Source organism: Jaculus jaculus, chromosome 12, assembly GCF_020740685.1.
Source record: "Jaculus jaculus isolate mJacJac1 chromosome 12, mJacJac1.mat.Y.cur, whole genome shotgun sequence".
NCBI classification, from domain to species: domain Eukaryota; kingdom Metazoa; phylum Chordata; class Mammalia; order Rodentia; family Dipodidae; genus Jaculus; species Jaculus jaculus.
In genome coordinates, this window is record NC_059113.1 from 21,102,014 (window position 1) to 21,173,028 (window position 71,015).

The 71,015-nt window shown below is 50.0% G+C and overlaps 1 protein-coding gene across 2 annotated transcripts; it reads right to left on the minus strand.

Moving 5' to 3' along the window:
- Positions 1 to 9,367: 9,367 nt before the first annotated feature.
- Positions 9,368 to 47,342, minus strand: Fam167a (family with sequence similarity 167 member A). Of its 2 annotated transcripts, none has more exons than XM_045131269.1 (4): positions 47,232 to 47,342; positions 41,503 to 41,603; positions 29,271 to 30,074; positions 9,368 to 12,626 (listed from the first exon to the last, which is right to left on the minus strand). In XM_045131269.1, exons 3-4 carry the CDS (start codon positions 29,652 to 29,654, stop codon positions 12,363 to 12,365), a joined length of 648 nt encoding a protein of 215 aa, XP_044987204.1. In that variant the 5' UTR covers positions 29,655 to 30,074; positions 41,503 to 41,603; positions 47,232 to 47,342; the 3' UTR covers positions 9,368 to 12,362. The 2 variants fall into 2 exon arrangements, with proteins under 2 accessions (XP_044987204.1, XP_044987205.1); XM_045131270.1 differs by lacking the exon at positions 47,232 to 47,342 and adding an exon at positions 45,358 to 45,653.
- Between the last annotated feature and the right edge of the window lie 23,673 nt (positions 47,343 to 71,015).

The window sequence follows — 71,015 nt, forward strand, 5'->3', positions numbered from 1 at the left end:
TATTTATTTATTTGACAGAGAAAGAGAGGGAATGGGAACGCCAGGGCCTCCAGCCACTGCAAACGAACTCCAGATGCGTGCGCTCCCTTGTGCATCTGGCTGATGTGGATCCTGGGGAATCGAACCTGGGTCCTTTGGCTTTGCAGGCAAATGCCTCAACCACTAAGCCATCCCTCCAGCCCCTTTTAAAACTCTTTTTAGAAGTTGGGGAGATAGCTGAGTTGGTAAAGTGTTAGCAGTGTCAGATTGCTGCAGAGAGGCAGCCATACGACAGCCGCCCAAAGGTGGGCACCTTCCTGTAGCGGGTGCCCAGGGGGCACACTCTGGCATGCTACTCCTTCCCAGCCACCTCCTGCATATTGATGGCCTTGTTGATGCCTATAGTCATCTTGTGCACATCCATGACCTTCAAATGTTGGCGATCCCCCGTGCCCCTAGATGCCGCTTGTAGCTATGGCACCACTGGGGTCATGCTGCTGTGGGCGAGGGCAGCCAGCACAGCCAGGCCGGGGGTGTGGTGCCATTTTCTTTTCTTCAGAAGGGGTGGGTTTCAGAGAAGAGATCAATCATGAGTTGCAGCTTAGATAGAATGAATAAAGCCAAGTGCTTTCAACTCTGGTTATTAAAAAAAAAAGTATTAGTAGTGATAGAGTGATGGCTCAGTGGTTAAAAGTACTTGCTTGCAAAGCCTAACAGCCTGGGTTGTATTATTCCCCAATACCCATATAAAGCCAGAGACACAAAATTGCACATGTGTCTGGCATCTCCTTTGCAGTTTCAAGAGACCCTGGCATGTCCGTTCCTTTCTCCTCTCGTTCTCTGTCTTCTTGCAAATAAACAAAAATATTGTGGTTTTCTTTTCAAAAAGTGCTTGTACATTTTGAATTATGACCAAATACTTCGATCAAATATTTTTATTTATTTTATTTATTTCTTTTTCATTTTTTTTGTTTTTTGAGGTAGGGTCTCACTCTAGCCCAGGCTAACCTGAAATTCACTATGTAGTCTGGGTGACCTTGAACTCACAGCGATCCTCCTACCTCTGCCTCCCAAGTGCTGGGATTAAAGGCGTGCGCCACCACGCCTGGCTCAATCAGAGATTTTTGTATTTGTGCAGTAGATAGCAGCATTCAAATGTTTGATATTCCAGCAAATGTGACAAGAGGTGGTAATTGCCAAGAAAACAAGCAAATATTACTGACTTGCAAAACTGGCAAAATGCACATATAAATAGATTTCTTGTTTCTCCAGCAGGGGTCACCTTCGTATTTCCTTGCTGCCACGGGACCAAGAGACGCTATTTAAAAACCAGTTGTTCACAGGAGGAAGAACATCCCAGATTCATTGTCTCATACCTCCTCTACTGTGCTTTGGGCAAGGAGCATGTGGAGGAGGGAGGCTCGAGGGAAGAGCTATGTTGAGAAGCCAGGAAATGATGGTCCATGCCCAGCGCCACACGGGCTGATGGCATATGCGGAGTATGCTATCAGCTTTCCAGCCGGCCTCTGTGTAACTGGAAAAATCATGTCTTTTGACACTTTAGAGCCCTTTGGTGTTGACAGCATACACAGCTCTAAGGAATATGTCCTATCTAACCATTTGGGGGCAGCATAAGGCCATGTATTTTACATGACAGAACTCCGAGCTCAGTTCATGCAGCAATCCAGTCTTTCTCGCTTGCTTGTTCACAGACACTCGCTCATCCAGGGGTTGCTCCTACTCAATCTGTTTTGCCCCTTGAAGTGGAGGGTGCCATACCCTCTATGGCCCAGGCCAGCAGCATCACAGTTCCTGGGGTCTGCCTCCATCTCTCTGGGGTCATGTGATGCAAGACATCTGGGTTTTAGCAGCTAGGGATGCTCTACCGACCTTAGCTCTGAACAGGAGCTGAGGACCACAGCCTGTGCACCTCTCCCAGCATCTAGCCGGGCCTGGGTCTTTGCTAGCAGGCTTGTCAGCCTTCTACAGTCTTTCCATGACTTGCCTGTTGTTGCAGTCCGGTTCGCATTGCTGGTAGAAATCACTCAACTAAGAGCAGCTTCTGGGGAAAAGAGGTTTATTTTGGCTTACAGGCTCTAGGGGAAGCTCCACGATGGCGGAGGAAAATGATGGCATGAGCGGAGGGTGGTCATCACCCCCTGGCCCAAATAAGGTGGATAATAGCAACAGGAGAGTGTGCCAAACACTGGCATGGGGAAACTGGCTATGCGACCCATAAGCCTGCCCCCAACAATACACTCCCTCCAGGAGGTGTTAATTCCCAAATCACCATCAGCTGGGAACCTAGCATTCTGAACACCTGAGTTTATGGGGGACACCTGAATCAAACCACCATACTTGTCATCTATATCGCTGAAAAGTAGCACTTGGTGGCTTCTCTCAGGGACACTCTGTCTTTACGAAAGAGAAGCCACTGGAATCTTTATATTCTTTCTTTCTTATTTATTTGAGAGCAACAGAGAGAGAAAGAGGCAGATAGAGAGAGAGGGAGAATGGGCACGCCAGGGCCTCCAGCCACTGCAAATGAACTCCAGACACATGTGCCCCCCTTGTGCATCTGGCTAATGTGGGTCCTGGGGAATTGAGCCTAAAACTGGGGTCCTTAGGCTTCACAGGCAAGTGCTTAACCACTAAGCCATCTCTCCAGCCCTACTGGAATCTTTCAACAGAAACTTCTTTTGCTTAAGAGAAGCAGAGTTCTGCTTCCTGGATGCCTGCCCACATTTTTACGTCAGTGGCTTTGGGCTTCAGTTTCCTTTTTGCTGACATATGCAGCTATGCATGCAGGGTGGCTGGGGTTGGAAGAAGGAGCAAGGGTACAGGAGGTGTCATTGTGAATCCCCTCTTCCCTTGAAGGACGCTGGGCATTTGGGCTCCCTGAAGAAAGAATAAGAGGTGACCTGCCACAGGCTGGGCATGGGAGAGAAATGAGGGCAGTGTTGAGGATGGCACTGGCCTTTCAGGGATGACAGGTGACAGGGAAGCCTCTCTGGTGGTGTCCATATGGCTGAGGGAGGAGCTCCTGCTGGGTCTGCCTCTTCAAACTCATTTCTTTCTTTCTTTATTTGCAAGGAGCGGGGAGAAAATGGGCATGCCAGTGCCTCCTGCCATTGCAAACCAACTCCAGACATATGTGCTGCTTTGTACATTTGGTTTTATGTGGGTACTGGGGAATCAAACCCAGGCTGTCTGGCTATGCAAGCAAGTGTCTTTAACTGCTGAGCCATCTCTCCAGCCCCAAGTTCAAATTGTTACAAGTGACCAAATATTTAAAAAATATTTATTTCTTTATTTGCAAGGAGGAGAGGATAGAAAGAGAGATTGAGAATGGGTATTCCAGGGCCTCTTGCCACTGCAGACAAACTTCAGACACATGTACCACCTTGTGTATCTGGCTTATGTGGGTGGCTGTGGAGTTGAACCCAGGCTTTCAGGCTTTGCAAGCAAGTGCCTTTAACTGTTGAGACATTCCTACAGACCCAAGAACATTATTTAAAGGAGGAAGGGAAGATGGTGGTACAGGAAGAAAAGCCCATTTTATGGTCTTAGATTTGGAGCATTTTCCCTTTTTTTTGCATTCTTTTTGTTCCTTCTCTCTTTCTTGGCTGCCTATCCCTTTTCCCATCCCTTCCCAAGTTTTCCTTCCTTTCTGTCCACCTTGTGTTTTTTGTTTTTTTTTTTTTAATTTTTTATTTATTTGAGAGTGACAGACACAGAGAGAAAGACAGATAGAGGGAGAGAGAGAGAATGGGCGCGCCAAGGCTTCCAGCCTCTGCAAACGAACTCCAGACACGTGCGCCCCCTTGTGCATCTGGCTAACGTGGGACCTGGGGAACCGAGCCTCGAACCGAGGTCCTTAGGCTTCACAGGCAAGCGCTTAACCACTAAGCCATCTCTCCAGCCCCACCTTATGTTTTCTGAGGCTTCTATGGGTTTGTCCCTGGAGCAGGGCCTGAACAGAATGACCACAGTGTCTTGTTTCTCTAGGAGACTGACACGCAGGCAGCTGCCTGCTGTGGCTGTGTAAGATGTACTCAGGACCGCTTCCCAGGAGAGAGCAACCCTAGCTCCTGTCCCATTTGGCCTGGCCAAGGGTTGCAGCAGGCGCAGGTCAGTATAGTGTCTGTACACAAAGACTGGCTGCACCCTTGTTTTTTTTTTTCCTTTCTTTTTCAAGGTAGGGTCTCACTCTAGCCCAGGCTGACCTGGAGTTCACTATGGAGTCTCAGGGTGGCCTTGAACTCACAGTGATCCTCCTAACTCTGCCTCCCAAGTGGTGGGATTGAAGGCGTGCGCCACTACGCGCAGCTCAGCGCCCTTGTTTTGATTTTGCCTTTGTCAGTGAAAAGGTTTGCGTGCGCCCTGAGTTACGTAACATGGAAGGTATGACGCATTTAAATTATACTGAAGAAAGGTTAAGAATACTACTGGAAGTTGTCATCTTTTCTTCTCACACCAACCACAGGACCCTGGTGCCCACCAGGGATGACAACACGTGTTGAATCTGTTAGCCACAGTGTCCTTGTTGAAGGGTGGTGTGGGTCTGCTCGGACGGGCCTGAGGGCTCATCTGTAACTGCTCAGACGCTCAGGATCATGGTGCTTGGGGAACCTGGGTACTTCTCTACCCCTTGGAGGTCACATTTGGCCATGTAATTTGTTTGGACCAAATAAGTGTGTGCGAGCAGAAGTGACCTGTTACTTTCAGGTGGATGGTTGAAGTGCCAGGAGTGGAAGCGAAGGAAAAGGGTGGTGGTGAGGGGACAAGATTTCTTTTTAAAAAAATTTATTTATTTATTTCAGAGAGAGAGAGAGGGAGAGAGAGAGAGAGAGAGAAGGAGAGGGAGAGAATGGGTGCACCAGGGCCTCCAGCCACTGCAAACAAACTCCAGACGTGCGCCCCGTGTGCATCTGGCTTACGTGGGTCCTGGAGAATCAAAGCGGGATCCTTTGGCTTTGTAAGCAAATGGCTTAACTGCTAACCCATCCCTCCTGCCTGTTTTTATTTATTTATTTATTTGCTTGTACTGTTAATACCCTAGACTGGGCAGCTTAAACAGCAACTCACGTTGTCATAATTCTGGAAGCTGGAAGTCCAGGGTGTGGTCGGGGTTGGTTCCTCCTGGGGCTTGCCATGGGTAGCTTGTCCCGTGTCCTCACACGGCCTTCCCTGGGTCTGTGTCCAAATCTTATAAAGCCATCGGTTAGTTTGGATGAGGCCACGCACAGGACCTCACTCTAACCTGTCACCTCTCTAAAGGTCCCACATCCCCACCTGTAGATGCTGCCCACTCTGAGAGCCTTGGGGCATCAGCAACTGCACTTGGGAGGACACAGTCCAGCCCAGGACAACAAATGCAGCTATTGTTTCCTGGTGGCCACAGCGGGCTCAGAAGTGGACAGAGACCCTTGAGAGTCCATCAGTGGCTCCCACAGAACTTGTGGCACGAATCTACCACTACGCTGTGAACTCTGGGAATTGCCTCCTCCAGGAGTGGCCTCCCTGACTCCCACTACCTCAATGTGTCCTGTGGTTCCAGAAAGTCCCATTTCCTACTGTTCCATTCTCTCTTCCCAGAAGTCCAAGGGTGGCTTCCCTTTTCTCAGCCAAGCCCTGACCCACATAGGTAGGACAGGGTGCAGCCACACACGCCCCACCTCTCACCATGTGCCCTCCTTCGGGATGAAGGTCCGAGTGTAGGCTGGGAGTGGTGGTGACTTTCTGATCAGGGCTCACCTGCCAGGTGAGCCTGGCTTGGCATCTCTGCTCAGATTTCCTTGTCAAGTACCCCTTCCCGAGTGCCTACTCATCCCTGTAGGGAGAAGTGGGTGAGACGCGGGCAGTGTGGGGCTGTCTAACAGATGGCTTAGGAACCACCTGACAGCCGGTGACGTTGGCTGAGTTTCTAGAGTCCTTACTAGCGCTCTTGCAGCGGTGGAAACGCTCACAGCAGACTCATGTCCTTACGGTGTCTGAGGACAACCACCCTCAGTGCCCACCCACCCCCGCACTTTCCTGAGGTTTTCATTAACCCAGAGACAGAAGATGCTCTGCTGCCAACAGTTGGTGGCACTTTCTAATGGACGGTCAGAGGAGAAGCAGTGCCCGCCTTTTTGTCCCCCAACACCAGCATGTGTACCGTCACTGCCAGCCTCTGAGGACACCCACTCCAGCTTCTTTGGCCTTCCAGTGTGGGCTCAATGCCAGCGGCTCGCCAGGGAGCTTCCAGACCTTCAGGGTCGGATTGGGACTGCTGAGGCATCCAGACACAGGGGTTCAATATTTCTCAGAAGTATTTTTTATTGTTTATTTTTTTGAGGTAGGCTCTCACTCTAGCCCAGGCTGACCTGGAATTCACTGTGTAATCTCAGGGTGGCCTTGAACTCCTACCTCTGCCTCCCGAGTGCTGGGATTAAAGGCGTGCGCCACCACACCCGGCAGGTTCAGCATTTTATCAACTTCCCCTTGCTGGGACAAAATATTCGACCAAAAAAAAAAAAAATCAGTTTAATGGAGGAAGGGTTTGTTTCAGCCTACAGTTCCAGTGTTCAGTCCATCGTGGCAGGGAAGGCATGGGGCTGGTCACTCTCAGTTCACAGTGGGGAGCAGAGGTGGTGATGGCTGCTGCTCAGACAGCACTCCTTTTTTTAAAAAAAATTATTTATTTATTTACTTGAGAGCGACAGACACAGAGAGAAAGACAGATAGAGGGAGAGAGAGAGAATGGGCGCGCCAGGGCTTCCAGCCTCCGTAAACGAACTCCAGACGCGTGCGCCCCCTTGTGCATCTGGCTAACGTGGGACCTGGGGAACCGAGCCTCAAACCGGGGTCCTTAGGCTTCACAGGCAAGTGCTTAACTGCCAAGCCATCTCTCCAGCCCATAAGTTGTTTTTTTTTTTTTTTTTTTTTTTTTTTCATGGTAGGGTCTCACTCTAGCCCAGACTGACCTGGAATTCATTATGGAGTCTCAGGGTGGCCTTGAACTCATGGCGATCCACCTACCTCTGCCTCCCGTGTGCTGGGATTAAAGGTGTGCGCCACCACGCCCGGCTCTCCTTTTTTTTTTTTAAAGTAAGTTTTATTTATTTATTTGAGAGAGAAAGAGACTGAGTGCACCAGGGCCTCTAGCTGCTGCAAATGAACTCCAGACACATGTGCTGTCTTGTGCATCTGGCTTATGCGGGTTCTGGGGAATTGAACCTTGGTCCTTTGGCTTTGTAGGCAAACACTTTCACCACTAAGCCATCTCTCCAGCTCTCCTTTTTATATTTTATTTTATTTATTTATTTTTTTTTGGTTTTTCGAGGTAGGGTCTCACTCTGGTCCAGGCTGACCTGGAATTAACTCTGCCATCTCAGGGTGGCCTTGAACTCATGGCGATCCTCCTACCTCTGCCTCCCGAGTGCTGGGATTAAAGGCGTGCGCCACCACGCCCGGCTGTTTTTATATTTTATGTAGCTCAGGACCCCAACCCATGAGATAGTGCCGCCCACAGTTAGGGTGGCTCTTCCTACCGTAATTAGCTTCATCAACATAATCCCTCATAGACATGAATGAGGCTACCCCTTAGTTCCATAATCCCCCCCTCACACACACTGGTGATTCTCATCCAGTCAAGTGGGCAGTCAATACAAACCATTGAAAGCATATACATGGCTAATGTATCAAGTAGCTAATCTAATCCCTTTATCACACACACACACACACACACACACACACTTCATATAGGTTATTTTCCTGTAGAGAACCTCGCCTAATACAACATCCAAGTGCTCGGCGTGTCCCTGCTGGCTTGGCTTTCGGAATATGTGTCCAGCCAGACATCTGAGGTCCTCCACAGCTGCTGCTGGGGTCCAGGCCCCTGCCTAATTGAGCTCCATATCGGCCCCACTTTCCCTCTACTTTCTGTGTAAGTACTTTCCACATAGATCTTGTTTAAGGGTTTAAGTCAGATCATCTACCAGTCAAAAACCTCAGAACACTTCCTGCACAGCCCAGAGAAAACCTGAACTCCTTGTTGTGGCCTGTGAGGCTGAAGAGAGCTGGCATCCCAGGCTCCCCCAGCGATCACCTCCCTCTGCTTCTTTTCTCAGCCAGAGTCTGTGGCTTTCGGCCTGCGACCCTTTGCCTTGGTCTATGAGTGGTTAAGGCTCAGCCATAACAGCACCTTCTCTGAGATTGCACACACACAGATTTTGCTGGTAAGAGTATTCCACACAGAACACCATCTCACCTTTTGTCTCCCCTGTGGCTATTAGCATCACTGTACTTGTTTGGATGACATGTTATTTTTTTTCCTTGAGTTGAAAAAGTGGGCATGTGGCCGAGGCTTCAGAGATAGAAAGGTCAGTGGCTTCTGTGGTTCCTTGTAGTCATATGGCCATCTGGTGGTGGATGCCTGAGCACCATCCCATGTGCCCTGGTGCCCTGAGCACCATCCCATGTGCCCTGGTGCCACAGGTCACACAATATGTATTCTTTGAGAGGCCCTGGTCACATCTGCTCAATTCCTTGAGGTCACTAGAAAGCTATGACTACTGTCAAGTGTTCCTGAGCCTTCTTGACCTCTGACATGGCTTCTTGTGAGGTCATGAAAACAAGGTCAGTCCCAGACTTGCCTGCTCTGGTCGGCTTTGTCATCTGCAGGGGAATCTCCAGAGGACAGAATGTTTCTGGGTCACCTGTGTTGTCCCCTGCACCATACTTTAGATCCTCAGAATTACTCCAGAGCTTTACAGGCAGAAGACACCTTCCTAGAACATGCTTTTTCAGGATATCACCTCCATTCTCATGTGAGCTGATGTCAGGCTGAAGAATATGTGGTTGGGGACTGGGGCCCTAGCTTGCAAAGTCTGCCAGTCCAGATTCAACTCCCCAGACACCCACACAAAGCCAGACCCCCAAAAGTGGTACAAGAATATGGTGTTTCACTTATAGTTACAAGAGGCCCTGGTGTGTCCTTGTGCACACACCATGTGCAACAGCACGTGTGCGTGCATACACACGTGTTCAGCACATGGCTGGATCATGTACTTTAAGATTCAAGTTCTCCTCAGAGCATGGAGGTATTATTATCACCATGGACAGGCCACTAAAGGAGAATGGTTTAACCTTGCTCTGGCTTTTGGCCCCATGCAGGTGTGATGGCTGTATGAAGTGAGTGAATGTGGCCTACAGGGTGAAATTGATGCTAGCTGCCTCTAAGCAACCCTCCTTTGAGGAGGAAGAAAAATGGTTCTGGAGAATCTTTTCCTTCCTCCCGTACATTCATCTGATTGCATCCAACCATCCATCCACACCCACTAAGGGTCTTGGCCCTATGTATGTTATAACCAGGATGAGCTAAAAAGAAGTGTCTCTCTACAGATATCTTTTGAAATAATTTTATTTCACTTTTTCTAACAGCAGTATAGAAACAAATAATCATAAAAAATAAAATTGTCAGTTGTCCATTGATTATGTAATAGCACTTGGTATTGCTACAGGGATGGGTCTTGGGCTAGGCCACAGTCAGGCCTATCCAGGCACGCTTGGCCTCAGTGGTGGCTGCTGAACCCATGAAGGCATGGGACCTGCCTGTAAGAGGCAGTGCAGTGGAACACGTGCCTTACCTCTTGAGAAGGGCACTGAGACGCTAATGAGAAAGACAGCAGACAGCTCTGTGCACAGCAGGGAGCTGCTGTCCCACAGACACTTCTGCACCCACAGGAAGCAGGGACATCACAAGCAGAATGAACTGGGAGTGGTTTGTGCTCACTATGGAGGGTAGGGAGACTACAGACACTGGGCTGCACGTAAGGAAACAAAATGGCCTTCCTCTCCACTTTTTTGACCCCTCCTCCCACCTCTCCTCCCCTTCTTTTGGGATGAACTGAATGACAGAGCTGAGGCATCTACCCTATCCAGACACATCTGGGATGAAGGCTCCTCCTGTCTGGAGAGCAAATATAGGGGGAGATGTTGGGTTAGCTGAGCAGAAACTGCTCAGCCATGAAGTTCAGTCACTGGCTAGTCCAATCCAATCACTTCCTTTCCTTCATTCCAAATGTTTAAGTTACTATAATTACGGATTTATTTGTCCATTTAAAAGCTTTTTGTTTTGTTTTGAGATAAAGTCTCATGTAGCCCAGGCTGACCTGGAAAATTTGCTATGTACTGGAGGCTGGTTTTGAACTTCTGATTCTCCTGCCTCTACCTCCTGAATGCTGGGATTATAGGCATGCACTACCATGCCTGATTTCTTTCAGGAAAATGACCTTAGCTTGTGTGTGTGTGTGTGTGTGTTTTCAGAATATGGCACAGGACTTCCTGCATGTTCTCTGAAGTGTTGGTGTCAGCTTGGGGGTGACCTGAGGTCACCAGTACTGTCTAGAGGAGAAAGCTGGCATCTTGGCACTTGGCAGTGTGGTGGTCTCTTAGGAGACACTGCAGGGATGAGTTATCTGGACTGAGTGGAGTGACAACAAATCCTGACTACGCTGTTCTACCTTCTTTGAAGGAAGCATAAGCCCACTGGTTCTTGGACATCGCAGGGAAGGAGCACAGGCTCTTCTGACTATGGAGAACCATCCGGTTCCATCTTGTCACTCACTGCAGGCCCCGCCCCAGGCGGGCCGTGGCCGTGGACACAGCCGTGGGTTACGCACAGGAGGAAGCAGGAACATGAGTGCAGTTAGCGCAGACTGCGGTGCTGGGGAGGGACACAGGCTGAGGGGCCATCTGGGCCCTGCTCTTTATTCCTATGAGACAGGGTCTCGTAGCGGCCAGTGAGCTTTGAATTCCCTATAGCTGAGGATGACTTTGAACTTCTGATCCTCCTACCTCCATTTCCCAAGTGCTGGGGTTATAGGTGTGCACTACCGTGCTGGGTTTATGCGGTGCTGGGCATCAAACCCAGGGCTTTCCGCATGCTAGGTAAGCACTGAGCTCCCCAGCCCCGCCCAAGTGCCCTGGGTGGCAAAGTGGGGGTAGTGGGTGGAAGCTGAAAGCAGAGGAGACAAGGGTTGGCGATTTGCGAGTTTGGCAAAATACGGGAACTATATTTGGGGTTCAAGTTCATCGACATGGGGTCTGTCTAGGCATGATTCATCATGATTTCATACCTCAATACTCTACAGCCATTAAGCAGCCGAGTAACTGGAGGGAAGTCATTCTCTTTCCTCGCTGACTTCACTTTGCTCTGTTACTAATGAGCAGGCTCAACGAGATGGCACCCAAGGCCTAACTGACTGGTGCTGGGGTGATAGCCAGAGGCTAAGTGTTATGGACCAGGCATTTCCACGGCCTGCTGACCTCACGCTAACTGCTAGGGAGAAACACTCAGAGCAAAACCCCAACCTTTTTGCTTGATCCACTCAACTGGCTCCCAGTTTGCACAAGAATTACACAGGTAATAACGAGTTAGCAACACACTAGAAACAGTCTTATTCAGTTAAAACTCATTGTTCGGGTCAGGCACGGTTTCTGGGGAGGCTCAGAATGAGCTTCTGGGGGCTCCCGTGGGTCTTTGGGGAGGGGGATAAGGTGATGAGAGTGACACTCTCAGACCCCCACACCAGGATGCCTGTCACACACCCCCTTCAAGAGAATGCAAGTGTGGGAAAGTCTGTTTCCCTCCTGTCGGGTTCACTCACCGGAGTCCCCGTAGGTGTTCCCCAGGGGCTGTAGGTAGCAGTGAAATGACTGTACTGTTTATGACTACAGCACAGAGTGAAGGGAGACATCAGGACATCTGGGCTTGCTCTACCACAGCTACATTACGGTACACACATCATGTATCCTGGCACACCCCGGAAACAATTAACACAACCTTGTAGCATCAAGAACAAACTTCAAAGCAGTGTGGACAGTACTCCCCAGGGGCACTGGTGGTTGCCCAGGAGCCTGCACTCCCATGCCCCTCCTCATTCTTCCCTCTCCTGGTGGCACGATACCCTCCGAAGGGCAGTTCAAACAGGGCTGTAGAGGGAGATGACAGTGTGTGCGATGGATACATCTTACACCTGAAATCTCCCTAGCCCCATGGAGAAGCTCTGCTGTAGAATTAACTAGTTAGGAAGGAGTTTGGGATATAACGTCATAGCACCAGTGATTCCAGGACCAAAGGCTGTAAGCCATAAAGGGGAGGGTCCGGACGGGCATTGACTAGAACTCAAGCGCATGTGGCTCCTGCATGCTCTTTGCAGGCTGGACGTGAAGACCCTGGGATGCACAGGTGGGGATTGTGGCAAACTTTAATCCACCACGTCCTGGGACCCTTGAAAACACTGTCAGGAAGCTCTACCTTGAGACCCCCTGGGGTGACTCAACCCGAGCCTTCTCCCTCACCCTTGGCTCTAGTCCCCTGCCTATCCCTGGGCTTCTCAGCAGAGAGAAAACCTCCTGGAATTAATGTTCATCTTGGTGACACCAATGAGCTTGAGGGGGGTGGACAGGCTGAAGGAGGAGGCCAGAGGGGAGTCGCAGAAGAGGTCGGACAGCTCATCGCGCTCCTCCAGCTCGCAGGTGGCGTCGTTGAGCATCCTCCTGTGCAGGCGGCAGGTCTGCTCGATCCTCAGCTTGTTGATGTCCCCGCGCAGGCGCATGAGCTGTCTGGCTAACTGCTGGTCCTGCAGCCTCATCTCGGCCTGGAAGGGAGGAGTCCGGGAATAAATCAGCAGAGCTGGCAGGGCTGCCACTTCGCAGTCCCTGACAAGCCCAGACGCGTTAGGAGGCGAGCTGAGTGACGCCATGGATCCCTGACGGGTCCATCTGGCAGCAAGAACACTTCCCAGCACAGGGGGTGGAAGACAGCGAGGTGATAAGTGAAGATGTGTGTGTCCCATGGGTCTACGCCTCTCCATACCAGTCCCAGCTTAAAGTTACTTTGAGGTCATCCCTGTTTTCATTTCATTTATTTATTTATTTATTTTCGAGGGTTTCTGTCTAGCCCAGGCTGACCTGGAATTCACTATGTAGTCTCAGGGTGGCCTCAAACTCACAGCAATCCTACCTCTGCCTCCTGAGTGCTGAGATTAAAGGCGTGCACCACCACGCACAGGTTCATCCCTGTTAACAAAACTGTCAGGTGGAGCGAGTGTGAAGAAAGGATGAGTGACAAACACCAAATTCAGCATGCTGGATCCTGAGTAGGAAGAAAAGAACGTGATGGGCAGGGCATTTTGGGGGCCCCTCTACAACTGCCATTTTATTGTTAGATTTTGGGGTTCACAATGGAGGACCATGATGGACAGCTTCTTGGATCTAAGACTTTATTGTAACAGGGGAGAGGGAGAAATGGCAGAGAGAGAGAAGAGATGGGAGAGAAAGGGGTGTATGCTTGAGAAAGAGAAAAAAGGGAGGAGGAGAAAAAGGAGAGCCAAAAAGAGAGCGAGGGAGCCAGAGAGTGGGTTTTATGGGAAGACGGGAGGCTGCTCTGTGAAGGAGGGGCCTTGAGTGGTGTACAGAAGTGTGGGTTGAGGTTCTCTCCTCGTATACTCAATTACCATGACAGGAAGCAATCAGAGTCCCAGGGTTAACATGACCAGGGTGGCAGTGGACAGTGAGAGGGGGATGGGTAGGGAGCTAAAGAGCTGTGAGACTCTGACACTCTTTAAGGTTGTATAGTATGTAAAATATTTTCTTTCTATATTTTTATTTATTCATTTTTAATCAGAGAGACATACATAGAGACAGAAGGAGGGAAGGGGGGTAGAAGGGAAGGAGAGAGGAAGAGAGAATATGGGTGCACCGGGGTCTCCAGTTGCTACAAACAAACTAGACATATATGTCACTTTGTACATCTGGCTGTACACTGGGCATTGAGAAATCAAACCCAGGCTGTTAGGCTTTGCTGGCAAGCACCTTAATTGCTGAGCCATCTCTCCAGCTCCTAAAATATTTCTTTTTTCCTTTTTTCTTTCTTTTTGGTTTTCTGAGGTAGGGTATCATGCTAGCTCAGGCTGACCTGGAATTCACTATGTAGCCTCAGGGTGTCCTTGAACTCTCGGCGATCCTCCTACTTCTGCCTCCTGAGTTCTGGGATTAAAGGCGTGCACCACCATACCAGGCCTAAAATATTTCTTAACAAAAGTTCAAAAGAGCTATACGAGACTGGGGAGAGAGCTCAGTTGGCAAAGAACTTTCCTTGTAACCATGAAGACTGGAGCTCAAGCCCCAGAATGCATGTTAAAAACAAAACAAAACAAAACACTGGGCGTGGCATGGTGGCATGTTTTTGTAATTCCGGTGCTCAGGAGGCAGAGGCAGGAGAATCACTGGGCTTCACGAGCCAGATAGTCTACCCTACTTGGTGAGCTCCAGGACAATGACAGACCTTGTTTCAAAAAAAAAAAAAAAAAAAGATGGGTGGCATCTGAGGAAGGATTGGCATATGAGGTTGTCCTGTAGCCTTCATATGCATGCTAATATGCACTTGCATACACACATGACCCTCCCGACACACACATATAAAAGACCAAAATACAAACGGGCTAAATTTTACTGTTTTCCTGTGGGCCAGGCACAATACTAACACTACAGTTAGTCCTCCCTGTGCAGTGAAAACCTCCCACCTCTTGGACTGTGGACAGGAGGCTATCACATAGCAGAGGACCTGGGTTAACTCTCAAAGTGGAGCTGGGTCTGGAACCCAGACGGTGGGACCCCAAGACCTATGAGACTGACAACTCAGTTCTGCCTCTTCAGTCAGTCAGTCTGGGGAGGGGGGCTGGACCAGTGTTCTGAGACTTCAAGGGATTCCTGATATGTTTCCTGTTAGAGAAGGGATGTGATAAGACCTCGTCACATGACCTCTCTTTGGCAGCTTCCAAAATACTGTCTCCCTGAGGAGCCTGCAGTCCAGTTGTGTAGTTTACAAGTCAGGACCCTGGAGCTCCAAGGGCGTCAAGGGATCTCTCAGCTTCTCAATTGAGATGAAGTACCTGGGCAGCTGGGAGCTCACTGGCTTTCGGTGCAGTTTCCCATTAACACCTGAGACAGGTCACCAGCTGCTCCTACTTGACCCAACACTGGGCTCTGTCCTGCTGTCTACCCTACTTATGCAAGTGGCTATTGCTTCAGAATCCTGCTATGCTCATGGTCAAGTCTGTGGTCTCCCAGGTGCTTGGAGCCAAATTAGCCATGAGATTTGAAAAGGTCCCTCCCTGTGATTATGCAAGTGGATGCACATGTTCTCGTGGTCCCTCGTCTCCATCCAAGTTTAGAAAATCAGCTAGCTCACCAGCGAGCCTCTCAAGCTCTCTGTCTCTCCCTTAATTTAGTAGGTCTCTAATTTTCCCCTGATTTCATAGATGAGAAAAATCGAGATGGAAAGTCTTTCCTGGGGGCTGGATGGGCGACTCAGATACACACACACACACACACACACACACACACACACACACAAGCTCCAGGATCATTATGATACTCTGGCTCAAATAAGAATGAGCAGAAGAGTGATGGAGCCAGACACCTGGCATTCCTCTCTGGGCACTGAAGGCAAGCACACCTCCCCACAGGCAAGCATACAGGGCACCACATATATATATGCATATACCATTTCTCTCTCTCTCTCTCACACACACAAGCAAAAAATAAAAGGTCAGCAAGGTATTTAAGAGCAAAACTGGGATTCAAGCTCACAATATTACTAGTTTCCTTTTTCAATCCTGGGACATCACAAACTCCAATTTCTTGCCAGTCACAAATTCCACTGAGTTAGATTAGCATCAAATCACTGGTGATGGCCTGCCCCTGGATGGCTGGTTGTTCATCTGCGTTTTTTTTTTTTTTCTGAACTCCTAGCTGTGCCTAGAACTGGGCTGGGTGTGGCTTAAACTTTGCAGGAGACACAGGTCAGTCTGTGTGCAAGCAGTACTGGCCGGAGCCAGTGCCTAGTTTAATGCAGCCCTCTGGGATTCCACCTGTCCTCCTCTTCTTTGTAATATTCTATTACAGCTCTCTGAACTCAAGGAACCCTGTGGGTTAGGTTTGAACGTTGGCCTCAGGAACTGCATCTTTAGTTGGAAAAGACCACCAAAAGCTGGAGCACTTGAGTTTGCTCAGTGGCCGAGAGCATGTGTGAGAGGCCTGAGCCCGCCAGGCTTCCGGGGCAAGGGACCGGGGAGGTTCTTCTCTATGGCCTGTAGACCACCAGAGTCCCCCAGGCATGACAACAAGGTGCACGCTGGGTTTCCTTTGACTAGAAAAAGGTCACCCCTGAGAAGCTGCCTTACAAGCCTGCTCAGCTCAGCATGTGGGAAAGAAGAGAAACGAAACCAATTTCAAGGGGACATGATTCTGGCCGGCCAGTCCGTGGGTGTGTGATGGTTTGGATGTGGAATACTACCCATGGACTCATGTGTTTGAATGACTTGTTCCTGGCTGGTGGTGGTTTGGGAGGTTTATGGAACCTTTGGGAGCCAAAGCCTTTGCTGGAGGAAGTGGGTTCCTCCCGCTGATGTGTGTGATGCTGGCTGTCTGTCCTTACCATGACAGACTTCCCCTCAAAACTGTAAGCTGCAGTAAATCCTTTCCTTCCACAAGAGGCTTCTGGTCAAGTATTTCGTCCTAGCAAATAACCGATACAGTGTTGGTTTTCTGAAGGAATGTAAGCAGCGGGCATCCTTGGAGGCCTCTGTGCCAAGGGCATCTCACAGTATGAGCCCCTTGCTAGGACTCACTGAGGCCCTAACATTTGGAAGCTTACAGCATAGATCGTGTGGTAACTTCTAAGTATCAATGAACTACTTCATCTCACACTTCAAGAAATATTGTCCCAGGGCTACGAGGGGGCTTTACTAGTCAAATCTCTTTAGAAATGTTGAATAGACACATGTGCCTGCGCCACAGACCGTGCTTGGAGGCAGCAATGGCAAGACATCTCTGGATGCCCTGCATTTTGCGTGTACTGTTTCCTTACTTCTTCCTACAACTGTAGGCCAGAGGCATCACTTTATCTGTCTTACAGTTAAGGAAACAGACTCGAAGAAGTTCGAGAATACTGCAGGACCAGACATTCTGGGAACAGTGACACATGTCAATATGGGCCATAGTGAGTGGGTGGCTCCAAAAACCTGTCATGAAAAGGAGCGCCGCTCTGGCTAGCTGGGCAACTTTGGGCAAGTCACTAGTGTTCCCTGAACTGCCATTTCTTCTGCTGGCTGAATGCAGGGGCTGATGGAGGCTTACCAATGTCCAAGTGTGGCTCTCTCCGCCAGGACGAGATGCTGGCCATAGACTCCATCCCACAGGACTCAGCTCAGGGTAGGTTCAATGCTGTCCCCTGACCCAGGCTTAGGGTAGAATGGACTAGTTTCCCATCCCTCTTCCCACAGTAGCCTGCTATCCTCCTGGGGATATAGACACAGGCTAGATGCAGAGGTATGGCCTGTTGTTCTAGCAAACCCACAATGAGGGCATAGTAAAGGAGAAATAAGAGCAACATTGCTTTTTTCTTTTAGATTAAACTCTCTTTTTAAAATTTTTTTGTTTATTTTACTTATTTATTTGAGAGTGACAGACAGAGAGAAAAAGAGGGAGAGAGAGAGAATAGGCATGCCAGGGCTTCCAGCCACTGAAAACGAACTCCAGACACATGTGCCCCCTTGTGCATCTGGCTAACGTGGGTTCTGGGGAATGGAGCCTTGAACTGGGGTCCTCAGGCTTCACAGGCAAGTGCTTAACCACTAAGCAATCTCTCCAGCCCTAAACTTTTTTAAAAAAAATATTTGGTGGTTGTGTCAAGCCATTTTAACTTTATTTTTATTTATTTATTGAGAGAGAAAGAGAAAGAAAGAAAGAGGCAGAGAGAGGCAGAGAGAGAATGGGCATGCCAGGGCGTCCAGCCACTGCAAACGAACTCCAGACACATGTGCCCTCTTGTGCATCTGGCTTAACTGGGTCCTAGAGAGTCGAACCAGGATCCTTTGGCTTTGCAGGCAAACTTTATCCACTAAGCCATCTCTCCAGCCCTAAACTCTTTTTAAAAATTTTATATTTATTTACTTGAGAGAGGGAGAGAGAAAGAGGCAGAGAGAGGGAGAGAGGATGCACCAGAGCCTCCAGCCGCTGCAAACGAACTCCAGATGCATGCATCATCTTTTGCATGTGGTTTACATGGGTCCTGGGGAATTGAACCTGGGTCCCTGGGCTTTGCAGGTAAGTGCCTTAACTTCTAAGCCATCTCTCTAGCCCAAGATTGATTTTTTAAAAATAGGCAGTCAGCTAGGGACAGAGGCCCAAAGAAAACACAGATGTTACCTTGGTGGCCCTGGCAGGACTAGAACTCATGCCTGACCCCTCTCATATAACATGGCTGCAGGTAACACTTCCCAGCAGCAGTTTCCTGCTTCCTTCCCAGTTCAGCACACCTGAGTGGGCTTGCCCCCTCCTGGGTCAGCCTCTTGAGTCCACCTACCAACTGGGCCTCTCCCTTATACACCTGAGCCTAAGTGATGAGGTTCATCCTAATGGGATGTTTACTCCATGTCAGAGTCTAAGCAGCTGGTCCGTGTAAGTCTCCTCTTGGTTCCCTTCCTCCTCGGGCTCCATCTGAACACTGTGCAGGCCTCTCCCCTTCCCGGTTTAGCTGACCAGAGTGGGGAGAGGATTTCTACTTGTCCGCGTGCACTTCTGCCTTGTTTTGGATGCTTTTCTATTTTGCTATGCGTGTGACCTCTCTAAATCCAGAGTCCTTTACTATCTCTTAGTGTTTTTCCCTGTGTGAGTGTTAAGGTGAAGGTAAATGTTGGCCTTGATCCCTCGTGCTTTGCCTTCTGTGTGTTTGTATGTATGTGTGTGTCTGTCTGTCCAGACTTCTCCCTGTGTGTGGCATACTTTCTCTGTCTCTTCTCCCTCTTCTCAGCCAGTCTGGGAGGGGGAAGAATTTTTATGGCTTGGGTCTTTCAGCTAGCCTACTCCATGAATCCTAATTCTCCCTAAAATAAACCTCATAATTAATAATTTATCCTTCTTAGTGTCTGTGTTTTCAATTCTTTGCCAACTCAGATAAAAATCCAAAAGTTGGGGTCCATGAATCTGGGATCTCCTGCATCTTTATAGAATTTACTCCGTCCCTGGACCCCAAAATCCTGCATCAACAGAACCCGGTCAAGGGCCATCTGCACACTTTGGGGAAAGAGGCTCCCCAAGGACATTAGGTAATGAAGGAAGCTCCTTTCCTAGAGCCACACTTGTTCCAGATCACTGTGAACTTTTTTTCTTTTTTTAAGGCAGGTAAGAAGTTTCTTAGGCAAGCAGGTCTACTTCTTCAGGCACAAGATGAGCCCCTGAGGGTGGGATTAGATGACTACACACAATAATTACAGGGCTCTGCAAGGGGAGGAGACAGATTTCTTGACTTCTAAGCACACTTGTTGAGGGGAGGAGAGAGCTGGGAAGGGACAAGAAAGCCTGAGAGGCTAGCCAGCTGAGGAATTCAGAGATCAGAAGTATCTCATGTGAATGTGTCCTTGGCTGCTGGGAAGGGATCTTTATACCTAGAGCTGTTTTGGGGGAGGGAGAGAAAGAGAAGCCCAGGCCTGCCTGTGGGCTGGGAGCAGTGAAAATGAGAGCGAAAGCATCTGGAGGCCGGGACTCCAATGGAGACTTGTACTGCAGGTTCTAGCGGTGCACCAGGACTGTTAAACTATCCACACCTGGGAGAGGGCCCAGCCATAGGAAGGAGGAGGTTCCAACATGTGCCATGACATGGACGGACCTTGAGCACACAAGCCAGTTAGAAAAGACTAAATACTATGTGATTCCACCTATGTGAAGAATCCAGGAAAATAATACTCAGAGAAGACAGTAGAATGGAGTTTGCAGGGCTGGGAGCTGGGTATGGGGAAATGGGTGTTTAATTGTCCACATGGGCTGGTCATAGCACTGATTGGGATAGACAACCCCACGGTGAAGGGCATGTGGTCAAGTCCCTAATTCTGGGCTTTATCAGTAGATGAATGGATAAAAAATGTGGTATAATATACACAATGGAATATTATTTGACCATAAAAAGGTGAAGCCCTGATGTTTGCCAGAATGTAGCTGTAACACATGTTAGGTGAAAGAAGCCACAGACTACATGGTCTCTCATTTGTGGAAGCTAAAAAATTGTAGGGCTGGAGAGATGGCTTAGTGGTTAAGGTGCTTGACTGTGAAGTCTAATGACCCAGGTTCAATTTCCCAGTACCCCCGCAAGCCAAGCCAGATGCACAAGGTGGTGTATGCGTCTAGAGTTCGTTTGCTGTGGCTGGAGGCTCTAGTGTGCTCATTCTCACTCTCCCTCTCTCTCACATAAATAAATAAAATATTTTAAAAAATTGTTCTTGAAGCCAGGTGTGGTGGCACACGCCTTTAATCCCAGCACTCGGGGGGCAGAGGTAGGAGGACTGCTGTGAGTTCAAGGCCACTCTGAGACTACATAGTGAATTCCAGGGGAGCCTGAGCTACAGTGAAACCCTACCTCAATCCCCCTGCTCCAAAAAATTGTTCTTGGGGCTGGAGAGATGGCTTAGCAGTTAAGCTCTTGCCTGTGAAGCCTAAGGACCCCGGTTCGAGGCTCGGTTCCCCAGGTCCCACGTTAGCCAGATGCACAAGGGGGCGCACGCGTCTGGAGTTCGTTTGCAGAGGCTGGAAGCCCTGGCACGCCCATTCTCTCTCTCTCCCTCTATCTGTCTTTCTCTCTGTGTCTGTCGCTCTCAAATAAATAAATAAAAAATGAACAAAATAATTGTTCTTGTACACTAGAGAGTCACTTAGAGGTCACCATAGGTTGAGAAGACAGAAGCAGGGGTGGGGGGTGATTGAAAAAGGTTGGCTACTGGCTACGGAAACAGAAGGAGCTAGTTCTAAAATTCTAAGTACGCTAGCCTATAACAATTTAGCATATTTAAAAATAACTCAAGGAGAATTTATCTGAATATTTCCAACACAGGATGGATAGTATTTGAGGAGATGGAAATGCTTGTTTCTGATTTGACCATCATACCCTGTATACCTGTATCCAGTATATGCCAAAATAGGTATACCTGTCAATATAAGAACAAACATATGTCAGAGTGGGATTATCTAGCCAAGGGAACAGACCCTTCTGATCCTAAGGGCCATGAGACCCTGACTCTAGTATTATATTAGCATAGTGAGTTCCCTGATCTCTGACATCTGGCAAAGAGGGCAACGTGGGGTCAACTTTAGAGAATGACACCTGTGGTTCCAGGAGCTGAGAGCGAAGGCCAGGAGAAAGCTGGCTCCTTTTGGGTAGTTTCAGTAATAGATTAGGGTCCAGAGAGAACCAGGAGACGCTACCCCATGTGCCACCTCACCCTGATGGAAGAAATGAACTCTTGGCAGAAATAGATCTTGTATCTGATCAAGACTGACCTACACTTCCCCAGTCTAGCGTGCTACCTAGACAGACAGCTCAGGTGGGCTGGTTCTGGGGTCAGCCCTCCAAATATATAGATCAATCCAGCCTTCCCCTTGCATATAGAGGCTCTCTTCTCCTTCCTGTCTTGTTTTCTTCCCTCTGTGGGATTCTCCTGGACTTACCCCTGTGCTGCTTGGATAGTAGTGAATCTGGCATCTCCCTCACTCAGCCTGGCTAGGTGAGGGGAGAGCCTAACACTGTTGCTTGGTCTGGAGAACTCTTCTGCTTGCCTCTGCTTTACAGTTTGGGGTAGCTTCTCACTTTGATTGCATGGATGACCTCTGGCTTCTGAATCTAGCACATGCATATTTCCTTTACATTCCAGATCTACCATGTGGGTGCTCAGGCCTGCTATCTATGTGATTTCTTTAAACTCAGGGTAACCATGAGTGTAACTCACCCATTACTCATCTCCCCTCTGAATCTTTTGGTCTCTGCTTTGATATTTTCCCCTTATTCTTCCTTGAAGCTCACCATCTGCCCTCTTAACTTCCCTCCATGCGAACGCACAGGGCAGATGCCGTGTGCTTCCTTCCAAGTCTCCCTGCATATGTAAATAAGTTCCATCTTCCGCGTGCTCACAGCTCTAATCTCTCCTAGAAAGCCTCAGTTTCCCTTAAGTGGGCTTTATGAACTCCCCTCTACGTGCTTGCGGCTCTACTTTAGTCTTTCCCTAAAAATCCCAATTTTTCTTAAAACGAACCTTATAAACTATGCAGTGTTTTCCACATGACAGGCATGTTTCCTATTTCCCATGGGTTTATGACTCTGCTCCAGCCTTCCTTCCTAGATCCCAATCTCCCTTAAAATAAACCCCACAATTTATTATTTCTCCCTAAATAAACTTAGTAATTCATAATTTATCCTTCTTGAGTCCGCCTTTATCAATTATTTGTTAAAGGTAGGACAGAACCCAAACTTGGGGTTCATAAATTTGGGGGATCCCCTTCCTGAGCCCCCACAATCCCACATCACCTGGGTGTGTATATCACGCTGAATGTGCCTTCCCACTGACTGACTGTAGCAGCCATCCTAAGCACTGGCCTTCTGAGTGGACAGATCTAGGTTGAGAGGGGGGGCAGACAGAGCAAGAGGAGCAGTCACGCTCGCTGACCCCATAGCCACTAAAACATGGGCTCTTAGGTTGGGGTGGATTTTCGTGCAAATCCCTGCTCTGTTATCTTGGGCAAGTTGAACCTCAGCTCCCTCATTTGCAACATGGGAGTGATTAATCTCCTGATAGTGCCCTCCTGGGAAGGTCACTGTGAGCATCAAGTACCGTGTGTAAACATGCTCATCATCTCAGGAGCCAAGCAGGTGTCCCTGTCCCTCAGCTACTTGTCCTCATTTTCCTTTCCAGACACCCTGCTAGGGAGCATTTTATCACCTCCATTTTGTAATGAGAAAGCTGAGAAGGATTAGGTAAACTGGTTCTCCTCAAGCCACGCTAGTAGGATGGGATAGAACTTGGCTGTAAATCTAATCTAATTACAGAGTTTATGATTTTTCCACCCCACCCATGACCAGATACTGGGCCAGCTACATCAGTCAAGTACCTGTGAGGACTTGTGAAGTCCCCAACTGCACCCCAAGTTTACAGCATGGACTTCATGGAGGCTAGGAGAGATCTGTACTAAACTAGAACCTGGAGGGGCCCTCCAAAGCAGGCCATTCCAACCTCTGCGAGTCCCTATGTGATAGCTATTTCCAACTCAGAGGGACTCCACGAACACAGGAATGTTCTCTGTTCACCAGTCCTCAAAGCTCAGGAGCTCAGGGACCACTCATTTATCTGCAGGAGCAGGTGGGATTTGAAAGGGCTCCTTCTGCTCCTGGGCCCTAGGGGTCACCCCAGGTGCTTTTGCTGAACTGCTGTCCTCAGACTTCTATTTGCCTCCTCCTTGATGCCACAAGGCTGTGAGGATGAGGCCAGTTTCACCCTATTGGCCACAGTCCCCAGTTCATATGGCTCAGGCCCCAAGGGACACTTCTCTAGGTGGAAGGGCTCTGTGTCCTCACCTTATTCTGGGAGACTCTACTGTTCATATCTGTACACCTCAGGGTAAGGAATGTGTTCCAGACACAGGGTCAAGACAAAGGAACATGGTACTTTGTTTTCTTCTTTGGCCTTTTATTCTTATAATCTTTTTCTCCATGATACTTATGTAATATAGTTCTATTTTAGAAATTTCTAGAAACTACAGTAAAGGGTAAAGAATGATATTACCAACCAGTAAATGGAGATCAAAGATCACTTGCAGGCATGTTTTCTTTCCACTACTTTTGTCTATAAACTCCTTCCTCCTTCCCTCTTTCCTTTCTTCTCTACCTCCGTGTCTCTCTCTCTCTCTCTCTCTCTCTTTCTCTCTCCTTCTGTCTCTTACTTCCTTTCCTTTCTTTCTAAAAAATTACATATGCACAAGTGTTTGTGTGTGTACATATGTGTGTGGGTATATATGTGTGCATGTGGAGGTCCTAGTAACCCTCAGGAATGTTGTCCATCCTTTCTTGACAGAGTCTCTCATTGGCCTGGAACTTGCTAATTAGGCTAGAATGGCAACTTAGTGAGTCCCAGGTATCCATCTGCCTTTGTCTGCTCAGTGCTAGGACTAGAGGCACTGCACCACACCTGGCACTGTTATGTTGGTTGTAGAGATCAACTCAGCTCCAAGTACTTTGCTGACTGAGCTATGTCCTCCTAAACTCAGGCCTGTTGACAGAACATGGTCTCTTAATGAGAATAGGTGCTATGTGCCTGGAATAAAGGAAATATACCTGGCTCTTGAGCTACATGGGTGGGACTCTATCTTGGCTTAGCCACATCGTTGCATGACTTTGGACAAGTCATTTAACCCCTCTATCTTCAGGCTTCCAGTCTGTCTGAGCCAACATTTTCCTCTGTTACACAGGAAGAGCAAGCTTTCACAGTGTCTGGGAACATCACACGGGAAGGTGCTTTGGGACCGGGAAGTGCTTTCCCCTGGGAGCTTTTACCATGGCTGTATCACCAGGTCCCTCACAGTAAGTGTGACCTCTCACCTGGCTGGACTGTCTAGAAGATAAAGATAATTGGAACTGCAGGAGGCTGGTCCCAGGCACAGCAGAGCCATTGCTTACCAAGCAAGCATGAGAAGATTCACCAGTGAAAACTCAAGCTGAGGTCATAGTGTGCCAGTCTGGTCTCCAGATGCTCTGCCACACAGGCCCTGACTGACTAATATCTGTCTGGTTTCTTTCTTCTTTTTCTAACAATTAGAAACACCTTGTCGGCAGCTCTGCCTGCAGGGATCAAACACCTGCATGAAACTACAAGAAAGTATCTGTTGGCACTCAGGATTCTCCCCTCAGAGCCCATAGGAAGTTGGAGAGGGAGATTGCTTTACTTTTGGCCCCCTGCCAATAGAGCAGAAGGCATTCTTGTGCCCTTCTTTGTCTCCAAGCCTGGCAAGGGCCCTGCATGACAGCAGAGATAGAAGGGAGAAGCCCTTTCCCTCATACTGACGGCTCAGCTAAAGGCCCAGCATGGAGCTGGTTCCTTGACCAAAGACAGCCGTCAGGGAGGCTGGAGGTGCTGTGCATTCCCCACTCAGCTGGAATAAGGTGACAGGCTCTTACTGCCCATGGCCTTTGCATCTCCCTCCACTTCAGCTTAATAGGGGGACTGCTAGAAGCTGTGACCTTCTGCTAACCAGAGCAGCCTAGAGGTGGTCAATGGCTCCTTACCAAGACTTTGAGTGGGTAGGCTCCAGCCTGTGTAGGGAATGTTGGGTAGCCAAAGGCACCTAGTACAGAGGTGTCTGCCCTGCCTGCCACAGCCAGGTGGCCACATAATCTCTATATCTACTTGGAGCCCAGGTCAAGCCTTAGCTGAAAGTCATGCTATATACTATACTTTAACTACTGAGGAATGTAATATAATCCCTCGTAGACTCATATGTTTGAATTCTTAATCCCCCCCCCCAAGTAGTAGTGCTGTTTGAGAAGGTTGTGGAACCTTTTAGGAGGTGGAGCCTGGTTGGAGGAACTGTGTCACTGGGGGCAGGCTGAGATGTTACAACCTAAACCCACCCCCACTGGTGCTATGCTCACAATTTCCTTTCTGCTGATGTGAAGATATGACTCCAGCTGTCTGCTTCTGCTGTGCTCTCCCTGCCATGATGAACCTTTCCCTCAGAACTATAAGTCAAGAGTGAACCCTTTCCTCCCTTAGGCTACTTCTGGTGAGATATTTTATCCCAGAAACAAGAAAGAAACTGAAACAAGTGATGAAAGAAGGCCAAGGGACTAAGAAGGGACATCACTGGGGAGAAGTCCTGTCCCTGACATAACTGCCCTATGTGGCCAGGGCTCAACCAGCAAAGGGATCTCAGTGAAGGAGCTCACAGCATCCCCAGCCCTGTAGCCCAGGAACTATACTCATTGAGAAATAGCCTTGTGATCTTTTGGGTCTCTACCTTCCCTTTATCCATAGTGGATTAGCAAAAGCAGAAGCTACTATTCTTTCAGGTCCCAGGGGTCTTAGTAGCATCTTCCTTACACTGAAAGTCAGGTGGAAAGAGCATTAGGAGTGCCCATAAGCTGATTTAAAGGTGCCTTGATGGTCAACACAGGTGAATTAGAAAAACAACAACAGGAAGCTTTGTTTTCCGAGACTTAAAGACAGGAAAATGTGTTAAACTTGTGTTGCTTACAGCACAGCTGGGCAATTCTGTGAATGGGAGTCTCCTGCCTGCAGTACTGGGACTACTGCTGGCCTCAGGGAGGCCTCCTGTGAACAGGTGTGCTTCCTGGGCCTTTGGGCTGGGGATGCTGGTAAGCTTCTCTGTTAAGGTCCCTTTACTGTCTGAGCCTGACTACTTGGGGTGCTTATGGCTGAGACAGGGACAAGAGTTCAAGTGTAGGGACTCCTGTATCTGCCCTCTGAAGTCCTTTCTTGGTCCCTTGGGCTTTCATTCATTCTTTGATATTTAATGTATTACATCACACAATATACAGAACTTGTTGGAATTCTGAATTACAGCTCCATACCAGGCTCACAGAACCAGAATCTTCATTATAAAGAGGAACCCCTGAGCTCTACATACACATTTGAATTTGAGGGGTCCACTGCTCTTTCAACATGTCCAGCTGACCCTCTGCAGTGGGGCCACCTCATCAGCCTCCCTCCCTTCCTCTCGCTATGCCCCTCTACTCCAAGGGGTGACGGCTGAGTGTGAGCCTTGTTTCTGTTGGGTTGCCTGACTCCAGGAGCCTCTGCTAAGTCATCCTTAAGAAGGGGATAATAACAGCAATGCACAGGATCATTGTAAGAACCAAAGAGAGAATGGAGAGCTGGGATTCTCATTCAGTCTTGTTTTTCTCTCTCTAACCTCATGTCACACAATCTGTTGACTCCTGATAGTCCTGTGAATTTGTTATTTAAAAAAAATTATTTATTTATTTATTTAAGAAAGCAAGAGAGAAAGAGGGAGTACACGTGCGCGCAAGAGAGAACAGGTGTACTAGGGCCTCCAGCCACTGCAAACAGACTCCAGACACATGTGCCACCTTGTTCATCTGGCTTATGTGAGCCCCGGGGAATCAAACCAAAGTCCTTTGGCTTTGCAGGCAAACGTCTTAACTACTAAGCCATCTCTCCAGCCCTATGGATTAAGTTTTAGGGAAATTAACTGCCTTTGGAGGACGCTGTGTCCTATAGCCACAGCTAAGAAGAGTGTTGGCAAAGCAATATGGCAAGCCAGGGCTCCAATATGAGCCTCTCACTCCTGGCTGCATTTGTCACTGAGCCCATTTCATCTTCTTTCATCCACCTGACAGTGATGGTATGGGCAGGGGGTGTCACATGCCAATGAGAACAGTAAAATAATGCGAGTGAAGTACAGGCAAACTACAAGCAGTGTAACAAATATGTCTTCATCGTCATCACCATCATCTGCTCTGCTATCCCAGAGAAGTGGCAGGACAGTGGAAAATGCTATGCAAATATATTACATGCTATTAATGGGAATATTCCCTGTGCCAACTCCAGACAGCCTTTGACAGGCAAATTAGTCCTGTCTGTGACTGCTCTTCTGCTCTCCCGGATCCCACTGTCCACATTACTTGCAGCTGCTGCTGTATCTGGCCCGCCTCTGCCTCGCTGCCGGCCAGCACACTGCGAGTGGGGTGCCTTGCACTGCTTGGCTAACGGAGTCGTGGGCATGCCTTGTAGATCTGAGGCGATGCTCCTGGCCAGGGTGTGTGCTGGAAGCACACCTCAAGCACTCTATGTTGAGCATTTTCCCTAGATGCTCGTTCAATGGCCTGAGGTGTGGCTGAGGCTCTGGGAATTTTGTAAAGGTCCCCAAGGATGAAGGTGGGTAGGGGTTAGGAAGCTCTAGGGAAGTCCTTACTAGTTTACACTAAAAAAAAAAAAAAAGACTTTTTCTCTGCTCCCCACTCCAGAAGGGAGCCCAGGAGGAATGCGAACTTATTTACAGAGTAAACGACTTTGCTCCCAGAAGCAACAAAATCTGAAATGAATCTGAAATCAACAGACTGCATCCTTGGCTAATGAGAATATTTTTTGTTCCTTCATAATCAAAGCAACTTAGTTTCAGGAGTTCTGAGAGCAGGACAGGGTCTGTCCCAGGGCCCTGCATGCCCTCTTGCCACCTCTCATGCCCCTAGGAGCATCCTGTAGGCACAGAGCGAGAATCCACAGTGCCCTATCTTTGATGGAAGCCAACAGTATATGCTCTAGTTATTAGGTATGCATATTGGAATGGCGACTTCTGAGAAGCAGGCTTAATATCAAGGATTAAGGCTAAAAATGTTTCCGATGAACAAGATACCTGACTCCCTGAGCCTCTTCCTATCCTGAATCCAAACACTTTAGTTCACTCCATGAGGAATTCCAGGCCCCAATGGCGATTTGCCAGGATTTGTCACAACAAACCCAAGCAGCCCTGATCATGTCTGAGTGAAGGCTTTGGGTCCATGGGTCCAGATGGCCCAATTCAGGGGTTACCCGGGCCTCATGTGACAGGTAGGATAGCATTTGAGAGGTTGGGGAGGTTTGCTTCAGGGCTGGCTCTACTGAGAAGACGCAATGCCAGCAAGGGGCCAGTGATTCCCCTGGGAGACTCATTGTACGTGGTGAGAGCGGTTTCTGCTGGGAATCTGCTTTGCCCATGGGCAGAAAGGGGAAGACATACTGCACTCAACATCTCGTGTCCTTTGCCCACACTTATGCCACTTGGAATTGCCCGTCGCACCCTGACTTCTGGACAGCCTGCTCGCCAAAGCCTTCATTCAGATGTGACCAGTCATGTGTCCCCTGTACAGCTGGAATTATGAAATAGCACTTCCTACACTTGGTCTCCGTCCTTACAGCAGTCCCCTAAACAGCTATGATCACCAGACTGAGGGCCCTGCTCAACATTTGTCATACAGAGTCCCTCCACCCAGCCCAGCCCCAATGCCTAGTTCAGGGGCACAGTGAGCAGTAGTCCCAGTCACACTGCAGACAAACATGGTGGATGATGGTGGAAGGGACTTCAGAGAGAAACACGGGCAGGCAAACTCTGACACTAATGTCTGACGCTAGTCAGGGAAAGACAGGGCTACCCTAATGAAAACTCGGGTTTGTGGGCCACTGCTTGCTTCCTGCACGTCTGTGATTAGGAGCTGGGTCCCATGTAATCACAGATAAATTATGTCTTCCTTTTGTCGAATAGGGATGGTGCAGATGTGCACGTGGGGAGGGGTACATAGCAATGGGAGGAGGAATTCACAGTGGGAAAGGGGAGGCAGAGAGACAGAGACAAGGCTTATACTCTTTGTTGCCTCCTATGTGTGTGTGGTGGGGAGGGATGCCACTCACCAATTCCTTTCTGAGCCAGGTTATCGCTTCATCGATACTCTGGAAGCCTTCCAGCTTGCCTGTGGACAGCGGTCTGTTGTCCCTGCTGACACTCCCGGAAGGTGGCGGATGCTCTCTGGGCTCCCTGGGAGGTAGTGGCGGCTCCTTATCACCACACTCTCCTTTCTCCAAGCTTGTCTCCTGCTGGACAGGTGGCCTGGGAAAGGGCCACGTCTGCCCCTCCAGCTTGGCCTGCCATTCCAAGTAGGAGGGTCTACGCGTCTCCAGTCTCAGCTTCTGGGTGAGGGCCTTCAGGCTACGGAGGTGGTCATCAGGAGGTGCGGCTGCCCCTGCCGCTCCATCTTCCTCACCCGGTTCTTCCACCTGGATCTGAGGCACAGACATTCTATAGTCTGCTCCAGCAGCCAGACATAGGAGTTGGTGGGGGGCCACAAGGGAAGTTTGGTGGGTGGCAAGGTAGGGTCCTGAGCCCCAAGGGCCTCATGTAGCTAAGGCTATGGCTCCCAAGAGCTTCCCTGGGATGGGGATTGGTCTCAGAGGTGGGGCAGCACTCAGAGCCAAACAGGGCTGTGGGAGTGTGCCCCAAGGAAGGTCTTCTCACAGCAGCCGTAGGGCTCAAGCTCTGTGGTGCACCTCAGAATCCTGTGGGGGCCATGCTTCATGGAAGGCAAGATCAGACAGGCATCGGCAGGAATCTTCGGGGCCTCCTCTGCCAAGTTCTACGCTTGCTGGTGGTGTGCAGTTCAGAGTCAGCGGGACGCCAGCCGGGAGTGCTGTCGTCTTGGGGCAGGAGTGGTGGTGGACCTGGAGGAGGGACGAGAACCATGTCAGGCGCTATCCCATGCCTCAGGAGGGAAAACTGAGGTTCACAGAGATCCAGAGATGGGCCTCTCCTTTCTAGTTCAGAAGTAGAAGGGAGACAATTCCACCCACTTAAAGCAAAGCATTTGATAAAATTGACAGCACGTTACCATTTATAAACCATTCAGCCTCTACGACCCATCCTCACAGCAAGTTTCCCCATTTTACACAGAAGAAGCCCAAGTCCCCAAGAGGCTGAATAACTCACCAACACAGATCTAACCAGAAGTAGGGGACAGCTCAGCTGGGCAGAATCCGACGACACAGGTCTCTCCTCTGGGAAGATCCCTAGAGCCAGCTGACAGGCCAGGTGAGCCCCATTCAGAGTCAGGGCAGGTGTTCCCTAGCCAACACCTCCCACTCCGCCCACTCCATCCACATTCAGCTTCCAGCTCCAAAAACAACACCTGACCTCACCTCTTCAGAGGAGGCAAGGAGAACTACAGCCGGCCTGGCCACACTCTAGTTGGACTGTGAAGCGAAGCAAGGCCTGACTCACCGTTCTGGAAAGATAGTTCTCACAGTTACCTAAAGTGCCCACACAGCAGTGCCTCCCTCAAGGGCTCCAGCTGTGATCTGATTTGGCCTCCTTATCTCTAGTGAAGGTATAAGCCAAGACTCTTGCCCATCACACCATGGCACAGGCAGAAAAGCAGCCCTGAGTTGGACAGACTGGAGCCTTGTCTAAGGGAGACTTACACAAAGGCAAATCAGAGTGGGAGACATGTGACTTGAACTTGGCTTCAGAGCGGGGTTTTAAAAATCTGTCCTGGGGCTGGAAAGATGGGCTAGTGGTTAAGGCGATTGCCTGCAAAGCCAAAGGACCCAGGTTCGATTCCTCAGGACCCACATAAGCCAGCTGCACAAGGTGGCAAGTGTCTGGAGCTTGCAGTGGCTGGAGGCCCTGGCACACTCATTCTCTCTCTCTCAAGTACACAAAAATAAAATATTTTTTAAAAATCTGTTCTTAGCTTTAAAAAAGAATGAACTGATATTGCCTACTGTCCAAGATAAGGCTTAAGTGGCAAAGCAAAATGCTAAGCAAGGTGGTTTATCCCCCATCCTTATGTAGAAAAGGAGTGAAGAGGGCCGGAGAGACGGCTCAATGGACAGAGCCTTTTGCTGTGCAAACCTCTGTTTGAGTTTGGCACCCCTCCCCAGAACTCACACAAAGCTGGATGCATCTGTAATCCCAGCATGCCTACGGTGGGGAGAGAGCTGGAGGCAGGAGAATGGGTAGAAGCTCGTGGGCCAGCTAACCTGGTGAAGAGCCCAGTGAACAAGTGACCTTGCCTCAGATGAGGGAGAAGCTGAGGATCAACTTCTGAGGTTATCTTCTGACCTCCTCACACAAGCACGCACGCTGGTATGCATCTACACTCCCACACATCACACAGCCCCACCCATTCAGAAAAGAGGGGAAAGATGTTAATTAACTTGCATGTGCTTAAAGCAATCCTGCTGAGAGAAGAACCTCGTTGTGGTGACCCTTTCTTGGAATGGTGGGACCTGAGTAGATGCAGGTGACGGCTGAGGCAGCCAAGCTACGGAGTAGGACGAGAATGCGGATCGGCAGGCGGGGCCTCTGACAGAGAATGGGGGGTTCCCTGGGATGGGCACGGAGGCACAAGGCAAGGAGAGCAGAGCTTTCTGCTCTGGACCACTTCTACATGCCGGGGCTATAAGAGGGGCTGGAAAGAGAGTGGCTGCCATCCTTCCCACACTCTGAACTCTGAGGCATCACAGGGAAGGAAAAGGAACAAATGTTCCACTCCACCGATGGCAAAGAAAGCCAGTGTCAGCTTTTGGCAGGTGACAGCCTGAGTACCCTTGACCCCTTTTGGGTGTTCTGGACCCTGGGAGTCCAACAGCAGCATATTCTCAAATTCTCAGGATCTCCAAGCATGCAGCTGAAAACAGTCTTTTTCAGATTCTGGATTTGGGATCCCATTGTAGCTCCGGGCCATCCAGCACACGAGCCTTAGTTTTCTCGAGTTTAGAATGCATTGTACTGCCAGTCTTTTCACAAGCTCCCAAGACAAGAAGACTCCAAGGCTCTTTCCCTTCAGTTTCCCATGACAGCCTTCTTAGGATCTTTTCAAATTTGAACACTTGGAAGCTGCTTTCTGGGGCCCCTCCCAGGCGTCTGCTGTCTGCCTCTGCTGAGGTGCCAAAATCCATTCTGGGCACACTTATGGCAGCTGAAGTGTACAGATCTTCCCTCCTGTGGACAGGGCAGCTCTCATTACATCCAGCAGAGCTTTCTGGAGCATTCCCAATGCAGACAGACAGACGAGCAGTACCCTGTCCACTGTGGTTCTGTGAGAGAAGCTATGGGTAGGACACCCTCCCCACCACTCTGTGTTCCCCTACAGGGGACGGTATCCTTCCCTGCTAGGTATGGGACTCTTTTTGGGGTGAAAAGCCACTGTAGGTCTGTGTGGCTGCATTGGGTGGAGAAGTTTGCTTTAACTAGTATTTCTGGATGGATTCAGAGAAGGCCTGGACCAGGGGTGCTTTGAGCTGTGTCAGCCTGTGGTGAGCCTTTGCTCCACCAGTTTCACAGCATGCCAAGTACCAGGGTACACTCTGGCCGTCTTCAGCCTCACCCTGGCTCAATAGGCAGGCAGGAAAACCCAACTTACAAGGGCTATGGAGACGAGAGAGGCGAAGTGCTTCCCCCTGGCCACATGAAGGCATAGGCTGGGACCAGGGCACACAGTACCATGTGATTCTGGGTCAGCTTGCCCTGCAGTGTGTGTGCAGGCTCCAAGTCTGAGGATAACTGCCAGGCCTACACTCTGGAGCTATGGCTTAATGACCGCTGCATGCCTCTGTGTCCCCATCTGAGAAGTGGGCACACCAGGACCTGTGAACCAAAGTGAAGGTCCCTGTGCCATGCTGTGTCCCACCCATGAATCCTGAGGGGTGACAACATAGACTGCAGCTGAGGGGACTGTTGAGTCTTTAAAGAGGTACACATGGCCAGCAGCTGTTGTCACTGGATCTAAGTATGCAGGAAGCCTAGACACAGCAACCCTGTAGGAAACATTTGTTACAGGGCTATGATGGCTCAGCGGGTAAAGTGCTTGTCTCGTGAGCATGAGGAACTGAGTTTGATCCCCAGAACCCACATAAGTGCCAGGTGTGATGGCACATGTCTGTAATCCCAGTGCTGGGAGACTGAGACAGGAGGATCACTGGGACTTTCTGGCCAGTCTACTCTCCTTGGAGAGCTCCAGGCTATGAGAGACCCTGACTCAATGGAGTGTGTGGCATTCCTGAAGGATACCACCTCAGGTTGTCCTAGAGCCTTCACACACACACATGCATGTGCTCTCCTACGTGAACATACACGCACATATGCATACCACATACACATACAAAATTAGTAAGAGTTAAGCTGATTCAACTTATTGGTGCCATATTATCCCATCCATCCCACTGCCCTGTCATGACACTGAGCAGTCATGCTTGAACTTCTGGGTGGCCTGAGTCCATCTATGCACCCTTATATCCTTCCCTGGAAGCCACCTGACACAGTCAGTTGAGTTCTGGGCTTCAAATCCTCTGAAGGACTCTCACGAACAGCAGGCCCACCTTCAAAAGAACAGAAGAGCCCAGCTCACCGGAACAGCACACTGAGGAGTCAGGCTCAGTCTTCTCGTGGCCTTGGCTTCCAGATTTGTGGGATGGCTCAGGGGTCAGTGGAATCTGGTGTGAAAGCTCTTTGCAAACTGTGGAGGGTTGTGACCATTTGAAGACTACTCTTATCAGTAAGCATTGGGGATCCTGAATTAGGGACTTGCCATTGTTGAACACCGGGTCACATGCACCCAGAGCACCAGGCAGTACCTGGAGCGTGCTCAAGCCATAAGGATTTGCTGCACTGTTCTGATCACCAGTATTCTAAGAGAGCATGCACCTCCACCCCAGTTGTCTTGGTGTCTGAAGAGGCCCAGGGGGTTTTCCCCTCTCCTACCCCTGGGCATGAGAGGTGAGCTGAGATGGCACCCACAAAGGAGAAAGGTCTGTCATCACTGCCCACTTGGTGGGTACTGACTTTCCTGCAATCTTTTTTTTTTTTGACGTAGGGTCTTGCTCTAGCCCAGGCTGATCTGGAATTCACTACAGAGTTGCAAGGTGGCCTTGAACTTATAGCAATCCTCCTTCCTCTGCCTCCTGAGTGCTGGCATTAAAGGAGAGTGCCACCACGCCCAGCACTTCCTGCATTCTAAACTTACGGAGAGGTGTTGGGGACAGGAGCTAGCCCTAGACAGCTTCCTCGGTGGGAAAGAGTGGCAGGGGCCTCCTGCCTTTCTTGACTAAACAGTGGCTTTAGAGGCCTGGGCCCAAGAAAAGTCTTCTAACATACTGGGTAACAGGCTTTCCAGCTAATCAAGGTCCTTGTGGGATCAGGGGAGCACAGAGCAGAGGAGAAAGCCAGTTCTGGGGCCCGGGGTGTCAGGAGAAACAAGATAAACTCATAATCCCACCAGCCCAGGTGTGCTCCACCAGGCAGGCCACCCAGAGGTAGTAAGACCAAACAAACCTTATGGGCGTGCCAACCTTCCTGCAGCAGCGAGGTGTGAGGGCCTACGGTCCCATGCTGCACCCACGGATGCCGTTCAAACTTGTTCCCTGGCTCCCAGAACAGCGCTGGAGGCTTTGCCAGATGTGAGCTCATTCCTCTATTGCGGGAGGAGCCAGGTAGGTAGAGTGCCATCAGCCAACACCTTGTCTCATTATACCTAATTTGTCCCTCTGGAAAGACTTCAACCCCAGGGCAGGGAAGGCTGTGGCTTCTGTTGACTAATTCCCCCTTTCCCGTTCTTGCCCTCTCTCTACTGGAACCATTCATTTCCTCTGTGGGACACACAGTCTTTAACACCCCAGCCAGCTCTGCTTCTCACGGAATCCCATGACTTTGTACAACTGTTCCTCCTTCCCTTTCTTCTCTGCCTCTGTTCTTGGGGGATTTTCTCCTTTTGGAAGATTTATTGAACTGGCCCAGGCTGGGCTGTGTGTGCCCGGCGCTGACAGCACACGGGGAAAACAATGATGTCATCACAGAGTAGCGAACTCTTACTCAGAGCAGCCCCCCGGGAGTCACTCGAGCCGTGCGTGCTCTACCACACGCGTGCTCACGAAAGCCTGTGAGGCATGGATTGCCATTCCCTTCGTCCAGATGGACAGACTGAAGTACAGACAGGTTTGGGAGTTTTCCAAGGTCACAGAGCTAACCAGTGGTGGAACTGGGACCTGAGCTCTAGGCTAACTCACAGTTGCCAGGCTTTGTGACCCTCTAAGATGGCTGCACTTACACTGGGGACTTTCCCCACACCTGACTGAGAGGCTCACAGGGTGACCGCAGGCCTTTGATCCTGAATTCTCTAGGACTTAATGCAATCCTGCTCTCTCTAATCAACCTGGAATGAATGGGTGACTAGAACAGACCTCACTTTTTGCTGCAGCTCATGCTTGCTTGAGTTGAGCCAGCTGGACGGGCTCAGAGGAGCAAGGAAGGGAGGCCCGCTCTTCCTTGTGATGGCCTCCGCTCCCGCTCCTGTGAGAGGTCAGCCCTGCTTCCCTGCCCTGATGCAGGAGGGCCTGGACACAGGAATGCAGGCCCCTTGTGCCAATCAGATTGCACCAAACGCTGAGTCTCTGAACCCAGGACAGAGAGGGTCTTCTTGGTGCTGAGCATTGTGGCGGGTCACTTTATCACAGCACCTTGCTTCTCTCCTTGGAAAAGACTCTTGCTGTGGGGATTCTGCCTCATGGTTCCAGAGGTAACGTCACCACTTCTCACCTTAGGACTGGTCATATGACTCAGCAGAACTAATCAGAGCACTCCTGAAGTTTTATTTATTTTTTAATTTCTTTTCATTTCATTGCATTTTTGGGTTTTCAAGGTAGGGTCTTGTTCTAGCCCAGGCTAACCTGGAATTCACTATGTATTCTCAGGCTGGTCTCAAAGTCATGGTGATCCTCCTACCTCTGCCTTCTGAGTGCTGAGATTAAAGGCATGCGCCACCACGCCAGGCACTCCTGAAGTTTCTGGGCTAGTTCCCCACTCTCCCACCTACACACAGAAGAATGTAGCTTTGATCCCAGCAGCCTGAAGGTGCTGAGGACCTGTTGCTCTCATAAGGGGAGTGTCCAGTTGGTGTAAAACACCATGGACACAGGGCCATTTGAACCCCTCAGGCCTTTCAGAAGGCACCCCACCTGACTGTTGAGGAATGCTGTCCTCTGGGCTTGACCAAGCCCATGGTCCTCTTGAATTCTTAGCAGCTGTGATTATCCAGAGGAGATATACATTAAGATTGGACCCATTAACTTTTTGCCATGAGGTGGGAAGGGACTGATGAGGACCCCCATAAGTATATCTGCTGGGCTTGGGCATTTTCCTCAGTGGCGTAGCTGCCTGTCAGTGGTCCATGCTCTGAAGGTTAACCCAGGAAAACTCAGTTTCCCCAAGCTTGACTTAGGGGCAATTGTTGGATTTTTTTTTTTTTTTTTTTGCCTGTCACTGGGGTTGGTGTACTGTCTGTGGTGAACAGACACTTGTTTGCCTTCTCAGGAAAAGTCCATGAACATCAACCTTGGTTGAACAGCTTTTAAGCTTTCCTCTTGGGCTTTTGCCACTTCTACCTGGGTTTCTGGCACTGATAACTGACTATCAGAGGCCTGTACTGGAGAAAAGATGTGTGAGAACATGGTGGATGTTTGCGGCTATTTGGGTTTTGTCTGCTTCCCTACCATACCCAGCTCCTTCCTGTCTGCAGAAGTCCTACTTTGTATAGAATGGCAGGCAGCCCAGACGCGCTTCATATTTATTCTCTGAGACCACAGCATAACCCGGGACCTTTCCTGGACCATGTGACTTGAGCTTGGCCAGTCAGAGGCTCAGACCTGAGCTATGAATTTGGCCTGTATGAGGAGGTCCAGCTGACTAGCTGGTGAGAATGCGAGGCCTGTGTGTGTGGTTGCCTGGAGGTGGCACAGGCTTTCTGTTGCTTGTACTCAGGAGACCTGGCTGGAGTAGGGGCTGCACAACTCATTTACAGGGGCAACGTATATAACTGAGGGTCAAGCAGTACCTCTGAAAGCTCCCGTTTATCACATTTCCACCTGTCCCTCAGAGAGGGTTGTCGTTGGCCACTGAGAACCACCGAGTTGATGGTCACTGTCCTTTTTCTGAAATTTTACTGATTTCATCTGCATTCATAGTTACGTCTCTTAATTTAGAGACAAGAGACAGTGATTGGGGAGGACAGAGTGATGGTTTTCAGTATGTGTAAATTTACATGTACCACCCATGAGTCACTGTGCAGAAACAAACATACTCTGGGTCATGCTCTTTCCCCAGCGGGGCTATCACAGAATGCCCGGGAAGGAGGCAGACTCAGGAAGGGCTGGACAACCTGCAGAGCCACTGTCCTTTGGGGAATGGCCTCCTAGTCTGCTTCAGTAGGGTGACAGTCCCCAAAGCAGCAGGGCCTGCTTAGCAGAGGCCCCGATACTGTGATCTGTCCTACTCTCCCCAGTGAGGCCTCCTGTCCCTTTCCACTTCTCAAGTGTTCTCATAATTATTTAACCCCTAAGGTCATCAGGTTCCTGTTTTCCTGCTACCTGAAAGAGGCACAAAAACTACTGGGGCCCTTGTTTTATAGAAATGGAAGAGTTCTGTCATGAAACCCAAGCCCATGAATAGCACCGAGGCCTTGGATCCCTACCCAGAAAGAGATGTATTATTTTAAACAGAGGAATAACGGGGAGCTCACAGACATGTTCCTGTGACCCACACAGACAGACAATGAAGGCCATTTTACAACAGTTCACAGAGGCTTTGACACATTTGAACCTTGCATTGATCTGAGGCTACAGAGGCTGGCTCTCGGGAACATGGACCAGCTGGGGAGAACTGAGAGATCCTCTGCCTACTTTTCATTGCTGCCTGCCATACCCCTGCAGCCTGGGCTTGTCAACACTACCCCTTCCTTCAGGCTCTTGAACGTCTCTCTGGACTCCTCCATTCGTGACGACTTATCTTCTAAAATGTAGCTCAGATTACGCCTCAGCCACTTTCCTGTGAAGCACTGCTTTACCAACAGTGCTGAGCTTCTAGTGCTTTTCAAGCCAGGTGCTCTGAGGAAACAGCATCTCGTGAGCACGATGACCTTGTGAACTCCATACTCTGAACATCCCATTATGCAGGCGAGGAAACTGAGGCACAGAAGTGAGAGGGAGCAGGCAGGACTGGGTAGAGGTGAGGGGGGATGGGGCTGGAAGGCTGAAGAGCGAGGAGGCAGGACCTCTCCCTGACCACGTCCTTGAATAGGACCCTGAGTCTCACACATCCTGAAAGGCCCACTCCCCTGCAGGCTGCTGGCTCTGTCCTGGCTTTACACTGGCCAGTGATTCTGACCCCTCCTTAGCACCACCTTGACTTTGACTATGGGCCACATGTACAGAGCAAGAAAGGCTGGGTAGGTCTTCAAAAGCTGAGTAAAGTAGCTGGGGACTGACTGCCCAGCCCAAGGCCTGGGCCTTCTTGGTGACAGTCCCCAGCCTAACACCCACACTCCATGGGGCTGCTGTGCTGTTGGGGTTCTGAGCACAGCACCTAACAGGGCTGGCTGCCTCTCTCTGGACCTCACCCACATGGAAAAGTGCCCACATGTAGGTGTCACTTGGTTCTCTGAGAAGCTTTGGGAATGAAGGATTAGCTACCCATGAATTAGGCCTACTTAGGACCTGATTTTTTCCTCATAAGGCAGGTGTGGGTAATGGGCTGTCAGCCAGTCTAACTTTTTCCTTTCTTCCTTTTTTCAAGTTCTCCTCACTCTAACCCAGACTGACCTGGAATTCACTATGTAGTCTAAGGGTGACCTCGAACTCATAGCAATCTTCCTACCTCTGCCTCCCAAGTGCTGGGATTAAAAGCGTGCACTACCACACTTGGCTACAGAGAGAGTGGGTGTATTAGGGTCTCTAGTCCCTGAAAATGTACTGCAGATGCGTGCGCCACTTTGTGCATCTAGCTTTATATGGGTCCTGGGGACTCAGACTTGTTAGGCTTTACAGGCAAGCACCTTAACAGCGGCGCCATCTCTCCAGCCCAGCCAGGCTAACTTTCACACCCTGACACTGTCTGCAGCTCCTGCCAGGCCTTGACGGTGGGCAGAGACTCACTGAATGTGTGTGCGAGGTCGTCTGTGTTACTCTGCTGAGTGAGCTTACAGATCGCCCAGCCGAAAACCCCACCAGAGTCAGGGCCTGGCCGAGGGCAGTGTTTTCAGCCTCCTTACAACACCTGCTGGGCTGAGCTCTCCCGCAGCCCCCTCTCCCTCTGCCCACGGGCTGAGCTATGAGGGTTTCCCAGGCTGCAGAGCTGAGAACAAAGAGAGCCCCAGTCCACCTTCTCTCCTATCCAGATCTGGGCCCCTGTCTGAAATGGGGCTGCCACACAGCTGTGGTGAGGCTGAAGGGAGGGGCAGCGAAGAACTTAGCAGACTCTAGAGGGCTTTCCTCAGGTGGCTGACAGGCTCCTAGGCCCTGGCCTCCCAGGACAGGCAGGCTTTTCCCTTTGGGTGCACAACATTGCACAACACATACATGACAACCTCCCCATCATACTCAAACCCAAACCAGCCAGCTAGCCACTCCATCTCCTTCATATGCACAGCCAGAAACATGACCATTCCACTACACTCACACACAAGACAGCCACCCCACATGTACACATAGCCTTCAACACAACCAGCCCACTGTGCATGTGTGTGCACGCACACACACACACACACAGCAACAACCATCCCATCACACTCAAATGCACAAGGGATCCATTTTCCCACACACACTCACACACATCTCAACACAAGTTGCCCTTCCCCACACACATGACTGGGGCCAGGGGCTAACCTCTGCATCGTCATCCCCCGGCCCCATCTCAGGGGCTCCCAACAACAGCTCTGATCAAAAACTAGAATAAAGATGGGCCTGGGAAGGGGAAAGATGACTGGCAGAGGGCCAGATCAGCGGGTGTCCCTTCTGCTTCAGTCACCATGGCAACTCCAAGGAGGGAGGAAAAGGGCTTTGGGCAGTGCCTGGCTTCTATCTGTAGCTCTGTGGGGTGTAGGGCTGCGTTCCCCTCCTCTCAGCCCCCAGCTGGTCAGTGCGAGGCACATCTGCCAAACACTGTCGTATCCCAGCCTTCACCTCCCAGGCTAGGTGAGGCAGGTGTCAGCCTCACGCCCTGATGCCCAAACGGAAAAGCCTGCCTGTCCCAGGAGGCCAGGGCCTAGGGGCCTGTCAGCCACCTGAGAAAAACCCTCTGGAGTCTGCTAGGTTCTCCATTCCTTCAGCCTCACCACAGCTGTGTGGCAGCCCCATTTCAGACAGGAGCCCAGATCTGGACAGGAGAGAAGAATGACTTGCTCCGTGTGTGTGTGTGTGTGTGTGTGTGTTTGTCTTGTGCATGAGTGAGTGTGGTAGAGTTGTCTTTTTGGCTCTGTGAGTGTAGTGGGAAGGTGGTCTGTGTGTATGTGTTTTGCAGTAGCTGTCTTATGGGCCGTGTGTGAGTGTGGTGAGTTCATGGTCTTTCTGGCTGTGAAAGAGAGTGAGTGAATGAGTGGGCACACCCTTCACCCAGGGCAGCACTGGCTTCTCTGCCCTGATGCCACATATATGCTGCGGAGACCACAAATTCTTGAGTCAACACACCAGGAAAAGTCACTCCTTCCTTCCAAAGGAGGTTGGGCTCTCTCTTGGGTCTGTCTCTAGGCAGGCTGGCATCTAGGCAGGCTGGCAGTTGGGGGTAAAGTGGAACTTGTACATAAGGGTGGTTCTGATACCATCAACAGTACTATCCGGGACAAGCCACATGCTTCTTAGAACTTGTGTGGTAAAGGAACTTTGCTTGACTGGTGTGTGGGGGTTGGTTGGTTCCTGGACCAGTCCTAAGGGCAGCCTTGATGAGGCCACCAGTGTGGGAAGACCAATAGATGGTTTGAGAGCCAGTATAGGATACAAGGAGGAATAGGGGCTCTGGTGGCCATATCTAGCCTGTATAGCCCAAGGCACCTCCCACTTGGGATGCTAGCATTGCTGCTGGAGATGAGAATGAGAAACACTTCCACAGGCTCAGCCTGGGGTGGAGCAGAAACCAATCAGTACCAAGCCCCATCCGCTTGGAGAGACATGGCCACTCACATCCCCTTTGAGAGCCACTACTGAGCTCTCTGTGAATGAAAGGTCTCTGCTTCCTTGTTGAGAAGGAGTGGAGTCTTGCATCACAGCACTGGTGGGGTGACAACCACATGGTTGAACCTCACCCCTGGAGCAAGCACCCCAGCCCACTTACCTGGGTTCTCCTGGGGACCTTTGCCCAGAAAGGTTCAGTTTGCTGTGTCCTGTGCTAATGGCTGCCCCTGCATTCAGGCATCAACAGTTCCATTTGCATGCCTAGAATAACAAAAAATAATCACAAACCCTTTCAAACCACATGTTGTAACCGGGGATAGACAGGTCTTCCCAAGAATTCGACACAGAAAAATGGCAAACCAGTGACATCCTAAGTTTATCTCAGGGTCACAAGCCTCCATGAGTGGGGCTGACTGGACCTGGCCTGGAATCTTCTGATTTTATGCAGAGCCTTGCTTTCATTGTCTAGGAGACGGGAAAGCCTTGCTGTACCTCGCTGGGCAGTGTAAGGAAAGAATCTATAACAATGCAAAGTGCTAGGCCAGTGCTGAATAATTGATAGGCTCGGCTCTGGCTGCTCAGAGCTGATGCACAGCCCTCCAGCAGGATGGCTGGGAGCGCAGAGGCCTTTGCTTTCATTTTGCCCAGTGAAAGAAGTTGCTGAGAAAATAGCCAAGAAAGACTTGTGCAGGCTCCCACCGCCATACAGCTAATTTACAATTTCTCTGACAGGAGAGGAAAACACAGGGCTGCTGCAAGTAGGCGGGGGTCGTGCCGAGACCTAGAGTCCCCTCCATGGCCCTGGAGGTGGGCCCCTCCAACAGGAGGGGAGAGAAATTTCCAAGAAACCGAGAGTCCAGGAGGTGGGAAGGAGCCTTGGGAAATGCCAAGAACGAAGTCATCCTCCTTCCAGGGAGACAGACCCTGGACAAGGCAGTCAGTCATTCTCCTAGCCAACGGCCATATGTGACCACAGAACTTCTCTGGCCAAAGACCACATTGGTTACATGGCACAGAAAGCAGCCACAGGGTGGCATTTATTTATTTTTAAATTTTTATTTATTTATTTGAGACCGACAGACACAGAGAGAAAGACAGAGGGAGAGAGAGAGAATGGGCGCGCCAGGGCTTCCAGCCTCTGCAAACGAACTCCAGACGCGTGCGCCCCCTTGTGCATCTGGCTAACGTGGGACCTGGGGAACCGAGCCTCGAACCGGGGTCCTTAGGCTTCACAGGCAAGCGCTTAACCGCTAAGCCATCTTTCCAGCCCCAGGGTGGCATTTAGAGCAGTATTGGCCATGACAGCTAGGGTAAGAGTCCTAGCTACAGGCACAGCAAACATTGCCCATGGATCTCAGGGATCACTTCACAGTTAGGTACACCGAGGCCCATCAGCATGTGTTCCAACCTGCCTTTGTCCAACCCCCACACAACCGCCTGTGAGCAGCAGTTAGGTCTATCTGAATCCACAGGATGATTGGTTCTAACTTCAAATAAGTAAAATCAATAAAGTCTGGTTCAAGTGGGATTTGGTTCTGATTATTTGTTTTCTATCTAACCCTGCAAGTTCCTGAGCCCGACCATTCTGCCAGCTCCCCTAAGCCGTTTCCTGGTGCACGCTGTGTTTTATGTGCAGTGGTGGCACACCTCCATACCCGATCTGGGGGTGTTGACTGCTCCTCCTGGCGTTCCCATAGGTTGAGTGGCATCACTGAAGGATGCAGTGGGGTCCAGCTGGCCCCATGCTAGGGTATGGAGGACCTCTGTCCCGGGTGACTGAAAGCAGGACACACAGTGTGATGGGGCTCCCTGTGAGCTGCAAGTAGTCTAGGCACTGGAACCTCCTGAACGTGCGGTCACAGCAGGAAGCAATCAGAACAGGCGAGGGATAGGGCCGAGTAGGCTGTCACTGCAACCAGCTAGTTCTATGACCTTGGATGACTTAATCCCAAAGGTTTTAGGTTCCTCATTCATGAAACTGGCCTCATAAGAGAACGGACTCACATCTCGGAGGACTCAACAAGACCATGTATATGTTGAGTTGTCAGTTACACCTCGGAGTGGATCATGCCTCCTGCCCTCCGCTGTCCCTGGCTGGTGCTCTCCTTGCCTGGCATATGGGGAAGCAGGTTCTCAAGCACAAATGCTCACCTCAGCGGGTCTGTGTTCCAAGATGGGCGGAACAGTACCTTCATGTCACCCTGCACTCTGTGTGCACAAGTTGCATTGACCCCTCGGCGGTTCTGACTGGACTCTTTGCTCCTCGAGGGCAAGGTCACTGTCACAGGCATGCTGGTAGGTGCTCTTCTTGATCATTAGAGCCTTTGAAGGCACAGTGAGGTGTCCTGGGTGCTTTCATCAGGCCAGCTGCACCCAGCCGTGATCAAACAGCGGCCTGCCCTCCCAGACTCACAACAGGAAGCCCCCAGTCCTCGAGATCCGCACCCTGTCCGAGGGTCCACAGGAAGCAGGGCAGCTGTGTGGCAGGTCTCTCTGGCACCAGTGTTTGGCCGTTCACAAAGCAAACTTATCCTCACCCATTCCGATCTTTTTGGTGAAGACAGAGGTGTTCAAGATGCTTGGGTTGCCCAAGTGAGTTTAGAGGACAGACTAGTGAGGATTCTAGCAGAGGAGGACAGGGCATCAGGAGACAGATTGCTGGGATCTTTCAGAGCCTGCAGGACTGCAGGCTGTCTGAATCTGCTAGAGCTCTCTGCAAATTAACACGTCCAAAAAAATGCCTCTCTGTGGGAAGGACTTGCTGTAGGGCTGGCTTTTGCTCAAACCTGATAACAGGGTGGCTGGCATCTTCCTGCATGGCTTCAGTGGCTGCTGCCAATCAAATACACAAGAGCAGCAGTCCAGCCAGCCCAGAGCATCTGTCTCTCTGACCACACAGCTGGGGGCTCACTCCTGCCTTGTGTCTCCAGGGCACAGCACTGATGCATGCTCACAGGGTTAGATATCTAGTATCACTTCCGACTTGATGGTGGATGAGGCCGGCCAGGCCCCGAAGTAGCCTCCTGGCTACAGGTGTTCATCCCAAATCTTCGCAAGGTTTTCAGCTCTCCCTCCCAACTCCTCCTAGTTGCCTTTGGTTGTCCACAGCCAGCACACAGAAGCTCTGATGGCTTCCCGGAATGATGAAATGCTGCCCAGCCTTCCAGAAGCTGGCACTGTGGCCACTACACAGGCCTTAGCCTGGACCTACCTGTCTGCCCTGTATCCTGGAAAATGATCTCTGGCCTGGGTCTGCCATCTAGGTCACAAGCAACATTTCCTGTGAGGAGTTACGGGGACCCATTGCCAACGTCCACATTTGGATCAGGCTACTCTGAAAAAAGGAAGTGGGGCACATGGTCTATGAATCCCCACCCCTTTCCTTGTTGAGGCCATACTGGGTGGCATCTCAGCAACTCTGAAACTTCACTGGAAAGGTTGCTACTATGTGAAAGAGGATGCATGCAAGGACTGAGACACTGAAAAGGGCATAATGTTGGCCAGCTACCCTAGAGAAGAGGAGAGCCCTCCCCCGGTGGCCCTCCATCACTGTTCCCAGAACTGTTGCTGAAGAGATATGGTGTGGTGGAAAGAAGGGGTCTAGGGTGCTCAGGGAAGGGCGGGCTTGGGTAGCACAGCCTCTGACCCCCCTCAAGCTCTGCTTCTCTATGTCGTGAGCCTCTTTTCAAGAGAGAAGTGGTGGTGGTCAGTGGTGGTAGAACTGCATCCCTCACCTAGGTCTCCCAGACTCCTGAAGACTCAGCTTTCCTATGGCAGCTCAGAGAACACAATACTACCAGTTAGCAAGGCTCACCTGCTACCCCTGTTCAACTCCTTCCCTCCCAGCCCGTTCTTCCTGCTCCTCGTCAGCCCCCTGCCTCTGCTCAGCAGTCCTCATCAGAGGGGGGCTTCCCTCCTCCTTCCTCACACACCCCAGCCTCACCCCAAGGTGGGCTCAAAAGTGTGACCCAGGTTACTGCTAAGGGACTTCCATCAGTGGTGTGTGACAGACCACCTGTCCGCCAGATGCAATTGCTCGTCTTCTGCCTTCACAAGCAGCTCGCCATCCTGGACAACAGCCATCACTGGGTAGAGCACAGTGCCTCTCAGAGGCTCCTGCTGTGCCATCAGCAAGATGACGTGCCTGGAGAACCCAGCCACCAAGGGTCTGAGCAGCCTGTCCAGAAGCTTCCTCCTTGTTGGCCCAGGTGCCTTGGAGTTTCCCTCAGCAACAGGTTCTGCCTTTGTTTGTTCAGGCCTCCATGGGAAGTCAAGCTGGTGGATAAGAAGTGGGGCCTGGCAACTTCGTGGAAATCCATACACGTCACTGGGAAGACAGGACAGGAGCGGGGTGGGGACTTTGGGTGGACAAAGAGGTATGAGAGAGATCCTCTTGAAGCTGATCAGGACTAATGGCAAAGTCTTCCAGGCTCCTGATGATACAAAAACATCTTTGCTGCTGTCACCAGGTCCTTCAGACTGGCAAGAGACCTTCGTTATAGACTGTGAGAGGAGTCCCGTCATTTTGTGTGTGTGTGTGTGTGTGTGTGTGTGTGTGTATGTGTGTGTGTGTATGTGAATGGTTTCTTCCCCCTTCTCTGGGCCACCGGCACCTTAGATTTCCTGAAACAGTGTTTTTTTTTTAAAAGAACATCGTTTCCAGAGCCTTGGGAATTGGGCTGAGAATGTCTCTATTCTTCCATTAGCCTCATGAGCTGCTCCAAACTACATTGTTTCTCCAACTCTGAATGGGGACTCACATGTCCCCTCAAAGGGCTATGGTGAGGTTCAAGTAAGCAAGATGTGGTTGGGTTCTCTGCAGTGCATAATGCACGAGACACTAGGGAAAGAAACGCTGTCACTTTTATCAGGCTGGAAGTTCAGCTGGTGGTTGCTTTGCCAAGCCCTTTAAGACCACGCTGTCAGGATCTCTTGCACTGGCGATGAGGGCAGGCTAACAAGCGCCTTGGCCACCTTTGCTTACCCAGGACTTTGGCCAGCACGTCCTGGAACTGGTTGGGGAGCAGGACTTCCTGGGGGCATAGAGGGGAAGCGACTCTGGAGCCACCACTTCTCTGGGCACTATGCAAGAGGACTTGCTCTCAGCTGGGATCCTCCAAGAATGGCGAGCTTTGCCGCCACTACTGGAAAAACTGCCACAGCTATAAGCAGCCAGGGCCACCTGAAGCCAGCCCACCCTCAGAGGTCCCGTGGGGAGACCCTCACACTACAGAGCTGATGCTTACACTGAGCACATCTAACTGACAAGAAAGGAACTCCCCCGTGTGACATGTGCCCCTTGGTCTGGCCACCTGAGATTCCCAGCTCCATGGCTGACCCCCTCATGACCTAGCACCCTGTGGCTGTCCAGACCCCCGGGGACTCCTTGGCTTCACCCATACAGCATCATACACCCACGGGCCCTGGGTCCCTACTGAGTTAGCAATTGCACCCGTGGGGGCCCAAGAACTTCTGAGTAGAGGATGTAAATGAGTCTTATGGGGGGGGGTCACAGCCTAGAGGAATAGACCTGGACCAGCGTTTCCGTGGGATCCCTTCGTCTCACACTCAGGACACCCCAAGTCCCCACCCAGAATCCCGAGCCCTGCAAAGGGTCAGCAGGTCGTTAGGAGCTGGAGCCCCCGAGCCCCCGAGCCCCGATCCCCGAGCCCCGATCCCCGGCCGGCTGCCCCGACCGCGCGCGCGGAGCTTGCCCGAACAGGTGAGGCGGGACCGCGCGCTCTTCAGCGGGCACAAGTGTCCCGGGCTCCCAGGGGGCTGTGGGCCGGTCCCCTCCCGAGAGCCTGGCCCGGGGGATGTGGACTCCCGAGCCCCCCCCTCGGGCCCGCAAGCCCCCGGGGGAAGGGACGGCCGCGCCCGCGAACCCACCTCGGGCGCCCCGAGCCGCGTGCGTCCCCGCCGCCGCCGCCGCCGCCGCCCTCCGCTCCGGAGCTCGGGCGAATTCTCCGCCGCGCTGTGTTCTCTGGCGAAGGGACGTTTGTCTGCGTTGCGTCAGGACGGTTGCCTGGCGACGGCCGAGCTCTCCGGCCCGCCGCGAGCCTCTCGGCGCCGACGCGGGCCCCGCAGCATTCAAGCCCGGCCCGCCCGCCCGGGGTCCCCGCGCGCTGGGTCCTAGAGCCCCGCGCCTCTCCCTGCCACACCACGCCAAACCCCAACATCCATTTCTTTTCTTTCTTGCTTTTTTTTTTTTTTGGATTAAACCCCAAGCCAAGACAGAGTTTCTCCCCAAGCATGGCAACGTGGCTTTGCCCGTGTCAGCAGTGGGGGGGTGGAGGGGTTTTCAGGGGAACCCCACGCCCCGAGCTGGGGGTGGGGGGACTCTCAATCCACGCGGCAGCCGCCAAGCCTGACCGCGGGCCAGCCTGTGCCACGCCCTCTCGCAGCGACCCTGCTAGGCGTGCGGGCGGCTCCGGCTTACAGATGGGGAAATTGAGGCTCGCAGAGGTCAAGGGAAAGCAGCTGGGATCAGCGCAAGCGGCCCCGACCCGGTTCCCCATTAACCATCGTTGCCTCATTCTTGAACGAGGCCGGGAACTGCTTCTGTCTTTATGCTCCTATGGCCAGAGCCCCTGTTGCACTGCACGGGCGTCTAGAACTTGCAAGCACATGGGGTTCATAAGGGACTGTAGTTGGGGCCGGGCGGTGTCTTAGTACCCTGCACCTGCAGACTGAGGCTCAGGGCCCACACAGGACACTACCTCCTCCAGGAAGTTAGGGTCCCAAGGTGACTGCTGGAAAGTGGCTTCACTGCCTTAGACCTCACCAAGCACCAAGGTCCTTGACGGTAGGAGAAAGGGTCTCTCAAGGTCGTCTAACTTCATTTCTCCTAGCTCACCTCCTCTTGCCTAGAATGCACACCCCCTTGTCCGTTCCCGCTGTGGCAGAACGGCACTTGAGAGGTGACCTGTAACTTGACCTTCCTGGCTCTGGGTGGGCAGGGTTAGGAGTGTGGTGAGAACTGTCTTCAGTTCAAGTAGCAAGTAAGATTCATTCGACCACATCTGATCTGGTCGTCAGCTAGTGCCATGCATGGAGAGGCGAGAGGAATGCGTTCGAGCTCAGGGTGGGCAGAGAGCCTCGGGCAAATGGCTCAGCGGTGCTATGCAGCGTATGGAATATGTTGCATGCAGAGACAAAGATGGAAGCCATCTCCAGAGGCGACAAACCAGGGACCGGTAGCCGAGGTGCTGACTTGTTTCTCACAGACCGCTTGGGCTGCTCCCCTTTGGAATCTCACATAGAGGCCCCTGTGCTCACCTGTCACAGACCAGGCACCCTCTGTCACCTGGCCATGACCCCCTGGGGTGGAAGTAAGGCTCCTCCTGCAACAAACAAGTGGGATTCACATGGGTGGAAGGTCAAGACCTTTCCTTCCCACTGCCACCTTCACAGGTCACCCTATTGCATTTCTCATTTGCAGTCACATTGAGGTGAGAAAGAGAATCTCTGCCCTTTATTTTTGAGGTTTTAAAATTTAGTTATTTTTAATTTTTTGGCAGGGGCCTGCATCGTGTGTGTGGTGTGGTGTGTGTATGTACAGTGTGTGTGCAGATGTGAGAATGCCCTGTGTGGAGGCCAGAGGAAAGCACTGGGTATTTCACTCTTCAGTATGGTTTCCTTGAGATGGAATATCTGTGGACCCTCAAATAGTCTCCCGTCTCCACCCCCCACAGGATTGGGATTACAGGCGTATGTGGCCATACTTGGTTTTTAATGCATGTACTGGGCATCTAACTCAGGACTGCTCAGTGCCTCTTGCTTGCATGGCGAGTGCTCTTTCTGGCTAAGCGATCTCCCCAGCTCTGAGGTTTTGAAATTGAAACTCAAAAGGCCCACCATCTTTCAGGTTCTCCATTCGCCATCCGTCCTCTCGGTAAGTACCAGACCCTCTTCACACTCCTGGGGGACAACTTGGATTACAGTCTTTGACCTAGAGAGCTACTATCATATTAGTGGAAGGAAGATGGATGGTGAACAGTATTATGTTACATAAATTAACAATATTGGGCTGGAGAGATGGCTTAGTGGTTAAGCACTTGCCTGTGAAGCCTAAGGACCCTGGTTTGAGGCTCATTTCCCCAGGACCCACATTAGCCAGATGCACAAGGGGGCGCATGCGTCTGGAGTTTGTTTGCAGTGGCTGGAGGCCCTGGCGTGCCCATTCTCTCCCTCTCTCTCTTCTTCTCTCTGTTGCTCTCAAATAAATAAATAAATAAATAAACAAAAAATGTTTACAATAAATTAACAATATTATGAGTTTGAGGTACACAAAAATTGTAGGCCTGGATTAGAAGTAAATGTGAAGGAAGTCCACTTTTAAGCAAGGTGGTATGTTGGGCTGACCTCACTAATACAGTGATATTTTGTGCACATGCGTATGGTGTGTGTATATGTATGCATATTTGTATATGTGTGAGGGTGTCTATGCATGTGTGTACGGTGCATGTGAAGGCCAGTGATTAATGTTGGGTGTGTTCCTCAATTACTCTCCACCTTATTTTTAAAAAGTTTATTTATTTAAGAGAGAGAGAATGGGCATACCAGGGCCTCTAGCCACTGAAAAAGAACTCCAGACACATGTGCCCTCTTGTGCATCTGGCTTACGTGGGTCCTGGAGAGTCAAACCAGGATCCTTTGACTTTGCAGGCAAATGCCTTAACTGCTAAGCCATCTCTCCAGCCCTCTGCCTTATTTTTTGAGAGCTTGTTTGGAGGTTCTAGCAGAGTGTGGCTTCTACTATATCCTTAACCAAGAAATGGTCCTCCTCTGTTCAGGGAAGATCATCCTCTGTGACTGAGCATGTGTCTTTGGGAGGGTCCTACATGGGGTGAGGAAAACAGGGGATTCCTACCTCGCCAGCCAGATCATCCAAATCAACACTAGAGATGAATGGGGTGACAGATGCCACAACCAGGCTGTCCTCACATCCTCCACCTTATTTTTTTAAAATTTTTTTTGTTTATTTTTATTTATTTATTTGAAAGTGACAGAGAGAGAAAGAGGCAGAGAGAGAGAGAGAGAGAGAGAGAGAGAGAGAGAGAATGGGTGCGCAGGGCCTCCAGCCACTGCAAAGGAACTCCAGATGCATGCGCACCCTTGTGCATCTGGCTAACGTGGGTCCTGGGGAATCGAGCCTCGAACCGGGGTCCTTAGGCTTCATAGGCAAGCGCTTAACCGCTAAGCTATCTCTCCAGCCCTCCACCTTATTTTTTGAGAAGGGGGTCTCTTACTGAACCTAGAGCTCACCAATTTGGCTAACCTAGCTCGCCAGCTTGCCCCATGAATCCTTCCTCTCCATCTCCATCTCCCCAGTGCTGGAGTTATAGGCTTTTACACCACCACCATTGTACACCAGCACATTCGGCTTTCGCATGGTGCTGGGGAGATCTGAGCATGAGTCCTCATGCTTGTGTAGCAAACACTTTGCCCACTGGGCTGTCGCCCTAGCCCGTGCTATGGTGATTTTTGAGTGAAGAACTGAAGGAGATGAGGGAGCTGGTCTGAGGAAAGGGTATTCCAGGAGAGCATTCAGTTCAAAGGCCCTGTGCAAACAAGTGAGCCCGCCACTATCAAGAAGGTGCAAAAGGGGCTGGAGAGATGGCTTAGCGGTTAAGTGCTTGCCTGTGAAGCCTAAGGACCCCGGTTCAAGGCTCGGTTCCCCAGGTCCCACGTTAGCCAGATGCACAAGGGGGCGCACGCGTCTGGAGTTCGTTTGCAGAGGCTGGAAGCCCTGGCGCGCCCATTCTCTCTCTCTCCCTCTATCTGTCTTTCTCTCTGTGTCTGTCACTCTCAAAGAAATAAAAAAAAAAAAAAAGAAGCTGCAAAAGCACTTGGCAGCTGGAGTGCAGTGAGTAGGGGCAGAAAGGGCTACTGGTGACATTAGTAACAGGGCAGAGCCATTGCAAGGACTCACCCCACCCACTGGGGTCACAGAATGCACAGTTGGAAAAGAACTGAATCAGTGTCTCCTCTTCCCGTCGGGATGTATGAGCTATCCAAGGCCAATCCTACACCCCTGTTTCCTGTCGTCCTCTTGTACTGATCATCTGGCCCATATTCAGTAGGTAAGAGAAAGAAGGATGGCATTCCTGCTTGGTTCTATTGTCCAGAGACGAGCAAGGGGGGCAATACTCTTCCTCTGGAAGTCCTGGACCAGAATTCACCAGCTTGTGCCATCTGCCCCTGGAAGGGACTTTCTCCCCAGGGCATAACACTGTGGCTTTAAAGAGGAGTCAGGAAGTGGTTATCATTGGGTGCATTCAACAGTAAAGGTTCATTGCTGCCCTTATCTCTCAGAAGAGGTTGATTCAGCCAGGAAGGCCGATTCCCATCCTGCTGGGAATCCATTAGGTCCATTTAGGGACCAGTCACCTGGAGGTAGGCATTCAAGGGAGGTGCAGCACGTGCAACTTGTTACTAGGAAGGTAATTAACAGGACATCTTCTTGTTCCTGGATCAGGAGGCTGACAGATGCCACCTGAGCCCAGGTGAGGAGGAGTGAGTGTGGCCTGGGGGAGGCTGTGGAGGAGCAAACACCGTCCACCCAGAGCCAGAGCCCGTGCCTGCCCAGGGTGGCTGACGTCAGAAGTGCATGGTACGATGGGTGTGGGGTGTGGTAGGTCACAGCTTTCCTATTTTAGGGGAGCTGGGAGAAGAGGGAATGTAAAAAGATGTTTACCCTTTCACTGGAGGCAGAAAGTGAAGGGCTTGCAGGTCACAGAGGGGGTGGGAGTTAGCTCTGCATCTCGCAAGTGAGGATGCCACTGGGGACGGCAGAGGGGGAAGGGTCTCAAGGAGGGGCCAGGAGTTAAGCAGACCCGTGGTCAAGTCCTGACCCTGCGAGGGACTGATGTGTGTCTGGGGCAGTCGTAGCAGCCCCCTGAGCGACAGTTACCTCTAGGATGAATGGAAGGGATTCTCTTCCTATTGACCTCATGGCAAGAGGGCCAGCCCAGGATACACGTTGCAGGTAGCTCAGCTCTAGGCCTGCTCAGAATAAGACAGCAATGAGGTCAGGGGAGCTGTATCTCAGAACCCACATCTCCCTTTTGCTCTACATGCTAGGTAGTAGGGACTTTGCAGAAATGACCATGTGTCGCCAGGCGTGGTGGCTCACGCCTGTCATCCCAGCACTTGGGAGGCTAAGTAAGGGAAATCCCATGAGTTCAAGGCCAGCCTGGGGTACAGAGTGAATCCCAGATCAGCCCAACAAAGAAACAAACGAGAGGAAAAGGTCATGTGCTATTTCTCTGAGTGACCTTCCTTCCTGGTCTGTGGGGTTCAGGTGGAGGCTAGACTGCTGGGCTCGGGAGTCGACTGTTCCTGGGGTGAGAAGAGATGGGGGGGCCATGGGTGGGGCTAAGGCCTCACTTCCCTGGCCCTTTTGAATTGCACAAGTCCAAGGATGATAAATCAGAGCCTGGCCTTTGAGGGTGTTGTAAAGGTGTGTTTATCAAGGCAGGAGGGAAGAACAAACCTTATTTTAAAGTTTATTAGCTTGATTTATAACGCTCAAATATTTAGACACATGGCGTGTGGGCCTCTTTTAATGCATTTGCTTTGGGCCTCTCAAATGTCAGGGGTAGGTGTGTGATTACAGCCTGTGTTGCCAGTTTGTTTAAGAAGCGAATGACAACCTCACCCTGTGCACAAGCCTGGGCTGTCACCATCCTCCTCCCTCGCATCTCTGTTGTGGCCTCACAGCCTACTGTTTCCTCCTGTGAACACTTGTAGGAATCACTGAGGAAATGTTTCCAGGCCTGGTGACGACTGGATGGAGGACTCCCCTGGCACAGGCATGGTGCATGGCCCTGATAGGTGGGGGAGAGCCTTCCAGTCATTATTCAAAGCACTATCTCCCGAAGAGCCTGGTACCCTTGAAGAACCAGGAGATCCATTTCCAGTCTTCCTTCTGCTGCTGATTAGACCTTTGTTAGGTCCCTTTGTCCTGCTGGATGGTCCCCTCCCCACTAGAACAAGTGGTTCTGGCTTTGGCATCTTCTGGCCCTAGTTCCATGGTACTCAACACCCGTGGCCTGGACTCCGTCATACTGGCAGAGGGAGGAGATGATGGGGGAAACGTCAAAGCAAGAGAGTGCGCCAGATACTGAAGATCTGGACCAGCAAAAGGTCAAGGCCAGATTGGTGGAGAGAAGTAGTGTGGTGAGGCCCACGTGAGTCATCTTTGAGACACTCACGAGCAAGGTGGAGAGGGCCACCATGCTGGAGAGGACCTGCTTGAATGGATTCCTTTTCTCATTGCTGAGCCAAATACGTCACGACAGCAGCTTAAGGAAGGGAGGGTTTATTCTGGTTCACAGTTTGGGGGTACAGGCCAACAGGGTGGGAATGTGTGGTGGCAGGAGCAGGAAGCGGCTGGTCACATTGTGTTTGTAGGCAAGACATAGAGAGAGAACCTAACTCATGCAGTGATGCCTTCCACATTTAAGGTGGATCTTCCTGCCTCAATTAACCTTATCAAGAAACTCCCTCACAGATGATTGTCTTCTAGGTGAGTCTAGAACCTGCCACGTTGATAATATTAGTGATCACAAGTGTGTCAGTCAGTTTGTAGGTGGCAGGAGCTTGCAGCAGTAGCTTTTCACATGACCCAGAAGCTGACCACTTAGGCCAGACATGGGACTGGGCTGTAGACCCCAAGGTCAGGTGACCTACCTCTGACAGCCAAGCACCTTGCTCCTATAGGCCCACTACCTCCCCCCAAAGCACTACCAGCTGGAGAACAAGTATTCAAACATATGAGTCTATGGGAGACATTTCTCTTATTAAAAATTAATATGTGGACTGGAGGGATGGCTTAGCAGTTAAGGTGTTTGCCTGCAAAGCCAAAGGACCCAGGTTTGATTCCCCAGGACCCACATTACCCAGATGCACAAGGGGGCACATCATCTGGAGTTCGCTTATAGTGGCTGGAGGCCCTGGCATGCCCATTCTCTCTCTCTCTCTCTCCCCCTCTTTCTCTGCCAAATGAATAAATAAAAAAAATTAATGTGTGTGTGTGTGTGTGTGTGTGTGTATACAACTGGATCTCTTGCCTCTGAAAACAAATTCCAGATACCAGTATCACTTTACGTCCAGCTTTATATAGATACCGGGGAATTGAATCTGGGCCATCAAGGCTTTTCAAGAAAGTACCTTTAACCATTGAATCATCTTCCCAGCCCTGTGGGGGACATTATACCTTCAAACCATAACTCTGTCTATCTTGAACCCTGCTTTAAACTTAGGGTAGGGTGGCCCTGGGCCCACAGGCAGGAAGCAGAAATCTAAGGCCTGTGGTGGGACCCTACCTCTGTGGAAGTTGGACCAGGGAGGCCGGTGGCTTCCCCAGCTCTGTAGTTCTAGTCCTGAAGTCCAGCCATCTGTCAGTGCTGCTGCAGGAGGACCTAATGAGGTGATTTCTGCCAGTCAGTCTCCAATAATGGGCCTGAGGTGGATCAAAGGAAAAAACTGTCCAATTCTGGGATAAATCACCCCAATCATTCTGTCACCAACAAATGTCCACATTAGCTTTCGAGGTGGGATAAAGACCAGATGGAAAATAGAGTGTTTGCCATGCATCATTCAGAGTGCAAAAGTCAGGGGAGGGATCTGTGGCTTTTCTTGTCCAGCCCTGTCTGGGTTCCGCTGTGGAGGCGCTGCTGTGCAGATAAGCCTGTGGACCTTGATACTGAGAGGGACACTAGCTTGCTCTACCTCTGCCTCTTTAAAAAAAATTTTTTTTAAGCTGGGCGTGGTGGCACGCGCATTTAATCCCAGCACTCAGGAGGCAGAGGTAGGAGGATTGCCATGAGTTTGAGGCCACCCTGAGACTCCATAGTGAATTCCAGGTCTGCCTGGGCTAGAGTGAGACCCTACCTTGAAAAACCAAAAGAAAAAATTATTTCAAAGACAGACAGACAGACAGACAGACAGACAGACAGACAGACACACACACACACACACACACACACACACACGGGGGGGGGGGGATTGGTGCACCAGGTCCTCAGCCACGGAAATTGAACTCTAGATGCTTGTGCCACTTAGTGGACATGTGCAACCTTGTGCTTGCCTCACCTTTGTGCATCTGGCTTACATGGGATCTGGAGAGCCAAATACTAGTCCTTAGGCTTCACAGGCAAGCATCTTAACTGCCAAGCCATCTGTAGTAGTTTGAATACATGGCCCCCAATATATGTAGTGTTTTATTAGTTTGACCTGCAGCCACCTAGCTGGAGGGGGTGTCACTGGGCAGATCTTAAGGTGTGGTGGTGGGTTTGAAATTCCAATCTAAAGATATGCAAAGTGCCCAAGTCCTGAAGTGTGCTGTGCTGTGTGGCTTTTGCTTTATGGAATTGCTCTCTCTCTCTCTCTCCCCTCTCTCTCTCTCTCTCTCTCTCTCTCTCTCTCTCTCCCTCTCTCTCTCTCTCTCTCTCTCTCTCTCTCTCTCTCTCTGTGCTTGGACCTGTGAAGGCAGGCCAGCTTCTTCTGCCATTATGGAACTTTCCCTGGATCTGTGAGCTTCAATAAATATCCCTTCCTCCATAACTCTCCATAACTGTGCCTGGTCTGAAAGTTCATCTCAGTGGCCTGAAGCTCTCTCCATCTCTCCAGTCCTACCTCTGCCTCCTGCTAATGACTGCTTCAGGCAAGTCTGGCAGCCTTTCTAGCCTCAGTTTCCCTGTCTCCACACCAGGGCTGATAGTACCTCCCATTAAGTGATTAGAATTGATGTCCTGCTTGGCTGAGTTACACACTAACAGCACTCTTTATCTGGTCTCCCATGGGGGCTACCTGAGAAGGGATGGGGCTCAGATGAAGCTTAACTCCCAGCAGGAGCAAAGACCCACACAGCCCTCAGGCTGCAGAGGCCAGGGTATCTTAGATGCCTTCTTTGTCTTCTTCAAGCCTGAGGTCATCCTGTTTGGAACCTGACACCAGAAAAAAAACAGAGCTGAGCAGGACATAGAGCAGACAGACATGCCTTGTGGTTCAGCCACAGGTTTGGGGTGCAGAGTGCAGAGCTCTTCCCAGCTTGCAACGCAGCAGTCTACTCCAGCAAGGGACAGCTTCCATTCCACTGACTCACAGCTAAGAGCAGGCCCTTGTTTCTGCCTCAACACAGAACTGGAGTCAGAAAGGGAGAGGAACAGAACCAGTCGCATGGGATTGGCTTGTATATAGAGGTGGAGGATGGAGGTGAATGCATGGGAAAGTCACTCCACTAGGGGTCCCACGAGCCACCTGCAGCGACATTTCTGGTTGACACACAATTAGCACATGGAGATGGCTCTCAGGGATGATGCCCTGGGTTTATGGAGGGCGTGGGAGAAGGTAAGGAAGAGAAGGGGAAGAGGAAGTGGGAAAGGAAGAAGACGAACAAGTGAAGGACAAAGGAAAGAGGGAAGAAGAAGAGGATGAAGAGGAGAAGGAAGGAAAGGCACAGAACAGTAGAAGAAAGAGTAATAGCAGAGAACAGGAGGAAGGGGAGGAGGGAAGAAGGACTACAGCAATGGGTGTGTTGCGGGGAGGCCTAGCGGAGGGCAGTAGTGGAGGAGACATGGTGAGAGAGTGATACATTTTCTTGATGGCCTGGTGCCCTGGAGTCATGAGCCTCTGAAAGACCTCAGGATGCACAAAAGCCCTCCTTTGCCTGCCTCACCAAGGATCTGGGCCCAAGGAAGCCTGGGCCATTGTCTGTTCCGGGTAGGCTGGGGCTCACTGTTCTGCAGCTCGCTCAGGCCACACCCTCACCCCAGGAGGCCTCCTTACAGGACCCCCTCCACCAAGTGTTTGCCTTCCACCCAGTATCTCTCCATTCTAGTCCATCTTGACCTCAGTTTCCCCAACCAGATTTTCTGGAGACAGTTTTGCATCCCTGGGTGTGCTCATGGTATGAAAGGGATTTGAAGATTTCCAAGGGGAAACCAGCCTGTTGACAGTACCTCAGCATGACCACAAACAATTCCCTCCAGCTTCCACGCTCCCTGACCAGCCCTGAAGTCTACTCATGCAAGTGTCTCAGGCCTCTTGGAGCTCAGGGTAAAAAAAGGAAATCAGACCACACCAAAAAGAAACAAGGCATGGGGCTGGAAAGATAGCTCAGTGGTTAAGGCACTTGCCTGCAAAGTCAAATGACCCAGGTTCAATTCCCCAGGATCCACATAAAGCCGGATGTACAAGGTGATATATGCATCTGGCGTTCATTTGCAGAGGTTAGAGGCCCCTAGTTCACCTATTCTCTCTCTATATGCTTCTTTCTTTTTTCTCTCTCAAATAAATAAATAAAATATTTAAAAAAACAGGGGGCTGGAGAGATGGCTTATTGGTTAAGGCGTTTGCCTGCAAAGCCAAAGGATCCCAGTTTGACTCTCCAGGACCCATGTAGGCCAGATGCACAAGGGGCACATGCATCTGAAGTTTGTCTGCAGTGGCTGGAGGCCCTGGCATGCCCATTCTTTCTCTCTGCCTCTTTCTCTCCTTCAAATAAATAAATAGAATATATTTTTTAAAAAAGAAATAAGGGGCTGGAGAGATGGCTTAGCAGTTAAGCACTTGCCTGTGAAGCCTAAGGACCCCGGTTCGAGGCTCGGTTCCCCAGGTCCCACGTTAGCCAGATGCACAAGGGGGCGCACGCGTCTAGAGTTTGTTTGCAGTGGCTGGAAGCCCTGGTGTGCCCATTTTCTCTCTCTCTCTCTCTTCCTCTTTCTCTGTCTGTCACTCTCAAATAAATAAATAATAAACAAAAAATTATATAAAAGAAATAAGGCAGAGGCCAAGAATAAAGTATGGTTAAGATCCAAACTTAAAAAAAAGTTCATTCTGAACTTTTCGCTACAAAAGACTTCTTCTTGCCCTAATTTTTACAACCCACTCATACACAAACATACTCACAGGGATGCAGCTATAACCAAGTGTGTGATCTGACTTCATAAATGTTCCCAGGTGTTACTTTTGATGGGTACCAGAGTGCATCCTCCCCTAAATCTTTTAGTTCTGTTTCCCTCTCATATCCCTCAACTCAGATTGTTGTTCAAGGGAGACAGTTTAGCAATGATAGAGCCCCAAAAGTATAAGCCAGGAGTGTCTTTGAGCCTGTAGGGGAAGAATATGAATCATTCTTATCCCTCACTCCCTAGAAAAGTCCTTGCAACCTCCACTTTGCTAGAAGCCAAGAATGAAAGGGGAGATTCTGTTTTCCCCTCATCTCTTTCCTAGAAGAAAAAATTAAGAGATAAGATCATTCCTTACCCCCAGAACTTGGTGGCACCTAGAAACCTAGAGTCTGGGTTAGATTAACCAGTTTAGCTCCCATCCTATAAACTCCCACAAAAGACCCCAATCTGGGTCTCTAGGTGGATTTTCCCATTTTCCAGGACCCCCTGTCTCCTCTTTGGGCAGGAGTCCATATTCTTTCCACCTCTTAAGCTTTATAAGCTCTACTTTCATAAACTCCATAATAAAAATCTTTCTAAGCTTTATCCTCTGGTCTGTGGGTTTCATTATCCAGAGGCCACTAATTCAGTGCAGGTTTTGTGTGACCATGACTGTCCAGCACCCTGGTTTCTCAGTTATTGTCTACCCAAGAGCCAAGAAAGGCTGTAACATTTTCAATTCCTGTATCACAAGGACCTGTGTCCTTATAACCTAGAGCAAGCTGACACTGTGACAATCACCCCTGTGGTCACTCACCTCTCGCCTGCCCACCCAGGTTACGAAGTCTTAGTTCTATGAGGTCCAGGATGTTCATTTCCTCTGGGATTGTTCCCAAAATCTCCTACAGGCCCGGAGTGTTGAAGATGCCAATTAAATGAGCAGGTGAAATAACAACATGTACTCTTACCCTTCCTTTTGAAAAGTTTCTTTTGTTGAAGAAGCATGGGAGGGAGATGGGCTGGACTAGGGATGCCGGAATGTTCTGGATGGACTATCCCTAAGCAGGCGGGTGGTAGATAAATTGGATCTTTTTTCTTCTGCCACTCTTGGCATGAAATGGGTGATAAGAAAGCTTGAAGGAGCCGGGCGTGGTGGCGCATGCCTTTAATCTCAGCACTCGGGAGGCAGAGGTAGGAGGATCGCCGTGAGTTTGAGGCCACCCCGAGACTACATAGTTAATTCCAGGTCAGCCTGGGCTAGAGTGAGACCCTACCTCGAAAAAACAAAACAAAAAAAAAAAAAAAAAAAGAAAGCTCGAAGGAAGCGGTGAGAAAGGTGATCTTGGGTGTGGGGCGGAGTCGCTCATCACTGGCCAGCTAAACTTACTACAGAGGCCAGAAACACATTTTCCCCCTGTTCCTAGTGGGCCTACATCATCTGACGCCTATCTTAAGGAGCAAAAGGTTATTCCAGGCTGGAGAGATGGCTTAGAGGTTAAGGTGCTTTCCTGTGAAGCCTAAGAACCCAGGTTCAATTCTCTAGGTCCCATGAAAAGTCAGTTGCATAAAGTGATGCAAGCATGCAAGGTTGTACATGCGCTCAAGGTAGCACATGCGAATGGAGTTTGTTTGCAGCGGCTGGAGGCCCTGGCGCACCAATTCTCTCCTCATTCTCATAAAAAAAGAAAAGACCAGTCTGTTGGGCTTACGTCAACAACAACAACAAAAGAGTATTCCAACTCCTTTTCCAGAAAAACAGCAAATTCAGACAAAGCACTAGACCCTACCTGTGTGCTCCCCACAAATCCAAGCCCCCAAGACAGGCAAGGAGTAAGCTTGGAAACATCCCTGGGAAGAGACGCTAAGAGTAGAGAAAGGCCCCTTCCCAAGGAGCTTGGGGCTTCAGCCTGGACCTCATGCAGGAAGCTGTCCTAGCTGGCCTCAGCATCCCCTCTAGCTCTAAGTGTGAGGCGAGTTCTGCTGAGGTTGACTTCCCTCTCCCATGGTCTGGAGTCCTGGAATCAGGAGTCAAATGTATTGAAAGGGTTTTCTGCCCAGAACTTAATATTTGGAAAATTCTGTGACTTGCCTCCTGTTCCGTCCAGGCCTCAGCTGTGAATTCATTTCCACCTGGCTTCTGGAAACATGTATGAGCTGGAGTCAGGCAGAGCAAGGAAACACAGGACCTACGCATCATCCCATGTGGGTCAGGACCTTTGCTCCAAGCAACTAGAAACTTCCTAGCCACCTGGCTCAGAGGCAGGGCTGAAGCCCTCTCTCTTGCTCCATGCCCTCATCTGTAAAACTACTTCAGACCAGAGTGTGAGGTGTGGTTAGGGCTTGTGAGAAATAAGTGGGGGCATGGCTGTGGAGGGTTCTGGGAAGGCAAAGTGGGGCTCCCAGTTCCATGAGAGGTTGATCAGCAATGGAGGGCTCAGAGGCCAAGTAGCCTGGCTCTGAAGTGAAGGAGGACTGTACAACTCAGGCAAGCACTAGGTCCTACCTGGGTGCTCCCCACAGAGCCCGTCCCCCAAGACAGGCAAAGGTGAAAGGGGGGGGCTGTGCGTCCCAGCCGGCTGCTCTTCCTACTCAAGTCCCCCCGCAGCTGGGAAGAATTAGCTTCCAAAATGAAGCTGCATCCTATGATCTCTCTGGGAGCACTTGTTCCCTCCTTTCTGGCTTCTTTGTCCCTTCTAGAATGTTCCCTTCTCAGAGATAAGGATCCTTTATCCCGATGAGGCTAAGTGGGGAAATCTCAGAGCATAGGATATTATACAAATCCTCAGCTGTGTAGCTTTTATTATTGGCACACACCAATTAAACCAGGTAATTGGCATAGGCATACCTTTTAAAAATATTTTTGTTTATTTGTTATTTGAGAGAGAAGGAGAGAGAGAGAGAGAGGAGATGGCAGTTAACTTCTCAGTGCTGGGACAAACATGACCAGAAGTAGCTTGTGGGAGGAAATGATTTATTTCAAGTTGACTGATTCTAGGGCAAGCTCCATCATGATGGAAGAAGCTGGCTCAGTCCATCATACATCCATAGCAGAGTGAGAAAACTCAACCCCAGCAAGCACAAACAGCCACAGCTCAAATTGGCTCTTGACGCATCTAGCAGGGCTGTACTCAACACCTGCCCCCACTGGCACACATCTCTCAGGTTTCTGCCTACTCGAGACAGAAGTACAAAGCTTAATCTTAATCAAAAATACTTGAGTCTATGCAGCTAGTCACCCCATTCTGTCCCTGACCCCCACAGACTCATGGTAATCTCACAGTGCAAAATGCACTCAGTCTACCTTCAAAAGTCCCGTAGTTCTTGTCAGCTTTAAGATTGTTCTGAAGTCCAAAGTCTCATTTGAGATTCAATACCATCTCTTAACTATGAGCCCTGTAAAATCAAAGCACAAGTTATAGACTTCCAATACATAATGGCACGGAGTAAACATTTCCATTGCAAAAAAGGCATAAGAAGAGACTGGACCAGTACAAAAATCAATAACCAGCAGGCAAACATTAAGCATCTGAAGTTCCAAGTCCAACGTCAATAATCAGTGATGAAGACATCTTTGGGTGTTCAATTCCACCCCACCAGCTAGGCTGCTCACAGCCTGGGGAAAATTCCATCCCAAGCCAGCAGCTCTCCATGGCAGCTGTTCCACAGCCCCTGTATATCCAGACATCCGCGTGCCTACAATGCAAACCATGGTTGATCTTCATGGTGCCATGTAATGGCTTCTCTTGGTTTTCACCCAGGGATTTCAGCCTCATTTCACAGTGTTGCATCTCTGCAGCTCTGGAAACTGGTTCAACTTCTTATAATGGCTTCATTGGGTCTCCATACAGAGATTTCTACCCTGTTTCACATTGTGCTACATTTCGGTGGCTCCTGGAACTGTGTGCACAGCATGAGCTGCTTCCATGCATTTTTCATGCTTCCAAACTCAGTACCAGGTGGGCAGCATGGCCAAATTTGTAAATCCAGGGAGGTGAGGACTCAAGCTCGACCATGAAGAGCAGGATACTGTTTCACCAGTTTTCAAGTCACGTCCTTTCCAAAGAATTTATATTCTTACTGGCTTGAGCCTTCCATGTGAGTTTCATCCTCAGGTATTATTTCCATCGTCCCAGTGCAAACAATTGGCCTACCCTTAATGGTGGCAATCTCCTTAATAATTGCAAGTTAAATAACCTAAAACAAGTCTCTCTGCCTGTAATGTCAAACTTGCTTAATTTTCTTCTGTGAAAAACCACCTTTCATATCTTTTTATTTTATACATTCTGCCAAGTACACAAGTCCATTACTTGTAAGCTTAATTTTAATCAAATTCTCAGGGCACAGGTGGTATGCAACCAGCCCTTTGGCCAGTATCCAAGTTCACACAAGGTTCTCTCCTTCCCCTTTGAAAGTTCATAAGTTCATAAGTCAAGTCCCCTGCGTTTAGTATTTTGAAACTCTTACCAGAATAGCCCATCAAGCTCTGCTTATAGCACTGAAAGGCTTCTCCAGTCTAAAGTACTAAATACTTCCACATTCCTCCTGCAAACACATTTCAATAGATCAAAATGCACATGGCTAGACTCATTGCAGTAATAACCCAGCTTCTTGGTACCAATTTTCTGTTGCAGTTCTCCTCTCGTTGCTGGAATAAACACCCAACCAGAAGCAGCTTATGGGAAGAAATGGTTTATTGCAAGTTTACAGATTCCAGGGGAAGCTCCATCCTGGCAGAAGAAGTTTACTTAGTCCCTCATACATCCACAGCAGAGACAAGCACACACACGTACACACAGCAAAATGAAACTCAACACCAACAAGCAAGAACAGACAGACCTCAAACTGGCTCTGAGCACACCCAGTAGGGTTGGACTCAAGATCTGCTCCCTGTGATGTACATCTGGCAGGGCCTCTGCCTATTAGATGCTTAAGTAGGAATCTTAATCTTAATAAAAATACCCAAGTCTATTGAGCTATTTACATTCAAATAGAGAGAGAAGAGAGGAAAGAAGAGAACATGTCAAGGCCTTTCTTTTGCTGCTGTAAATAAACTGCAGACACATGCACCACTTTATAGGTCTGGCTTTTATGTGGGTAGTGAGGATATACCTGGGCCAAAGGGCTTTGCAAATGAGCTCCTTGAACAGCTGAGCCATCTCCCCAGCCATATATCTTCTTAATATGCATGTGTGTACACATGTTTGTTTGTCTGTATACATGGATGTGTGTGTGTGGGCAGGTGCACATCTATGTTTGCTATGTATGGGGGCCAAAGGACAACCTTGAAAAAGGTAGATGGTAGCCTACAGTTGCTATGTCCCTTTTTTATTGCTTGAGGCAGAGTCTCTAATTTGCCTGGAGCACATCAAGGGGCTATATTGACTGGAGAGAGAGAGAGCCCCAGGGATCCATCAGTCTCTGACTACTTAGCTTGCCACCACGTTCAGCATTTTTGCATAGGTTCTGCGAATCAAGTTTAAGCCCTGTTTTAGACAGCTCCTCATTGCTGGGATGAACTTCAAACCAGGCACTGTTTATGGGAGGCAGGACTTTATCTGAAGCTTATAGATCCAGAGGAAATTTCATAGATGGAGGAAGAGGCTAGCCCCCTTTCGTAGATCCCAGCAGAGAGACACAACCACACACCAGCACCTCAAGTAAGAGTGAAACTGGCAGCAAAATAGCAGAGAATCCAGGCAGAACTCACTCTGAGTACTTCCGGCTGGAAATCAGATCCGTCCCCAACACACCTTTAGGCTGGACCCAGGATCTGCCCCAAGTGACATCTCTTCCTGGCCAGGCAGCTGGAAATCCAAGTTACAAGCTTTAATAAAACTCCTGACACACAATCAAACTACCACAAGCCCTCATGCTTGCAAACCACGCAGTTTACCCACTGAGCCATCTCCTCGGCAACGCCCCTACCTTTATCATTTTCAAGCAAACATTTGGGTTTTTATTTTGGTCTCTGTTTCTTGTTAGATGTGGGAAATTTTGAAAAGTAAAGTTATGCCCAAGCAATAATTATGCATATTCCCACCACTCCTAATGAACTGTCATGAATATCGCAGCACAGTTCCTGTTTTCCTGTACTGTATGTTGTTTTGACAAGCAAACTTCTTGAGAGCAATTGACTTTCTTTTTCTTTCAAGAAACGTGAGCCCCCGGGCGTGGTGGCTCATGCCTTTAATCCCAGCACTCAGGAGGCAGAGGTAGGAGGATTGCCATGAGTTTGAGGCCACCCTGAGTCTCAATAGTGAATTCCAGGCTAGTCTGGGCTAGAGTGAGACCCTACTTCGAAAAACAAAACAAAACAAAACAAAACAAAACAAAAAAAGAGCCCTTTCATCCTCTTCCAGAACTACTGCTCTGTCCCCAAAATAATGGTTTTACTTCTATAAACCTGTCTGCATAAAGCACATGCACACACACACACAGTTTGTTTTTATCCTAATGTCATGTGTATTGCGCTGCAACTTGTTTTCTTCCTTGGCCACAGGGATCTGCTGCACCTGTACCCAGATCTGACCCTCTGGGGAGGCCCGCTCCCTTCCTGACCGGCCTTCTGGGTGCTCCCACTCACCCAGCTGCGATCCCATACTGCCTCTCTGCACTTCCGTGGCATAGCTTCCTGAGGGAGACAGCGTGGGTGACTGCATTTGAGCTACTGACAGAACCCCCTCCCTAGGGTTGTAACCCACTGCTCACGTCCCGCCTCAGCAGTACTTGCGATTTATTCACTGACCATGTTGACTCCCAACAGTCTTGGACTTGGAGGGAGAATGGAATCTGTCATTTCTCTGGTTACCACTGAGGTTGGGCATCTATAATTTACTGCCTTTGTACCGTTGCCCAAGTTCCCCAACATCCTCTGTAGAATCACTTTTCCTTTTCCCACTGGGTTAAAATGGCAACATTTAAATTTATTTCAGTATAGATGTGGATAGTTCCATTTGATTTGATTAATTGGAGCTATTCCTAAGCCAGTCTGCACAATATAAAGTTAACTATGACTTTATAATATATTGACATCCATAAGATTTTGTTAAGCATGATGGCAGTTCTGTGAGAGTATTATTCTCTCTTTAGAGATGGGAAACTTGAAGCCCAAGGGTTAAAGTGATCTGCCCATAGGCTGAAAGGGTCTTCACACAGAGCTTTGCTTCTGCTGGGCCTTGCCACCCTAGGGACATATGGCGACTGTCCAAGAAATGTCAAGAAATCTTACCTCCTTGCTTTACCACAGGTGCTGGAAAGGAGGTATGCCTCACGAGAAGACCCACGGGGAAGTCGGGGACACTGGGTGGATTCTTTTGTGATCTCCGCCTCAGAAGTACTGGCTTCTACAAGGGTCTGGTGTGCTTCTCTCCTTGGCTTGGCATGTGGTCTCCACTCTGGGCTCTAGAAAACCCAGAGCCATGAGTGCCTTCTTAGCAAGGAGCCCCCCTCCCCCCACCATTTTTGTGCATACATGTGGGTTTCTGTATGCATGTTGACATGTGGGTACACATGGGTGCGCATGCATGTAGAGAGCAGGGGTTGGTGTTGGGTGTGTGCTTCGACTGAGCTCCGCCTCATTTATTGAGACCCGGCTTCTCACTGAACGCGCGCATTACTAGTCTGGCTTACCTAGCTAGCCAGCTTGCCCCGGGGATCCGCCTGCCTCTGCCTTGGAGTGCTGGGATTATAGCCATTCTGCCACCAAGTTTGGCTTTTATGTGACTCCTGGGGATTTGAACTCAGGTTCTCATGCTTTCGTAGTGAACGCTTTACAGATTATGCCATCTTCCCAGCACCCTAATTCTTCCTTTGACTCATTTCTTCAACCCTGTCATCTGTATATATGTTTTATTTTGGTGTGTTGTGGGCCTAGTCTTGGGACCAAGGTAAGAGGGCAATTTGTGAATGAAATAGGGAAGGTGTAACATTTTGAGTGGATATGGAAGCATCGGGGGCCCAGTGGCTAAATCAATTATTGCTGGGGTCTGCTGTCTTTCTGTCCTAATGGAACCCCCTTCTCTTCCCAGGAGAGAACACCCCAGATGCCAACTCCTGCAGCCACAGCCTTCCCAGCCCAGCCCTGCTCCAGCCTGTTACTGTGTGTGTCTGGGGCTTTGTCTGCATCCCGTGGAGTGATCCTGGCTCAGCTTCAGTATCAGCTGCCGCCCTGGGAAGGAACCCTGGGCTTGCGCTCATAGGGCTGTGACCCGCCATCGTGGGTCCTGTCAGCCGGAACGGCTCCAAGGGCTTCTCAGGAGGGCCTGCGCTGGCCGAGCTGCGGACGTCGTTGACCTTTAAGTTACGGAGAACGCTTGGTTTGTGGAAGGCTGCTCAGCCCTCAGGATTGGAAGTTCCCAGCACAGTCACTCTCAACCCAGTCATTAGTGGGATTTTGGAATGGAGGTCTGGGAAGGATTTGCTAAGACACAAGAGTTGGAGAGAAAAGAGGACTGGATTGCAGGTCGCGAGGCCTGGGATTTGGTCCTGTGTCACTTTTCTCAAGCTAGTTGAATTGAGCTAAATTCTTTCTTTTCTTAACCCTATCAAATGGGAATGATAAATCTCAGGTGTAAGAATTCTTTCAATTACTCAGCAAGGGCAGTGGCGGGCATCCCTTCCCATGAAGACAGCCAAGAAGAAGCCGATGAGCCAGCGAGCAAAGTCCTTCTACCAGGTCCCTTCTGGTGCTTGCTTCTTAAGCATGAGAACCTGATTGTAATTCTCACTACCCATGTTGAAAAAAAAAAGGAGAAAGAAAAAGGCAAGCACTGAGGAATGGAGGATCCTTGGACCTTGCTAGCTAGTCAGTCTAGCCTAATTGGTAGGCTCCCAGCCAAGGAGAGACCCTGTCTCAAAAAGAGGTATACAGGGCTGGAGAGATGGCTTAGTGGTTAAGCGCTTGCCTGTGAAGCCTAAGGACCCCGGTTCGAGGCTCGATTCCCCAGGTCCCACGTTAGCCAGATGCACAAGGGGGCGCACGCGTCTGGAGTTCGTTTGCAGTGGCTGGAAGCCCTGGCGTGCCCATTCTCTCTCTCTCTCTCCCTCTCTCTGTCACACTCAAACAATTAAAAAAAAAAAGAGGTATACACTATTCCCGAGGATGACCCTTGAGGTTGTCTTCTGGCTTCCACACTCTTGTGCACCCATGTGCATATGCACTGCGGTGGTTTGAGTCAGATGTTCCCCATAAACTCATATGTTCTGAATGCTTGTCTCCAGCTGGACGTAAGTTGGGAGGTAGAGCTTTGCTGGAGGAGGTGCGTTGCCGGGGGCGGGCTTACAGCGGCTATCGGCACGCTCTCCTGCTGCTGTGTCAGTCACAAGCAGGCAAGTGCAGCATGCACCTGAACACATCCGTGCCCACACACATACAAACACCCACGAATGCCCAAACACACACACCAAAACATGGTGATCACAGGAGAGTAAAAGGAGAGTAGGGGCTGCAGAGACTGCTTAGTGGTTAAGGCACCTGCAAAGCCTAGGGAACTAGGTTCAATTCCCTAGTACCCACATGAAGCCAGATGTGAAGCCTAAGGCCCCATGTTCAATCTCTCTCCAGATCCCATGTAAGCCAGATGCACAAAAGAGAGGCAAGCTCAAGAGCGCACATGCCCACTAGATGGTGCAAGCTTTTGGAGTTCAACTGTAGTGGCTGAGGCCCTGGAATGCCCTCTCTCTCTCTCTAGAAAAATAAAACCTGCAGCACATGAGTCTGGAGTTCATTTTCAGTGGCTAGAGGCCCTGGCATGCCCATTCTCTTTCTCTAACTGCCTCTCTCTCTCTCTCTCTCTAATAAGTAAATAATACAATATTTTTTAAAATATGTAAAAAAAGAAGAGTAGAGAGGTGAGAAATGGTCATGGCAAAGCTACCCTTGCTCTGATCTGGGGGCTGTGTGGATGGGAAAGAGCAGCTCCATCCAGATACTGGATAGGGCCCTGGGATTTTCTGTTTGGAGGAGGAGTGAAGAGGACTCACATTCCTCAGGAAGGGGGCCAGCACTCCTAAGAGAGGCTGCTGAGGGGCCTGGGGCCTGGAGTGGCATTTACCTGGGAGCTCTCACTCGGAGGAATAGACCACAGGTGGAGGGATCAAAGGGGATTTGGGGACCTCTGTCCACTCAGTTCATAACACCACTTGGCTGAAATTTCAATTCTGCCTCCAGAGTTTGGTGTCTACTTGGTTATAGGCATTTGTTCTGGTCAGGAGAAACCTCATCCTGGGTGGCATCTGGAAGTGAGCAGGCTGCCAGGCTGCTGCTTGGAAACAGTCGTATAGGAGCCCTGCAGGGGAGCCTGCAGCTACAGGCCAGGTCCTTGTGGGACTTACCTTGGTGTGCATGTGGAGGGGTCACATGCCAGGGCCTCTTGCCATTGCCGTGGGAATATGCTCTGTTCTCAGGATGAACAAGATGAACAGAGGCTCTACACACACACTTGTGTTTTTCCCTAAAAGAGACCCCACATGGGAATGGAGGCAATTCCCCCAAGATTGAACTGACTTGACCAAGTTCACTTAGCAGGTGTTAGTGCCAATGTGAAGTTGGTCTGACATGCCAGCCCGTCTTCCCTTCTCTTCTGTCTCCTCTAGGGTGGAGGGCAGAGACTTGAGAGAGGGCCTTCCAAAGAATAGAACTTTAAAAAAAAAAAAAAGCCCACCACACCACAGATTACACTGCAACAAGACCACAGGCTGGTCTTGAACTTGATATGTGGCCAAGGATGACCTTGAATTTATAATCTTCCTGCCTCCACCTACTGATTTCAGGGGGAATTTTTTTTTTGAGGCAAGCCCAACACACTGGACTTTTTTGTGTGGAGATATATAAATATATATGAATGGAGAGAGAGAGAGAATTGGCATGCCAGGGTTTCCAGCCACTGCAATCAAACTCCAGATGTGTGTTCCCCCTTGTGTGCATGTGCAACATTGCACACTTACGTCACTGTGAGTCTGGCTTACATGGGACCCAGAGAGTAGAACATGAGTCCTTAGGCTTCACAGCCAAGCACTTTGACCACTAAGCCATCTCTCTAGCCAGGGAATGTGGTTTTTAATCTTGAAGCAATGTGTATAACAGAGACATAGACAATGAATCATGGTTAGAAGGCTCAGGGTCATGCTGAGATACCCTGTGCAATCTGTTTTCCTCTGTGGATCCCAGTGTGCTCAGCATAAAAGGAGGTTTGAGCAGATCAGAGGTGTTAATTCAAAGACCTCACTCATCTGGAATGTGTTATGACCAAGGAAAGTGACCCAGGTAAAGAGATGACTTTTCGGGCTGGAGAGATGGCTTAGCAGTTAAGTGCTTGCCTGTGAAGCCTAAGGACCCCGGTTCGAGGCTAGATTCTCCAGGACCCACGAAAGCCAGATGCACAAGGGGGCACATGCATCTGGAGTTCATTTGCAGTGGCTGGAGGCCCTGGCACGCCCATTCTCTCTCTTTCTCTCTCTGCTTCTTTCTCTCTGTGTCACTCTCAAATAAAGAAATACAAATTTCCCTATGTCATTCATTGTCCTGCTTTGGATAGAAGGATAAGTGAAAAATGATTATTCTGTCTGTGGTCCAACTCCAGGTAACAAAACATCAGTGTAGCACAAGGAGAAATCATGACTGAAAGTCAGTCTTTCACTGTGGAGAGGCTGGTGAAGGTTCCAGCTGATCACTACCCAGCTCTCCTGATTGGTGTCATGGGGAACAAAATTCTGAGGCCTATCAAAGGCAGTTCAGGGCCAGAGAGATGGCTTGGCAGTTAGGGCGTTTGCCTGCCCAGCCAGAGAACTCATGTTGGAACCTCCAGATCCCACGCAGCCAGACACACAGTGACGCAAGCATGCAATGTCACCACAAGGAGGCGCATGCATCTGGTGTTGTTCACAGTAGCTGAAGGCCCTGGTGCACCTATTCCTCCCCTCCCTCCTCCGCTCTCTCTCAGAAAAAAAAAAGGCAGTTCATAAGTTGGGAAGAGGTGCCTGCTCCTTCAAGTGTGCAGTTACCAACACAAGGCTATGGGGAACACACACACACACACACACACACACACACAGAGAGAGAGAGAGAGAGAGAGAGAGAGAGAGAGAGAAATGTAGATGTAAATATAAAACTCTTGGCTTTTAATTACTGTAAAAGAATACCTGCTCTAAAAGCAATGAGCTAATGAGTGAGGGCCAAAGAGAAAACATCTGAGGACTGTCCATACCCCAGGCTGGTCAGTTCTTCTCTAGTAGCAGGGTGGGACAGCATGAGAGATATAAGCCATGCTGAGAAGATGTATAATGACAGTGCTATTCTCGGGGGCTAAACTTTTCCCAGACACACATACCCGCAAGTCAGAAGTCTCTGACAGTGAAAGGCCCAAGAATTCAGAAGCCCAGAAATACTATCACGCTCCAAAGGGAGCTTAAGCGGGCCCCTGCAGACCTCAAACTCCAGGCTTTACTCCCTGTTGGAAGCAAGTAAAGAATCCCTCTTCTCATTATATTAGAGCCCGCTCCTAATATAAAACTAGATAAAAAGGGCATGAGATAGCCCTCAATGATGGGAAATGAGTAATGAAGTGAACCACTTATTTGGTTTCTGTAAATAGCCTGCACCATAAGCCTTAATAGCCCACACCGTAAGCCTTAGTAGCCCTCACCATAAGCTGTAGCAGCCTGCCTCAGACCACCAAGGTCATAGGAGACTGATACCACACTCTGCTACCCCCACCCAAGGACCTGCGCAAATGCTGACCACCAAGGTCATAGGAGACTGATTGGTCCACGAGGGGCT

Bases quoted from the DNA above. Each gene is read 5' to 3' on its own strand.
- Fam167a (XM_045131269.1), bottom strand. From the start codon at position 29,654: ATGTCTGTGCCTCAGATCCAGGTGGAAGAACCGGGTGAGGAAGATGGA. The intron at 12,627-29,270 runs GTGAGTGGCATC...CCTCCCTTCCAG, and splicing joins CCTGGCTCAGAAAGGAATTG to GCCGAGATGAGGCTGCAGGA.